Raw genomic sequence first — 71,500 nt, forward strand, 5'->3', positions numbered from 1 at the left:
ATTCTGTATCTGTCAGTCTCTGATACTGTGTGTGAGTGTGGGATTCATTCTGTATCTGTCAGTCGCTGATACTGTATGTGAGTGTGGGATTCATTCTGTATCTGTCAGTCTCTGATACTGTGTGTGAGTGTGGGATTCATTCTGTATCTGTCAGTCTCTGATACGGTGTGTGAGTGTGGGATTCATTTCGTATCTGTCAGTCTCTGATTTTGCATCTGTCAGTCTCTGATACTGTATGTGAGTGTGGGATTCAATCTGTATCTGTCAGTCTCTGATACTGCATGTGAGTGCAGGATTCATTCTGTATCTGTCAATCTCTGGTGCTCCGTGTGAGTGTGGGATTCATTCTGTATCTGTCAGTCTCTGGTACTGGATGTGAATGTGGGATTCATTCTGTATCTGTCAGTCTCTGGTGCTGTGTGTGAGTGTGGGATTCATTCTGTATCTGTCTGTCTCTGGTACTGTTTGTGAGTGTGGGATTCATTCTGTATCTGTCAGTCTCTGGTACTGTGTGTGAGTGTGAGATTCATTCTGTATCTGTCAGTCTCTGATACTGTGTGTAAGTGTGGGATTCATTCTGTATCTGTCAGTCTCTGATACTGTATGTGAGTGTGGGATTCATTCTGCATCTGTCAATCTCTGGTAGTGTGTGTGAGTGTGGGATTCATTCTGAATCTGTCAGTCTCTGATACTGTCTGTGAGTGTGGGATTCATTCTGCATCTGTCAATCTCTGGTAGTGTGTGTGAGTGTGGGATTCATTCTGTATCTGTCAGTCTCTGATACTGTGTGTGAGTGTGGGATTCATTCTGTATCTGTCAGTCTCTGATACTGTATGTGAGTGTGGGATTCATTCTGTATCTGTCAGTCTCTGATCCTGTGTGTGAGTGTGGGATTCATTCTGTATCTGTCAGTCTCTGATACTGTCTGTGAGTGTGGGATTCTATCTGTATCTGTCAGTCTCTGATACTGTATGTGAGTGTGGGATTCATTCTGTATCTGTCAGTCTCTGGTGCTGTGTGTGAGTGTGGGATTCATTCTGTATCTGTCCATCTCTGGTGCTGTGTGTGAGTGTGGGATTCATTCTGTATCTGTCAATCTCTGGTGCTGTGTGTGAGTGTGGGATTCATTCTGTATCTGTCAGTCTCTGGTGCTGTGTGTGAGTGTGGGATTCATTCTGTATCTGTCAGTCTCTGGTACTGTGTGTGAGTGTGGGATTCAATCTGTATCTGTCAGTCTCTGGTACTGTGTGTGACAGTGGGATTCATTTTGTATCTGTCAGTCTCTGATTCTGTACCTGTCAGTCTCTGATACTGTGTGTGATTGTGGGATTCATTCTGTATCTGTCAGTCTCTGATACTGTGTGTGAGTGTGGGATTCATACTGTATCTGTCAGTCTCTGGTACTGTGTGTCAGTGTGGGATTCATTCTGTATCTGTCAATCTCTGGTACTGTGTGTGAGTGTGGGATTCATTCTGTATCTGTCAGTCTCTGGTACTGTGTGTGAGTGTGGGATTCATTCTGTATCTGTCAGCCTCTGCTCCTGTGTGTGAGTGTGAGATTCGTTCTGTATCTGTCAGTCCCTGGTGCTGTGCGTGAGTGTCGGATTCATTCTGTATCTGTCAATCTCTGGTACTGTTTGTGAGTGTGAGATTCGTTCTGTATCTGTCAGTCCCTGGTGCTGTGTGTGAGTGTGGGATTCATTCTGTATCTGTCAATCTCTGGTACTGTGTGTGAGTGTGGAATTCAATCTGTATCTGTCAGCCACTGGTGCTGTGTGTGAGTGTGAGATTCATTCTGTATCTGTCAGTCTCTGGTACTGTTTGTGAGTGTGGGATTCATTCTGTATCTGTCAGTCTCTGGTACTGTGTGTGAGTGTGAGATTCATTCTGTATCTGTCAGTCTCTGATACTGTGTGTGAGTGTGGGATTCATTCTGTATCTGTCAGTCTCTGATACTGTGTGTGAGTGTGGGATTCATTCTGTATCTGTCAGTCTCTGGTACTGTATGTGAGTGTGGGATTCATTCTGTATCTGTCAGTCTCTGATACTGTCTGTGAGTGTGGGATTCATTCTGCATCTGTCAATCTCTGGTAGTGTGTGTGAGTGTGGGATTCATTCTGTATCTGTCAGTCTCTGATACTGTGTGTGAGTGTGGGATTCATTCTGTATCTGTCAGTCTCTGATACTGTATGTGAATGTGGGATTCATTCTGTATCTGTCAGTCTCTGATCCTGTGTGTGAGTGTGGGATTCATTCTCTATCTGTCAGTCTCTGATACTGTCTGTGAGTGTGGGATTCAATCTGTATCTGTCAGTCTCTGATACTGTGTGTGCGTGTCGGATTCATTCTGCATCTCTCAGTCTCTGATACTGTGTGTGAGTGTGGGATTCATACTGTATCTGTCAGTCTCTGATACTGTATGTGAGTGTGGGATTCATTCTGTATCTGTCAGTCTCTGGTGCTGTGTGTGAGTGTGGGATTCATTCTGTATCTGTCAATCTCTGGTGCTGTGTGTGAGTGTGGGATTCATTCTGTATCTGTCAATCTCTGGTGCTGTGTGTGAGTGTGGGATTCATTCTGTATCTGTCAGTCTCTGGTGCTGTGTGTGAGTGTGGGATTCATTCTGTATCTGTCAGTCTCTGGTACTGTGTGTGAGTGTGGGATTCAATCTGTATCTGTCAGTCTCTGGTACTGTGTGTGACAGTGGGATTCATTTTGTATCTGTCAGTCTCTGATTCTGTACCTGTCAGTCTCTGATACTGTGTGTGATTGTGGGATTCATTCTGTATCTGTCAGTCTCTGATACTGTGTGTGAGTGTGGGATTCATACTGTATCTGTCAGTCTCTGGTACTGTGTGTAAGTGTGGGATTCATTCTGTATCTGTCAATCTCTGGTACTGTGTGTGAGTGTGGGATTCATTCTGTATCTGTCAGTCTCTGGTACTGTGTGTGAGTGTGGGATTCATTCTGTATCTGTCAGCGTCTGCTCCTGTGTGTGAGTGTGAGATTCGTTCTGTATCTGTCAGTCCCTGGTGCTGTGCGTGAGTGTAGGATTCATTCTGTATCTGTCAATCTCTGGTACTGTTTGTGAGTGTGAGATTAGTTCTGCATCTGTCAGTCCCTGGTGCTGTGTGTGAGTGTGGGATTCATTCTGTATCTGTCAATCTCTGGTACTGTGTGTGAGTGTGGGATTCATTCCGTATCTGTCAGTCTCTGGTACTGTGTGTGAGTGTGGGATTCATTCTGTATCTGTCAGTCTCTGGTACTGTGTGTGAGTGTGGGATTCATTCTGTATCTGTCAATCTCTGGTACTGTGTGTGAGTGTGGGATTCATTCTGTATCTGTCAATCTCTGGTACTGTGTGTGAGTGTGGGATTCATTCCGTATCTGTCAGTCTCTGATTCTGTTTCTGTCAGTCTCTGATACTGTGTGTGAGTGTGGGATTCATTCTGTATCTGTCAGTCTCTGGTCCTGTGTGTGAGTGTGGGATTCATACTGTATCTGTCAGTCTCTGATTCTGCATCTGTCAGTCTCTGATGCTGTGGGTGAGTGTGGGATTCATTCTGTATCTGTCAGTCTCTGGTACTGTGTGTGAGTGTGGGATTCATTCTGTATCTGTCAGTCTCTGATACTGTGCGTGAGTGTGGGATTCATTCTGTATCTGTCAGTCTCTGATACTGTGTGTGAGTTTGGGATTCATTCTGTATCTGTCAGTCTCTGGTACTGTGTGTGAGTTTGGGATTCATTCTGTATCTGTCAGTCTCTGAGACTGCATGTGAGTGTGGGATTCATTCTGTATCTGTCAGTCTCTGATACTGTATGTGAGTGCAGGATTCATTCTGTGTCTGTCAATCTCTGGTGCTGTGTGTGAGTGTGGGATTCATTCTGTATCTGTCAGTCTCTGGTACTGTGTGTGAGTGTGGGATTCATTCTGTATCTGTCAGTCTCTGGTACTGTGTGTGAGTGTGGGATTCATTCTGCATCTGTCAGTCTCTGGTCCTGTGTGTGAGTGTGGGATTCATTCTGTATCTGTCAGTCTCTGATACTGTGTGTGAGTGTGGGATTCATTCTGTATCTGTCAGTCTCTGGTACTGTGTGTGAGTGTGGGATTCATTCTGTATCTGTCATTCTCTGGTCCTGTGTGTGAGTGTGGGATTCATTCTGTATCTGTCAGTCTCTGGTACTGTGTGTGAGTGTGGGATTCATTCTGTATCTGTCAGTCTCTGATACTGTGTGTGAGTGTGGGATTCATTCTGTATCTGTCAGTCTCTGATTCTGTATCTGTCAGTCTCTGATACTGTGTGTGAGTGTGGGATTCATTCTGTATCTGTCAGTCTCTGATACTGTGTGTGAGTGTGGGATTCATTCTGTATCTGTCAGTCGCTGATACTGTATGTGAGTGTGGGATTCATTCTGTATCTGTCAGTCTCTGATACTGTGTGTGAGTGTGGGATTCATTCTGTATCTGTCAGTCTCTGATACTGTATGTGAGTGTAGGATTCATTATGTATCTGTCAGTCTCTGATACGGTGTGTGAGTGTGGGATTCATTTCGTATCTGTCAGTCTCTGATTTTGCATCTGTCAGTCTCTGATACTGTATGTGAGTGTGGGATTCAATCTGTATCTGTCAGTCTCTGATACTGCATGTGAGTGCAGGATTCATTCTGTATCTGTCAATCTCTGGTGCTGCGTGTGAGTGTGGAATTCATTCTGTATCTGTCAGTCTCTGGTACTGGATGTGAATGTGGGATTCATTCTGTATCTGTCAGTCTCTGGTGCTGTGTGTGAGTGTGGGATTCATTCTGTATCTGTCTGTCTCTGGTACTGTGTGTGAGTGTGGGATTCAATCTGTATCTGTCAGCCTCTGGTGCTGTGTGTGAGTGTGAGATTCATTCTGTATCTGTCAGTCTCTGGTACTGTTTGTGAGTGTGGGATTCATTCTGTATCTGTCAGTCTCTGGTACTGTGTGTGAGTGTGAGATTCATTCTGTATCTGTCAGTCTCTGATACTGTGTGTGAGTGTGGGATTCATTCTGTATCTGTCAGTCTCTGATACTGTATGTGAGTGTGGCATTCATTCTGCATCTGTCAATCTCTGGTAGTGTGTGTGAGTGTGGGATTCATTCTGTATCTGTCAGTCTCTGATACTGTGTGTGAGTGTGGGATTCATTCTGTATCTGTCAGTCTCTGGTACTGTATGTGAGTGTGGGATTCATTCTGTATCTGTCAGTCTCTGATACTGTCTGTGAGTGTGGGATTCATTCTGCATCTGTCAATCTCTGGTAGTGTGTGTGAGTGTGGGATTCATTCTGTATCTGTCAGTCTCTGATACTGTGTGTGAGTGTGGGATTCATTCTGTATTTGTCAGTCTCTGATACTGTATGTGAGTGTGGGATTCATTCTGTATCTGTCAGTCTCTGATCCTGTGTGTGAGTGTGGGATTCATTCTGTATCTGTCAGTCTCTGATACTGTCTGTGTGTGTGGGATTCAATCTGTATCTGTCAGTCTCTGATACTGTGTGTGCGTGTCGGATTCATTCTGCATCTGTCAGTCTCTGATACTGTGTGTGAGTGTGGGATTCATACTGTATCTGTCAGTCTCTGATGCTGTATGTGAGTGTGGGATTCATTCTGTATCTGTCAGTCTCTGGTGCTGTGTGTGAGTGTGGGATTCATTCTGCATCTGTCAATCTCTGGTGCTGTGTGTGAGTGTGGGATTCATTCTGTATCTGTCAGTCTCTGGTGCTGTGTGTGAGTGTGGGATTCATTCTGTATCTGTCAGTCTCTGGTACTGTGTGTGAGTGTGGGATTCAATCTGTATCTGTCAGTCTCTGGTACTGTGTGTGACAGTGGGATTCATTTTGTATCTGTCAGTCTCTGATTCTGTACCTGTCAGTCTCTGATACTGTGTGTGATTGTGGGATTCATTCTGTATCTGTCAGTCTCTGATACTGTGTGTGAGTGTGGGATTCATACTGTATCTGTCAGTCTCTGGTACTGTGTGTCAGTGTGGGATTCATTCTGTATCTGTCAATCTCTGGTACTGTGTGTGAGTGTGGGATTCATTCTGTATCTGTCAGTCTCTGGTACTGTGTGTGAGTGTGGGATTCATTCTGTATCTGTCAGCCTCTGCTCCTGTGTGTGAGTGTGAGATTCGTTCTGTATCTTTCAGTCCCTGGTGCTGTGCGTGAGTGTAGGATTCATTCTGTATCTGTCAATCTCTGGTACTGTTTGTGAGTGTGAGATTCGTTCTGTATCTGTCAGTCCCTGGTGCTGTGTGTGAGTGTGGGATTCATTCTGTATCTGTCAATCTCTGGTACTGTGTGTGAGTGTGGGATTCAATCTGTATCTGTCAGCCTCTGGTGCTGTGTGTGAGTGTGAGATTCATTCTGCATCTGTCAGTCTCTGGTACTGTTTGTGAGTGTGGGATTCATTCTGTATCTGTCAGTCTCTGGTACTGTGTGTGAGTGTGAGATTCATTCTGTATCTGTCACTCTCTGATACTGTGTGTGAGTGTGGGATTCATTCTGTATCTGTCAGTCTCTGGTAGTGTGTGTGAGTGTGGGATTCATTCTGTATCTGTCAGTCTCTGATGCTGTGTGTGAGTGTGGGATTCATTCTGTATCTGTCAGTCTCTGGTACTGTATGTGAGTGTGGGATTCATTCTGTATCTGTCAGTCTCTGATACTGTCTGTGAGTGTGGGATTCATTCTGCATCTGTCAATCTCTGGTAGTGTGTGTGAGTGTGGGATTCATTCTGTATCTGTCAGTCTCTGATACTGTGTGTGAGTGTGGGATTCATTCTGTATCTGTCAGTCTCTGATACTGTATGTGAATGTGGGATTCATTCTGTATCTGTCAGTCTCTGATCCTGTGTGTGAGTGTGGGATTCATTCTGTATCTGTCAGTCTCTGATACTGTCTGTGAGTGTGGGATTCAATCTGTATCTGTCAGTCTCTGATACTGTGTGTGCGTGTCGGATTCATTCTGCATCTGTCAGTCTCTGATACTGTGTTTGAGTGTGGGATTCATACTGTATCTGTCAGTCTCTGATACTGTATGTGAGTGTGGGATTCATTCTGTATCTGTCAGTCTCTGGTGCTGTGTGTGAGTGTGGGATTCATTCTGTATCTGTCAATCTCTGGTGCTGTGTGTGAGTGTGGGATTCATTCTGTATCTGTCAATCTCTGGTGCTGTGTGTGAGTGTGGGATTCATTCTGTATCTGTCAGTCTCTGGTGCTGTGTGTGAGTGTGGGATTCATTCTGTATCTGTCAGTCTCTGGTACTGTGTGTGAGTGTGGGATTCAATCTGTATCTGTCAGTCTCTGGTACTGTGTGTGACAGTGGGATTCATTTTGTATCTGTCAGTCTCTGATTCTGTACCTGTCGGTCTCTGATACTGTGTGTGATTGTGGGATTCATTCTGTATCTGTCAGTCTCTGATACTGTGTGTGAGTGTGGGATTCATACTGTATCTGTCAGTCTCTGGTACTGTGTGTAAGTGTGGGATTCATTCTGTATCTGTCAATCTCTGGTACTGTGTGTGATTGTGGGATTCATTCTGTATCTGTCAGTCTCTGGTACTGTGTGTGAGTGTGGGATTCATTCTGTATCTGTCAGCCTCTGCTCCTGTGTGTGAGTGTGAGATTCGTTCTGTATCTGTCAGTCCCTGGTGCTGTGCGTGAGTGTAGGATTCATTCTGCATCTGTCAATCTCTGGTACTGTTTGTGAGTGTGAGATTCGTTCTGTATCTGTCAGTTCCTGGTGCTGTGTGTGAGTGTGGGATTCATTCTGTATCTGTCAATCTCTGGTACTGTGTGTGAGTGTGGGATTCATTCTGTATCTGTCAATCTCTGGTACTGTGTGTGAGTGTGGGATTCATTCTGTATCTGTCAATCTCTGGTACTGTGTGTGAGTGTGGGATTCATTCTGTATCTGTCAATCTCTGGTACTGTGTGTGAGTGTGGGATTCATTCTGTATCTGTCAATCTCTGGTACTGTGTGTGAGTGTGGGATTCATTCTGTATCTGTCAATCTCTGGTACTGTGTGTGAGTGTGGGATTCATTCCGTATCTGTCAGTCTCTGGTACTGTGTGTGAGTGTGGGATTCATTCTGTATCTGTCAGTCTCTGGTACTGTGTGTGAGTGTGGGATTCATTCTGTATCTGTCAATCTCTGGTACTGTGTGTGAGTGTGGGATTCATTCTGTATCTGTCAATCTCTGGTACTGTGTGTGAGTGTGGGATTCATTCCGTATCTGTCAGTCTCTGATTCTGTTTCTGTCAGTCTCTGATACTGTGTGTGAGTGTGGGATTCATTCTGTATCTGTCAGTCTCTGATACTGTGTGTGAGTGTGGGATTCATTCTGTATCTGTCAGTCTCTGATACTCGATGTGAGTGCAGGATTCATTCAGTCTCTGTCAGTCTCTGATACTGTGTGTGAGTGTGGGATTCATTCTGTCTCTGTCAGTCTCTGGTACTGTGTGTGAGTGTGGGATTCATTCTGTATCTGTCAGTCTCTGGTACTGTGTGTGAGTGTGGGATTCATTCTGTATCTGTCAGTCTCTGGTCCTGTGTGTGAGTGTGGGATTCATTCTGTATCTGTCAGTCTCTGGTCCTGTGTGTGAGTGTGGGATTCATTCTGTATCTGTCAGTCTCTGATACTGTGTGTGAGTGTGGGATTCATTCTGTATCTGTCATTCTCTGGTACTGTGTGTGAGTGTAGGATTCATTCAGTATCGATCAGTCTCTGGTCCTGTGTGTGAGAGTTGGATTCATTCTGTATCTGTCAATCTCTGATACTGTGTGTGAGTGTGGGATTCATTCTGTATCTGTCACTCTCTGGTCCTGTGTGTGAGTGTGGGATTCATTCTGTATCTGTCAATCTCTGATACTGTGTGTGAGTGTGGGATTCATTCTGTATCTGTCATTCTCTGGTACTGTGTGTGAGTGTCGGATTCATTCTGTATCTGTCAGTCTCTGGTCCTGTGTGTGAGTGTGGGATTCATACTGTATCTGTCAGTCTCTGATTCTGCATCTGTCAGTCTCTGATGCTGTGGGTGAGTGTGGGATTCATTCTGTATCTGTCAGTCTCTGGTACTGTGTGTGAGTGTGGGATTCATACTGTATCTGTCAGTCTCTGATTCTGCATCTGTCAGTCTCTGATGCTGTGGGTGAGTGTGGGATTCATTCTGTATCTGTCAGTCTCTGATACTGTGCGTGAGTGTGGGATTCATTCTGTATCTGTCAGTCTCTGATACTGTGTGTGAGTTTGGGATTCATTCTGTATCTGTCAGTCTCTGGTACTGTGTGTGAGTTTGGGATTCATTCTGTATCTGTCAGTCTCTGAGACTGCATGTGAGTGTGGGATTCATTCTGTATCTGTCAGTCTCTGATACTGTATGTGAGTGCAGGATTCATTCTGTGTCTGTCAATCTCTGGTGCTGTGTGTGAGTGTGGGATTCATTCTGTATCTGTCAGTCTCTGGTACTGTGTGTGAGTGTGGGATTCATTCTGTATCTGTCAGTCTCTGGTACTGTGTGTGAGTGTGGGATTCATTCTGCATCTGTCAGTCTCTGGTCCTGTGTGTGAGTGTGGGATTCATTCTGTATCTGTCAGTCTCTGATACTGTGTGTGAGTGTGGGATTCATTCTGTATCTGTCAGTCTCTGGTACTGTGTGTGAGTGTGGGATTCATTCTGTATCTGTCAGTCTCTGGTACTGTGTGTGAGTGTGGGATTCATTGTGTGTCTGTCAATCTCTGGTACTGGATGTGAATGTGGGATTCATTCTGTATCTGTCAGTCTCTGGTGCTGTGTGTGAGTGTGGGATTCATTCTGTATCTGTCAGTCTCTGATACTGTCTGTGAGTGTGGGATTCAATCTGTATCTGTCAGTCTCTGATACTGTGTGTGCGTGTCGGATTCATTCTGCATCTGTCAGTCTCTGATACTGTGTGTGAGTGTGGGATTCATACTGTATCTGTCAGTCTCTGATACTGGATGTGAGTGTGGGATTCATTCTGTATCTGTCAGTCTCTGGTGCTGTGTGTGAGTGTGGGATTCATTCTGTGTCTGTCAATCTCTGGTGCTGTGTGTGAGTGTGGGATTCATTCTGTATCTGTCAGTCTCTGGTGCTGTGTGTGAGTGTGGGATTCATTCTGTATCTGTCAGTCTCTGGTACTGTGTGTGAGTGTGGGATTCAATCTGTATCTGTCAGTCTCTGGTACTGTGTGTGACAGTGGGATTCATTTTGTATCTGTCAGTCTCTGATTCTGTATCTGTCAGTCTCTGATACTGTGTGTGATTGTGGGATTCATTCTGTATCTGTCAGTCTCTGATACTGTGTGTGAGTGTGGGATTCATTCTGTATCTGTCAGTCTCTGGTACTGTGTGTAAGTGTGGGATTCATTCTGTATCTGTCAATCTCTGGTACTGTGTGTGAGTGTGGGATTCATTCTGTATCTGTCAGTCTCTGGTACTGTGTGTGAGTGTGGGATTCATTCTGTCTCTGTCAGCCTCTGCTCCTGTGTGTGAGTGTGAGATTCGTTCTGTATCTGTCAGTCCCTGGTGCTGTGCGTGAGTGTAGGATTCATTCTGTATCTGTCAATCTCTGGTACTGTTTGTGAGTGTGAGATTCGTTCTGTATCTGTCAGTCCCTGGTGCTGTGTGTGAGTGTGGGATTCATTCTGTATCTGTCAATCTCTGGTACTGTGTGTGAGTGTGAGATTCATTCTGTATCTGTCAATCTCTGGTACTGTGTGTGAGTGTGGGATTCATTCTGTATCTGTCAATCTCTGGTACTGTGTGTGAGTGTGGGATTCATTCTGTATCTGTCAATCTCTGGTACTGTGTGTGAGTGTGGGATTCATTCTGTATCTGTCAATCTCTGGTACTGTGTGTGAGTGTGGGATTCATTCTGTATCTGTCAATCTCTGGTACTGTGTGTGAGTGTGGGATTCATTCCGTATCTGTCAGTCTCTGGTACTGTGTGTGAGTGTGGGATTCATTCTGTATCTGTCAATCTCTGGTACTGTGTGTGAGTGTGGGATTCATTATTTATCTGTCAATCTCTGGTACTGTGTGTGAGTGTGGGATTCATTCCGTATCTGTCAGTCTCTGATTCTGTTTCTGTCAGTCTCTGGTACTGTTTGTGAGTGTGAGATTCGTTCTGTATCTGTCAGTCCCTGGTGCTGTGTGTGAGTGTGGGATTCATTCTGTATCTGTCAGTCTCTGGTACTGTGTGTGAGTGTGGGATTCATTCTGTATCTGTCAGTCTCTGGTACTGTGTGTGAGTGTGGGATTCATTGTGTGTCTGTCAATCTCTGGTACTGGATGTGAATGTGGGATTCATTCTGTATCTGTCAGTCTCTGGTGCTGTGTGTGAGTGTGGGATTCATTCTGTATCTGTCTGTCTCTGGTACTGTGTGTGAGTGTGGGATTCAATCTGTATCTGTCAGCCTCTGGTGCTGTGTGTGAGTGTGAGATTCATTCTGTATCTGTCAGTCTCTGGTACTGTTTGTGAGTGTGGGATTCATTCTGTATTTGTCATCTCTGGTACTGTGTGTGAGTGTGAGATTCATTCTGTATCTGTCAGTCTCTGATACTGTGTGTGAGTGTGGGATTCATTCTGCATCTGTCAGCTTCTGGTACTGTGTGTGAGTGTGGGATTCATTCTGTATCTGTCAGTCTCTGATCCTGTGTGTGAGTGTGGGATTCATTCTGTATCTGTCAGTCTCTGATACTGTCTGTGAGTGTGGGATTCAATCTGTATCTGTCAGTCTCTGATACTGTGTGTGCGTGTCGGATTCTTTCTGCATCTGTCAGTCTCTGATACTGTGTGTGAGTGTGGGATTCATACTGTATCTGTCAGTCTCTGATACTGTATGTGAGTGTGGGATTCATTCTGTATCTGTCAGTCTCTGGTGCTGTGTGTGAGTGTGGGATTCATTCTGTATCTGTCAATCTCTGGTGCTGTGTGTGAGTGTGGGATTCATTCTGTATCTGTCAGTCTCTGGTGCTGTGTGTGAGTGTGGGATTCATTCTGTATCTGTCAGTCTCTGGTACTGTGTGTGAGTGTGGGATTCAATCTGTATCTGTCAGTCTCTGGTTCTGTGTGTGACAGTGGGATTCATTTTGTATCTGTCAGTCTCTGATTCTGTATCTGTCAGTCTCTGATACTGTGTGTGATTGTGGGATTCATTCTGTATCTGTCAGTCTCTGATACTGTGTGTGAGTGTGGGATTCATTCTGTATCTGTCAGTCTCTGGTACTGTGTGTAAGTGTGGGATTCATTCTGTATCTGTCAATCTCTGGTACTGTGTGTGAGTGTGGGATTCATTCTGTATCTGTCAGTCTCTGGTACTGTGTGTGAGTGTGGGATTCATTCTGTATCTGTCAGCCTCTGCTCCTGTGTGTGAGTGTGAGATTCGTTCTGTATCTGTCAGTCCCTGGTGCTGTGCGTGAGTGTAGGATTCATTCTGTATCTGTCAATTTCTGGTACTGTTTGTGAGTGTGAGATTCGTTCTCTATCTGTCAGTCCCTGGTGCTGTGTGTGAGTGTGGGATTCATTCTGTATCTGTCAATCTCTGGTACTGTGTGTGAGTGTGAGATTCATTCTGTATCTGTCAATCTCTGGTACTGTGTGTGAGTGTGGGATTCATTCTGTATCTGTCAATCTCTGGTACTGTGTGTGAGTGTGGGATTCATTCTGTATCTGTCAATCTCTGGTACTGTGTGTGAGTGTGGGATTCATTCTGTATCTGTCAATCTCTGGTACTGTGTGTGAGTGTGGGATTCATTCTGTATCTGTCAATCTCTGGTAGTGTGTGTGAGTGTGGGATTCATTCCGTATCTGTCAGTCTCTGGTACTGTGTGTGAGTGTGGGATTCATTCTGTATCTGTCAATCTCTGGTACTGTGTGTGAGTGTGGGATTCATTATTTATCTGTCAATCTCTGGTACTGTGTGTGAGTGTGGGATTCATTCCGTATCTGTCAGTCTCTGATTCTGTTTCTGTCAGTCTCTGGTACTGTTTGTGAGTGTGAGATTCGTTCTGTATCTGTCAGTCCCTGGTGCTGTGTGTGAGTGTGGGATTCATTCTGTATCTGTCAATCTCTGGTACTGTGTGTGAGTGTGGGATTCATTCTGTATCTGTCAATCTCTGGTACTGTGTGTGAGTGTGGGATTCATTCTGTATCTGTCAATCTCTGGTACTGTGTGTGAGTGTGGGATTCATTCTGTATCTGTCAATCTCTGGTACTGTGTGTGAGTGTGGGATTCATTCTGTATCTGTCAATCTCTGGTACTGTGTGTGAGTGTGGGATTCATTCTGTATCTGTCAATCTCTGGTACTGTGTGTGAGTGTGGGATTCATTCTGTATCTGTCAATCTCTGGTACTGTGTGTGAGTGTGGGATTCATTCCGTATCTGTCAGTCTCTGATTCTGTTTCTGTCAGTCTCTGATACTGTGTGTGAGTGTGGGATTCATTCTGTATCTGTCAGTCTCTGATACTGTGTGTGAGTGTGGGATTCATTCTGTATCTGTCAGTCTCTGATACTGTATGTGAGTGCAGGATACATTCAGTATCTGTCAGTCTCTGATACTGTGTGTGAGTGTGGGATTCATTCTGTATCTGTCAGTCTCTGGTACTGTGTGTGAGTGTGGGATTCATTCTGTATCTGTCAGTCTCTGGTACTGTGTGTGAGTGTGGGATTCATTCTGTATCTGTCAGTCTCTGGTCCTGTGTGTGAGTGTGGGATTCATTCTGTATCTGTCAGTCTCTGGTCCTGTGTGTGAGTGTGGGATTCATTCTGTATTTGTCAGTCTCTGATACTGTGTGTGAGTGTGGGATTCATTCTGTATCTGTCATTCTCTGGTACTGTGTGTGAGTGTGGGATTCATTCTGTATCTGTCAATCTCTGATACTGTGTGTGAGTGTGGGATTCATTCTGTATCTGTCAGTCTCTGGTACTGTGTGTGAGTTTGGGATTCATTCTGTATCTGTCAGTCTCTGGTCCTGTGTGTGAGTGTGGGATTCATACTGTATCTGTCAGTCTCTGATTCTGCATCTGTCAGTCTCTGATGCTGTGTGTGAGTGTGGGATTCATTCTATATCTGTCAGTCTCTGATTCTGCATCTGTCAGTCTCTGATGCTGTGTGTGAGTGTGGGATTCATTCTGTATCTGTCAGTCTCTGATACTGTGCGTGAGTGTGGGATTCATTCTGTATCTGTCAGTCTCTGATACGGTGTGTGAGTTTGGGATTCATTCTGTATCTGTCAGTCTCTGGTACTGTGTGTGAGTGTGGGATTCATTCTGTATCTGTCAGTCTCTGGTACTGTGTGTGAGTGTGGGATTCATTCTGTATCTGTCAGTCTCTGGTACTGTGTGTGAGTTTGGGATTCATTCTGTATCTGTCAGTCTCTGGTCCTGTGTGTGAGTGTGGGATTCATACTGTATCTGTCAGTCTCTGATTCTGCATCTGTCAGTCTCTGATGCTGTGTGTGCGTGTGGGATTCATTCTGTATCTGTCAGTCTCTGATACTGTGCGTGAGTGTGGGATTCATTCTGTATCTGTCAGTCTCTGATACTGTGTGTGAGTTTGGGATTTATTCTGTATCTGTCAGTCTCTGGTACTGTGTGTGAGTTTGGGATTCATTCTGTATCTGTCAGTCTCTGAGACTGCATGTGAGTGTGGGATTCATTCTGTATCTGTCAGTCTCTGGTCCTGTGTGTGAGTGTGGGATTCATACTGTATCTGTCAGTCTCTGATTCTGCATCTGTCAGTCTCTGATGCTGTGTGTGAGTGTGGGATTCATTCTGTATCTGTCAGTCTCTGATACTGTGCGTGAGTGTGGGATTCATTCTGTATCTGTCAGTCTCTGATACTGTGTGTGAGTTTGGGATTCATTCTGTATCTGTCAGTCTCTGGTACTGTGTGTGAGTTTGGGATTCATTCTGTATCTGTCAGTCTCTGAGACTGCATGTGAGTGTGGGATTCATTCTGTATCTGTCAGTCTCTGATACTGTATGTGAGTGCAGGATTCATTCTGTGTCTGTCAATCTCTGGTGCTGTGTGTGAGTGTGGGATTCATTCTGTATCTGTCAGTCTCTGGTACTGTGTGTGAGTGTGGGATTCATTCTGCATCTGTCAGTCTCTGGTCCTGTGTGTGAGTGTGGGATTCATTCTGTATCTGTCAGTCTCTGGTACTGTGTGTGAGTGTGGGATTCATTCTGTATCTGTCAGTCTCTGGTACTGTGTGTGAGTGTGGGATTCATTCTGTATCTGTCAGTCTCTGGTCCTGTGTGTGAGTGTGGGATTCATTTTGTATCTGTCAGTCTCTGGTACTGTGTGTGAGTGTGGGATTCATTCTGTATCTGTCAGTCTCTGGTACTGTGTGTGAGTGTGGGATTCATTCTGTATCTGTCAGTCTCTGATTCTGTATCTGTCAGTCTCTGATGCTGTGGGTGAGTGTGGGATTCATTCTGTATCTGTCAGTCTCTGGTACTGTGTGTGAGTGTGGGATTCATTCTGTATCTGTCAGTCTCTGGTACTGTGTGTGAGTGTGGGATTCATTCTGTATCTGTCAGTCTCAGGTACTGTGTGTGAGTGTGGGATTCATTCTGTATCTGTCAGTCTCTGATACTGTATGTGAGTGCAGGATTCATTCTGTGCCTGTCAATCTCTGGTGCTGTGTGTGAGTTTGGGATTCATTCTGTATCTGTCAGTCTCTGGTCCTGTGTGTGAGTGTGGGATTCATACTGTATCTGTCAGTCTCTGATTCTGCATCTTTCAGTCTCTGATGCTGTGTGTGAGTGTGGGATTCATTCTGTATCTGTCAGTCTCTGATTCTGCATCTGTCAGTCTCTGATGCTGTGTGTGAGTGTGGGATTCATTCTGTATCTGTCAGTCTCCGATACTGTGCGTGAGTTTGGGATTCATTCTGTATCTGTCAGTCTCTGATACTGTGTGTGAGTTTGGGATTCATTCTGTATCTGTCAGTCTCTGGTACTGTGTGTGAGTGTGGGATTCATTCTGTATCTGTCAGTCTCTGGTACTGTGTGTGAGTGTGGGATTCATTCTGTATCTGTCAGTCTCTGATACTGTGTGTGAGTTTGGGATTCATTCTGTATCTGTCAGTCTCTGGTCCTGTGTGTGAGTGTGGGATTCATACTGTATCTGTCAGTCTCTGATTCTGCATCTGTCAGTCTCTGATGCTGTGTGTGAGTGTGGGATTCATTCTGTATCTGTCAGTCTCTGATACTGTGCGTGAGTGTGGGATTCATTCTGTATCTGTCAGTCTCTGATACTGTGTGTGAGTTTGGGATTCATTCAGTATCTGTCAGTCTCTGGTACTGTGTGTGAGTTTGGGATTCATTCTGTATCTGTCAGTCTCTGAGACTGCATGTGAGTGTGGGATTCATTCTGTATCTGTCAGTCTCTGATACTGTATGTGAGTGCAGGATTCATTCTGTGTCTGTCAATCTCTGGTGCTGTGTGTGAGTGTGGGATTCATTCTGTATCTGTCAGTCTCTGGTACTGTGTGTGAGTGTGGGATTCATTCTGTATCTGTCAGTCTCTGGTACTGTGTGTGAGTTTGGGATTCATTCTGTATCTGTCAGTCTCTGGTCCTGTGTGTGAGTGTAGGATTCATACTGTATCTGTCAGTCTCTGATTCTGCATCTGTCAGTCTCTGATGCTGTGTGTGAGTGTGGGATTCATTCTGTATCTGTCAGTCTCTGATACTGTGCGTGAGTGTGGGATTCATTCTGTATCTGTCAGTCTCTGAGACTGCATGTGAGTGGGGGATTCATTCTGTATCTGTCAGTCTCTGATACTGTATGTGAGTGCAGGATTCATTCTGTTTCTGTCAATCTCTGGTGCTGTGTGTGAGTGTGGGATTCATTCTATATCTGTCAGTCTCTGGTACTGTGTGTGAGTGTGGGATTCATTCTGCATCTGTCAGTCTCTGGTCCTGTGTGTGAGTGTGGGATTCATTCTGTATCTGTCAGTCTCTGGTACTGTGTGTGAGTGTGGGATTCATTCTGTATCTGTCAGTCTCTGGTATTGTGTGTGAGTGTGGGAATCATTCTGTATCTGTCAGTCTCTGGTCCTGTGTGTGAGTGTGGGATTCATTCTGTATCTGTCAGTCTCTGGTGCTGTGTGTGAGTGTGGGATTCATTCTGTATCTGTCAGTCTCTGGTACTGTGTGTGAGTGTGGGATTCATTCTGCATCTGTCAGTCTCTGATTCTGTATCTGTCAGTCTCTGATGCTGTGGGTGAGTGTAGGATTCATTCTGTATCTGTCAATCTCTGGTACTGTTTGTGAGTGTGAGATTCGTTCTGTATCTGTCAGTCCCTGGTGCTGTGTGTGAGTGTGGGATTCATTCTGTATCTGTCAATCTCTGGTACTGTGTGTGAGTGTGGGATTCAATCTGTATCTGTCAGCCTCTGGTGCTGTGTGTGAGTGTGAGATTCATTCTGCATCTGTCAGTCTCTGGTACTGTTTGTGAGTGTGGGATTCATTCTGTATCTGTCAGTCTCTGGTACTGTGTGTGAGTGTGAGATTCATTCTGTATCTGTCACTCTCTGATACTGTGTGTGAGTGTGGGATTCATTCTGTATCTGTCAGTCTCTGGTAGTGTGTGTGAGTGTGGGATTCATTCTGTATCTGTCAGTCTCTGATGCTGTGTGTGAGTGTGGGATTCATTCTGTATCTGTCAGTCTCTGGTACTGTATGTGAGTGTGGGATTCATTCTGTATCTGTCAGTCTCTGATACTGTCTGTGAGTGTGGGATTCATTCTGCATCTGTCAATCTCTGGTAGTGTGTGTGAGTGTGGGATTCATTCTGTATCTGTCAGTCTCTGATACTGTGTGTGAGTGTGGGATTCATTCTGTATCTGTCAGTCTCTGATACTGTATGTGAATGTGGGATTCATTCTGTATCTGTCAGTCTCTGATCCTGTGTGTGAGTGTGGGATTCATTCTGTATCTGTCAGTCTCTGATACTGTCTGTGAGTGTGGGATTCAATCTGTATCTGTCAGTCTCTGATACTGTGTGTGCGTGTCGGATTCATTCTGCATCTGTCAGTCTCTGATACTGTGTTTGAGTGTGGGATTCATACTGTATCTGTCAGTCTCTGATACTGTATGTGAGTGTGGGATTCATTCTGTATCTGTCAGTCTCTGGTGCTGTGTGTGAGTGTGGGATTCATTCTGTATCTGTCAATCTCTGGTGCTGTGTGTGAGTGTGGGATTCATTCTGTATCTGTCAATCTCTGGTGCTGTGTGTGAGTGTGGGATTCATTCTGTATCTGTCAGTCTCTGGTGCTGTGTGTGAGTGTGGGATTCATTCTGTATCTGTCAGTCTCTGGTACTGTGTGTGAGTGTGGGATTCAATCTGTATCTGTCAGTCTCTGGTACTGTGTGTGACAGTGGGATTCATTTTGTATCTGTCAGTCTCTGATTCTGTACCTGTCGGTCTCTGATACTGTGTGTGATTGTGGGATTCATTCTGTATCTGTCAGTCTCTGATACTGTGTGTGAGTGTGGGATTCATACTGTATCTGTCAGTCTCTGGTACTGTGTGTAAGTGTGGGATTCATTCTGTATCTGTCAATCTCTGGTACTGTGTGTGATTGTGGGATTCATTCTGTATCTGTCAGTCTCTGGTACTGTGTGTGAGTGTGGGATTCATTCTGTATCTGTCAGCCTCTGCTCCTGTGTGTGAGTGTGAGATTCGTTCTGTATCTGTCAGTCCCTGGTGCTGTGCGTGAGTGTAGGATTCATTCTGCATCTGTCAATCTCTGGTACTGTTTGTGAGTGTGAGATTCGTTCTGTATCTGTCAGTTCCTGGTGCTGTGTGTGAGTGTGGGATTCATTCTGTATCTGTCAATCTCTGGTACTGTGTGTGAGTGTGGGATTCATTCTGTATCTGTCAATCTCTGGTACTGTGTGTGAGTGTGGGATTCATTCTGTATCTGTCAATCTCTGGTACTGTGTGTGAGTGTGGGATTCATTCTGTATCTGTCAATCTCTGGTACTGTGTGTGAGTGTGGGATTCATTCTGTATCTGTCAATCTCTGGTACTGTGTGTGAGTGTGGGATTCATTCTGTATCTGTCAATCTCTGGTACTGTGTGTGAGTGTGGGATTCATTCCGTATCTGTCAGTCTCTGGTACTGTGTGTGAGTGTGGGATTCATTCTGTATCTGTCAGTCTCTGGTACTGTGTGTGAGTGTGGGATTCATTCTGTATCTGTCAATCTCTGGTACTGTGTGTGAGTGTGGGATTCATTCTGTATCTGTCAATCTCTGGTACTGTGTGTGAGTGTGGGATTCATTCCGTATCTGTCAGTCTCTGATTCTGTTTCTGTCAGTCTCTGATACTGTGTGTGAGTGTGGGATTCATTCTGTATCTGTCAGTCTCTGATACTGTGTGTGAGTGTGGGATTCATTCTGTATCTGTCAGTCTCTGATACTCGATGTGAGTGCAGGATTCATTCAGTCTCTGTCAGTCTCTGATACTGTGTGTGAGTGTGGGATTCATTCTGTCTCTGTCAGTCTCTGGTACTGTGTGTGAGTGTGGGATTCATTCTGTATCTGTCAGTCTCTGGTACTGTGTGTGAGTGTGGGATTCATTCTGTATCTGTCAGTCTCTGGTCCTGTGTGTGAGTGTGGGATTCATTCTGTATCTGTCAGTCTCTGGTCCTGTGTGTGAGTGTGGGATTCATTCTGTATCTGTCAGTCTCTGATACTGTGTGTGAGTGTGGGATTCATTCTGTATCTGTCATTCTCTGGTACTGTGTGTGAGTGTAGGATTCATTCAGTATCGATCAGTCTCTGGTCCTGTGTGTGAGAGTTGGATTCATTCTGTATCTGTCAATCTCTGATACTGTGTGTGAGTGTGGGATTCATTCTGTATCTGTCACTCTCTGGTCCTGTGTGTGAGTGTGGGATTCATTCTGTATCTGTCAATCTCTGATACTGTGTGTGAGTGTGGGATTCATTCTGTATCTGTCATTCTCTGGTACTGTGTGTGAGTGTCGGATTCATTCTGTATCTGTCAGTCTCTGGTCCTGTGTGTGAGTGTGGGATTCATACTGTATCTGTCAGTCTCTGATTCTGCATCTGTCAGTCTCTGATGCTGTGGGTGAGTGTGGGATTCATTCTGTATCTGTCAGTCTCTGGTACTGTGTGTGAGTGTGGGATTCATACTGTATCTGTCAGTCTCTGATTCTGCATCTGTCAGTCTCTGATGCTGTGGGTGAGTGTGGGATTCATTCTGTATCTGTCAGTCTCTGATACTGTGCGTGAGTGTGGGATTCATTCTGTATCTGTCAGTCTCTGATACTGTGTGTGAGTTTGGGATTCATTCTGTATCTGTCAGTCTCTGGTACTGTGTGTGAGTTTGGGATTCATTCTGTATCTGTCAGTCTCTGAGACTGCATGTGAGTGTGGGATTCATTCTGTATCTGTCAGTCTCTGATACTGTATGTGAGTGCAGGATTCATTCTGTGTCTGTCAATCTCTGGTGCTGTGTGTGAGTGTGGGATTCATTCTGTATCTGTCAGTCTCTGGTACTGTGTGTGAGTGTGGGATTCATTCTGTATCTGTCAGTCTCTGGTACTGTGTGTGAGTGTGGGATTCATTCTGCATCTGTCAGTCTCTGGTCCTGTGTGTGAGTGTGGGATTCATTCTGTATCTGTCAGTCTCTGATACTGTGTGTGAGTGTGGGATTCATTCTGTATCTGTCAGTCTCTGGTACTGTGTGTGAGTGTGGGATTCATTCTGTATCTGTCAGTCTCTGGTACTGTGTGTGAGTGTGGGATTCATTGTGTGTCTGTCAATCTCTGGTACTGGATGTGAATGTGGGATTCATTCTGTATCTGTCAGTCTCTGGTGCTGTGTGTGAGTGTGGGATTCATTCTGTATCTGTCAGTCTCTGATACTGTCTGTGAGTGTGGGATTCAATCTGTATCTGTCAGTCTCTGATACTGTGTGTGCGTGTCGGATTCATTCTGCATCTGTCAGTCTCTGATACTGTGTGTGAGTGTGGGATTCATACTGTATCTGTCAGTCTCTGATACTGGATGTGAGTGTGGGATTCATTCTGTATCTGTCAGTCTCTGGTGCTGTGTGTGAGTGTGGGATTCATTCTGTGTCTGTCAATCTCTGGTGCTGTGTGTGAGTGTGGGATTCATTCTGTATCTGTCAGTCTCTGGTGCTGTGTGTGAGTGTGGGATTCATTCTGTATCTGTCAGTCTCTGGTACTGTGTGTGAGTGTGGGATTCAATCTGTATCTGTCAGTCTCTGGTACTGTGTGTGACAGTGGGATTCATTTTGTATCTGTCAGTCTCTGATTCTGTATCTGTCAGTCTCTGATACTGTGTGTGATTGTGGGATTCATTCTGTATCTGTCAGTCTCTGATACTGTGTGTGAGTGTGGGATTCATTCTGTATCTGTCAGTCTCTGGTACTGTGTGTAAGTGTGGGATTCATTCTGTATCTGTCAATCTCTGGTACTGTGTGTGAGTGTGGGATTCATTCTGTATCTGTCAGTCTCTGGTACTGTGTGTGAGTGTGGGATTCATTCTGTCTCTGTCAGCCTCTGCTCCTGTGTGTGAGTGTGAGATTCGTTCTGTATCTGTCAGTCCCTGGTGCTGTGCGTGAGTGTAGGATTCATTCTGTATCTGTCAATCTCTGGTACTGTTTGTGAGTGTGAGATTCGTTCTGTATCTGTCAGTCCCTGGTGCTGTGTGTGAGTGTGGGATTCATTCTGTATCTGTCAATCTCTGGTACTGTGTGTGAGTGTGAGATTCATTCTGTATCTGTCAATCTCTGGTACTGTGTGTGAGTGTGGGATTCATTCTGTATCTGTCAATCTCTGGTACTGTGTGTGAGTGTGGGATTCATTCTGTATCTGTCAATCTCTGGTACTGTGTGTGAGTGTGGGATTCATTCTGTATCTGTCAATCTCTGGTACTGTGTGTGAGTGTGGGATTCATTCTGTATCTGTCAATCTCTGGTACTGTGTGTGAGTGTGGGATTCATTCCGTATCTGTCAGTCTCTGGTACTGTGTGTGAGTGTGGGATTCATTCTGTATCTGTCAATCTCTGGTACTGTGTGTGAGTGTGGGATTCATTATTTATCTGTCAATCTCTGGTACTGTGTGTGAGTGTGGGATTCATTCCGTATCTGTCAGTCTCTGATTCTGTTTCTGTCAGTCTCTGGTACTGTTTGTGAGTGTGAGATTCGTTCTGTATCTGTCAGTCCCTGGTGCTGTGTGTGAGTGTGGGATTCATTCTGTATCTGTCAATCTCTGGTACTGTGTGTGAGTGTGGGATTCATTCTGTATCTGTCAGTCTCTGGTACTGTGTGTGAGTGTGGGATTCATTCTGTATCTGTCAGTCTCTGGTACTGTGTGTGAGTGTGGGATTCATTGTGTGTCTGTCAATCTCTGGTACTGGATGTGAATGTGGGATTCATTCTGTATCTGTCAGTCTCTGGTGCTGTGTGTGAGTGTGGGATTCATTCTGTATCTGTCTGTCTCTGGTACTGTGTGTGAGTGTGGGATTCAATCTGTATCTGTCAGCCTCTGGTGCTGTGTGTGAGTGTGAGATTCATTCTGTATCTGTCAGTCTCTGGTACTGTTTGTGAGTGTGGGATTCATTCTGTATTTGTCATCTCTGGTACTGTGTGTGAGTGTGAGATTCATTCTGTATCTGTCAGTCTCTGATACTGTGTGTGAGTGTGGGATTCATTCTGCATCTGTCAGCTTCTGGTACTGTGTGTGAGTGTGGGATTCATTCTGTATCTGTCAGTCTCTGATCCTGTGTGTGAGTGTGGGATTCATTCTGTATCTGTCAGTCTCTGATACTGTCTGTGAGTGTGGGATTCAATCTGTATCTGTCAGTCTCTGATACTGTGTGTGCGTGTCGGATTCTTTCTGCATCTGTCAGTCTCTGATACTGTGTGTGAGTGTGGGATTCATACTGTATCTGTCAGTCTCTGATACTGTATGTGAGTGTGGGATTCATTCTGTATCTGTCAGTCTCTGGTGCTGTGTGTGAGTGTGGGATTCATTCTGTATCTGTCAATCTCTGGTGCTGTGTGTGAGTGTGGGATTCATTCTGTATCTGTCAGTCTCTGGTGCTGTGTGTGAGTGTGGGATTCATTCTGTATCTGTCAGTCTCTGGTACTGTGTGTGAGTGTGGGATTCAATCTGTATCTGTCAGTCTCTGGTTCTGTGTGTGACAGTGGGATTCATTTTGTATCTGTCAGTCTCTGATTCTGTATCTGTCAGTCTCTGATACTGTGTGTGATTGTGGGATTCATTCTGTATCTGTCAGCCTCTGATACTGTGTGTGAGTGTGGGATTCATTCTGTATCTGTCAGTCTCTGGTACTGTGTGTAAGTGTGGGATTCATTCTGTATCTGTCAATCTCTGGTACTGTGTGTGAGTGTGGGATTCATTCTGTATCTGTCAGTCTCTGGTACTGTGTGTGAGTGTGGGATTCATTCTGTATCTGTCAGCCTCTGCTCCTGTGTGTGAGTGTGAGATTCGTTCTGTATCTGTCAGTCCCTGGTGCTGTGCGTGAGTGTAGGATTCATTCTGTATCTGTCAATCTCTGGTACTGTTTGTGAGTGTGAGATTCGTTCTGTATCTGTCAGTCCCTGGTGCTGTGTGTGAGTGTGGGATTCATTCTGTATCTGTCAATCTCTGGTACTGTGTGTGAGTGTGAGATTCATTCTGTATCTGTCAATCTCTGGTACTGTGTGTGAGTGTGGGATTCATTCTGTATCTGTCAATCTCTGGTACTGTGTGTGAGTGTGGGATTCATTCTGTATCTGTCAATCTCTGGTACTGTGTGTGAGTGTGGGATTCATTCTGTATCTGTCAATCTCTGGTACTGTGTGTGAGTGTGGGATTCATTCTGTATCTGTCAATCTCTGGTAGTGTGTGTGAGTGTGGGATTCATTCCGTATCTGTCAGTCTCTGGTACTGTGTGTGAGTGTGGGATTCATTCTGTATCTGTCAATCTCTGGTACTGTGTGTGAGTGTGGGATTCATTATTTATCTGTCAATCTCTGGTACTGTGTGTGAGTGTGGGATTCATTCCGTATCTGTCAGTCTCTGATTCTGTTTCTGTCAGTCTCTGGTACTGTTTGTGAGTGTGAGATTCGTTCTGTATCTGTCAGTCCCTGGTGCTGTGTGTGAGTGTGGGATTCATTCTGTATCTGTCAATCTCTGGTACTGTGTGTGAGTGTGGGATTCATTCTGTATCTGTCAATCTCTGGTACTGTGTGTGAGTGTGGGATTCATTCTGTATCTGTCAATCTCTGGTACTGTGTGTGAGTGTGGGATTCATTCTGTATCTGTCAATCTCTGGTACTGTGTGTGAGTGTGGGATTCATTCTGTATCTGTCAATCTCTGGTACTGTGTGTGAGTGTGGGATTCATTCTGTATCTGTCAATCTCTGGTACTGTGTGTGAGTGTGGGATTCATTCTGTATCTGTCAATCTCTGGTACTGTGTGTGAGTGTGGGATTCATTCCGTATCTGTCAGTCTCTGATTCTGTTTCTGTCAGTCTCTGATACTGTGTGTGAGTGTGGGATTCATTCTGTATCTGTCAGTCTCTGATACTGTGTGTGAGTGTGGGATTCATTCTGTATCTGTCAGTCTCTGATACTGTATGTGAGTGCAGGATACATTCAGTATCTGTCAGTCTCTGATACTGTGTGTGAGTGTGGGATTCATTCTGTATCTGTCAGTCTCTGGTACTGTGTGTGAGTGTGGGATTCATTCTGTATCTGTCAGTCTCTGGTACTGTGTGTGAGTGTGGGATTCATTCTGTATCTGTCAGTCTCTGGTCCTGTGTGTGAGTGTGGGATTCATTCTGTATCTGTCAGTCTCTGGTCCTGTGTGTGAGTGTGGGATTCATTCTGTATTTGTCAGTCTCTGATACTGTGTGTGAGTGTGGGATTCATTCTGTATCTGTCATTCTCTGGTACTGTGTGTGAGTGTGGGATTCATTCTGTATCTGTCAATCTCTGATACTGTGTGTGAGTGTGGGATTCATTCTGTATCTGTCAGTCTCTGGTACTGTGTGTGAGTTTGGGATTCATTCTGTATCTGTCAGTCTCTGGTCCTGTGTGTGAGTGTGGGATTCATACTGTATCTGTCAGTCTCTGATTCTGCATCTGTCAGTCTCTGATGCTGTGTGTGAGTGTGGGATTCATTCTATATCTGTCAGTCTCTGATTCTGCATCTGTCAGTCTCTGATGCTGTGTGTGAGTGTGGGATTCATTCTGTATCTGTCAGTCTCTGATACTGTGCGTGAGTGTGGGATTCATTCTGTATCTGTCAGTCTCTGATACGGTGTGTGAGTTTGGGATTCATTCTGTATCTGTCAGTCTCTGGTACTGTGTGTGAGTGTGGGATTCATTCTGTATCTGTCAGTCTCTGGTACTGTGTGTGAGTGTGGGATTCATTCTGTATCTGTCAGTCTCTGGTACTGTGTGTGAGTTTGGGATTCATTCTGTATCTGTCAGTCTCTGGTCCTGTGTGTGAGTGTGGGATTCATACTGTATCTGTCAGTCTCTGATTCTGCATCTGTCAGTCTCTGATGCTGTGTGTGCGTGTGGGATTCATTCTGTATCTGTCAGTCTCTGATACTGTGCGTGAGTGTGGGATTCATTCTGTATCTGTCAGTCTCTGATACTGTGTGTGAGTTTGGGATTTATTCTGTATCTGTCAGTCTCTGGTACTGTGTGTGAGTTTGGGATTCATTCTGTATCTGTCAGTCTCTGAGACTGCATGTGAGTGTGGGATTCATTCTGTATCTGTCAGTCTCTGGTCCTGTGTGTGAGTGTGGGATTCATACTGTATCTGTCAGTCTCTGATTCTGCATCTGTCAGTCTCTGATGCTGTGTGTGAGTGTGGGATTCATTCTGTATCTGTCAGTCTCTGATACTGTGCGTGAGTGTGGGATTCATTCTGTATCTGTCAGTCTCTGATACTGTGTGTGAGTTTGGGATTCATTCTGTATCTGTCAGTCTCTGGTACTGTGTGTGAGTTTGGGATTCATTCTGTATCTGTCAGTCTCTGAGACTGCATGTGAGTGTGGGATTCATTCTGTATCTGTCAGTCTCTGATACTGTATGTGAGTGCAGGATTCATTCTGTGTCTGTCAATCTCTGGTGCTGTGTGTGAGTGTGGGATTCATTCTGTATCTGTCAGTCTCTGGTACTGTGTGTGAGTGTGGGATTCATTCTGCATCTGTCAGTCTCTGGTCCTGTGTGTGAGTGTGGGATTCATTCTGTATCTGTCAGTCTCTGGTACTGTGTGTGAGTGTGGGATTCATTCTGTATCTGTCAGTCTCTGGTACTGTGTGTGAGTGTGGGATTCATTCTGTATCTGTCAGTCTCTGGTCCTGTGTGTGAGTGTGGGATTCATTCTGTATCTGTCAGTCTCTGGTACTGTGTGTGAGTGTGGGATTCATTCTGTATCTGTCAGTCTCTGGTACTGTGTGTGAGTGTGGGATTCATTCTGTATCTGTCAGTCTCTGATTCTGTATCTGTCAGTCTCTGATGCTGTGGGTGAGTGTGGGATTCATTCTGTATCTGTCAGTCTCTGGTACTGTGTGTGAGTGTGGGATTCATTCTGTATCTGTCAGTCTCTGGTACTGTGTGTGAGTGTGGGATTCATTCTGTATCTGTCAGTCTCAGGTACTGTGTGTGAGTGTGGGATTCATTCTGTATCTGTCAGTCTCTGATACTGTATGTGAGTGCAGGATTCATTCTGTGCCTGTCAATCTCTGGTGCTGTGTGTGAGTTTGGGATTCATTCTGTATCTGTCAGTCTCTGGTCCTGTGTGTGAGTGTGGGATTCATACTGTATCTGTCAGTCTCTGATTCTGCATCTTTCAGTCTCTGATGCTGTGTGTGAGTGTGGGATTCATTCTGTATCTGTCAGTCTCTGATTCTGCATCTGTCAGTCTCTGATGCTGTGTGTGAGTGTGGGATTCATTCTGTATCTGTCAGTCTCTGATACTGTGCGTGAGTTTGGGATTCATTCTGTATCTGTCAGTCTCTGATACTGTGTGTGAGTTTGGGATTCATTCTGTATCTGTCAGTCTCTGGTACTGTGTGTGAGTGTGGGATTCATTCTGTATCTGTCAGTCTCTGGTACTGTGTGTGAGTGTGGGATTCATTCTGTATCTGTCAGTCTCTGATACTGTGTGTGAGTTTGGGATTCATTCTGTATCTGTCAGTCTCTGGTCCTGTGTGTGAGTGTGGGATTCATACTGTATCTGTCAGTCTCTGATTCTGCATCTGTCAGTCTCTGATGCTGTGTGTGAGTGTGGGATTCATTCTGTATCTGTCAGTCTCTGATACTGTGCGTGAGTGTGGGATTCATTCTGTATCTGTCAGTCTCTGATACTGTGTGTGAGTTTGGGATTCATTCTGTATCTGTCAGTCTCTGGTACTGTGTGTGAGTTTGGGATTCATTCTGTATCTGTCAGTCTCTGAGACTGCATGTGAGTGTGGGATTCATTCTGTATCTGTCAGTCTCTGATACTGTATGTGAGTGCAGGATTCATTCTGTGTCTGTCAATCTCTGGTGCTGTGTGTGAGTGTGGGATTCATTCTGTATCTGTCAGTCTCTGGTACTGTGTGTGAGTGTGGGATTCATTCTGTATCTGTCAGTCTCTGGTACTGTGTGTGAGTTTGGGATTCATTCTGTATCTGTCAGTCTCTGGTCCTGTGTGTGAGTGTAGGATTCATACTGTATCTGTCAGTCTCTGATTCTGCATCTGTCAGTCTCTGATGCTGTGTGTGAGTGTGGGATTCATTCTGTATCTGTCAGTCTCTGATACTGTGCGTGAGTGTGGGATTCATTCTGTATCTGTCAGTCTCTGATACTGTGTGTGAGTTTGGGATTCATTCTGTATCTGTCAGTCTCTGGTACTGTGTGTGAGTTTGGGATTCATTCTGTATCTGTCAGTCTCTGAGACTGCATGTGAGTGGGGGATTCATTCTGTATCTGTCAGTCTCTGATACTGTATGTGAGTGCAGGATTCATTCTGTTTCTGTCAATCTCTGGTGCTGTGTGTGAGTGTGGGATTCATTCTATATCTGTCAGTCTCTGGTACTGTGTGTGAGTGTGGGATTCATTCTGCATCTGTCAGTCTCTGGTCCTGTGTGTGAGTGTGGGATTCATTCTGTATCTGTCAGTCTCTGGTACTGTGTGTGAGTGTGGGATTCATTCTGTATCTGTCAGTCTCTGGTATTGTGTGTGAGTGTGGGAATCATTCTGTATCTGTCAGTCTCTGGTCCTGTGTGTGAGTGTGGGATTCATTCTGTATCTGTCAGTCTCTGGTGCTGTGTGTGAGTGTGGGATTCATTCTGTATCTGTCAGTCTCTGGTACTGTGTGTGAGTGTGGGATTCATTCTGCATCTGTCAGTCTCTGATTCTGTATCTGTCAGTCTCTGATGCTGTGGGTGAGTGTGGGATTCATTCTGTATCTGTCAGTCTCTGGTACTGTGTGTGAGTGTGGGATTCATTCTGTATCTGTCAGTCTCTGGTACTGTGTGTGAGTGTGGGATTCATTCTGTATCTGTCAGTCTCTGGTACTGTGTGTGAGTGTGGGATTCATTCTGTATCTGTCAGTCTCTGATACTGTATGTGAGTGCAGGATTCATTCTGTGCCTGTCAATCTCTGGTGCTGTGTGTGAGTGTGGGATTCATTCTGTATCTGTCAGTCTCTGATACTGTGTGTGACAGTGGGTTTCATTCTGTATCTGTCAGTCTCTGATTCTGTATCTGTCAATCTCTGGTACTGTCTGTGAGTGTGGGATTCATTCTGTGTCTGTCAGTCTCTGATACTGTGTGTGAGTGTGGGATTCATTCTGTATCTGTCAGTCTTTGAGACTGTGTGTGAGTGTGGGATTCATTCTGTATCTGTCAGTCTCTGGTACTGTTTGTGAGTATGAGATTCATTCTCTATCTGTCAGTCCCTGGTACTGTGTGTAAGTGTGGGATTCATTCTGTATCTGTCAGTCTCTGGTACTGTGTGTAAGTGTGGGATTCATTCTGTATCTGTCAATCTCTGGTACTGTGTGTGAGTGTGAGATTCGTTCTGTATCTGTCAGTCGCTGGTGCTGTGCGTGAGTGAGATTCATTCTGTTCCTGATACTGTATGTGAGTGCAGGATTCATTCTGTGTCTGTCAATCTCTGGTGCTGTGTGTGAGTGTGGGATTCATTCTGTATCTGTCAGTCTCTGGTCCTGCATGTGAGTGTGGGATTCATTCTGCATCTGTCAGTCTCTGGTACTGTGTGTGAGTGTGGGATTCATTCTGTATCTGTCAATCTCTGGTACTGTGTGTGAGTGTGGGATTCATTCTGTATCTGTCAGTCTCTGGTGCTGTGCGTGAGTGTGGGATTCATTCTGTATCTGTCAGTCTCTGATACGGTGTGTGAGTTTGGGATTCATTCTGTATCTGTCAGTCTCTGGTACTGTGTGTGAGTGTGGGATTCATTCTGTATCTGTCAGTCTCTGGTACTGTGTGTGAGTGTGGGATTCATTCTGTATCTGTCAGTCTCTGGTACTGTGTGTGAGTTTGGGATTCATTCTGTATCTGTCAGTCTCTGGTCCTGTGTGTGAGTGTGGGATTCATACTGTATCTGTCAGTCTCTGATTCTGCATCTGTCAGTCTCTGATGCTGTGTGTGCGTGTGGGATTCATTCTGTATCTGTCAGTCTCTGATACTGTGCGTGAGTGTGGGATTCATTCTGTATCTGTCAGTCTCTGATACTGTGTGTGAGTTTGGGATTTATTCTGTATCTGTCAGTCTCTGGTACTGTGTGTGAGTTTGGGATTCATTCTGTATCTGTCAGTCTCTGAGACTGCATGTGAGTGTGGGATTCATTCTGTATCTGTCAGTCTCTGGTCCTGTGTGTGAGTGTGGGATTCATACTGTATCTGTCAGTCTCTGATTCTGCATCTGTCAGTCTCTGATGCTGTGTGTGAGTGTGGGATTCATTCTGTATCTGTCAGTCTCTGATACTGTGCGTGAGTGTGGGATTCATTCTGTATCTGTCAGTCTCTGATACTGTGTGTGAGTTTGGGATTCATTCTGTATCTGTCAGTCTCTGGTACTGTGTGTGAGTTTGGGATTCATTCTGTATCTGTCAGTCTCTGAGACTGCATGTGAGTGTGGGATTCATTCTGTATCTGTCAGTCTCTGATACTGTATGTGAGTGCAGGATTCATTCTATGTCTGTCAATCTCTGGTGCTGTGTGTGAGTGTGGGATTCATTCTGTATCTGTCAGTCTCTGGTACTGTGTGTGAGTGTGGGATTCATTCTGTATCTGTCAGTCTCTGGTACTGTGTGTGAGTGTGGGATTCATTCTGTATCTGTCAGTCTCTGGTACTGTGTGTGAGTGTGGGATTCATTCTGTATCTGCCAGTCTCTGATTCTGTATCTGTCAGTCTCTGATGCTGTGGGTGAGTGTGGGATTCATTCTGTATCTGTCAGTCTCTGGTACTGTGTGTGAGTGTGGGATTCATTCTGTATCTGTCAGTCTCTGGTACTGTGTGTGAGTGTGGGATTCATTCTGTATCTGTCAGTCTCAGGTACTGTGTGTGAGTGTGGGATTCATTCTGTATCTGTCAGTCTCTGATACTGTATGTGAGTGCAGGATTCATTCTGTGCCTGTCAATCTCTGGTGCTGTGTGTGAGTTTGGGATTCATTCTGTATCTGTCAGTCTCTGGTCCTGTGTGTGAGTGTGGGATTCATACTGTATCTGTCAGTCTCTGATTCTGCATCTTTCAGTCTCTGATGCTGTGTGTGAGTGTGGGATTCATTCTGTATCTGTCAGTCTCTGATTCTGCATCTGTCAGTCTCTGATGCTGTGTGTGAGTGTGGGATTCATTCTGTATCTGTCAGTCTCTGATACTGTGCGTGAGTTTGGGATTCATTCTGTATCTGTCAGTCTCTGATACTGTGTGTGAGTTTGGGATTCATTCTGTATCTGTCAGTCTCTGGTACTGTGTGTGAGTGTGGGATTCATTCTGTATCTGTCAGTCTCTGGTACTGTGTGTGAGTGTGGGATTCATTCTGTATCTGTCAGTCTCTGATACTGTGTGTGAGTTTGGGATTCATTCTGTATCTGTCAGTCTCTGGTCCTGTGTGTGAGTGTGGGATTCATACTGTATCTGTCAGTCTCTGATTCTGCATCTGTCAGTCTCTGATGCTGTGTGTGAGTGTGGGATTCATTCTGTATCTGTCAGTCTCTGATACTGTGCGTGAGTGTGGGATTCATTCTGTATCTGTCAGTCTCTGATACTGTGTGTGAGTTTGGGATTCATTCTGTATCTGTCAGTCTCTGGTACTGTGTGTGAGTTTGGGATTCATTCTGTATCTGTCAGTCTCTGAGACTGCATGTGAGTGTGGGATTCATTCTGTATCTGTCAGTCTCTGATACTGTATGTGAGTGCAGGATTCATTCTGTGTCTGTCAATCTCTGGTGCTGTGTGTGAGTGTGGGATTCATTCTGTATCTGTCAGTCTCTGGTACTGTGTGTGAGTGTGGGATTCATTCTGTATCTGTCAGTCTCTGGTACTGTGTGTGAGTTTGGGATTCATTCTGTATCTGTCAGTCTCTGGTCCTGTGTGTGAGTGTAGGATTCATACTGTATCTGTCAGTCTCTGATTCTGCATCTGTCAGTCTCTGATGCTGTGTGTGAGTGTGGGATTCATTCTGTATCTGTCAGTCTCTGATACTGTGCGTGAGTGTGGGATTCATTCTGTATCTGTCAGTCTCTGATACTGTGTGTGAGTTTGGGATTCATTCTGTATCTGTCAGTCTCTGGTACTGTGTGTGAGTTTGGGATTCATTCTGTATCTGTCAGTCTCTGAGACTGCATGTGAGTGGGGGATTCATTCTGTATCTGTCAGTCTCTGATACTGTATGTGAGTGCAGGATTCATTCTGTTTCTGTCAATCTCTGGTGCTGTGTGTGAGTGTGGGATTCATTCTATATCTGTCAGTCTCTGGTACTGTGTGTGAGTGTGGGATTCATTCTGCATCTGTCAGTCTCTGGTCCTGTGTGTGAGTGTGGGATTCATTCTGTATCTGTCAGTCTCTGGTACTGTGTGTGAGTGTGGGATTCATTCTGTATCTGTCAGTCTCTGGTATTGTGTGTGAGTGTGGGAATCATTCTGTATCTGTCAGTCTCTGGTCCTGTGTGTGAGTGTGGGATTCATTCTGTATCTGTCAGTCTCTGGTGCTGTGTGTGAGTGTGGGATTCATTCTGTATCTGTCAGTCTCTGGTACTGTGTGTGAGTGTGGGATTCATTCTGCATCTGTCAGTCTCTGATTCTGTATCTGTCAGTCTCTGATGCTGTGGGTGAGTGTGGGATTCATTCTGTATCTGTCAGTCTCTGGTACTGTGTGTGAGTGTGGGATTCATTCTGTATCTGTCAGTCTCTGGTACTGTGTGTGAGTGTGGGATTCATTCTGTATCTGTCAGTCTCTGGTACTGTGTGTGAGTGTGGGATTCATTCTGTATCTGTCAGTCTCTGATACTGTATGTGAGTGCAGGATTCATTCTGTGCCTGTCAATCTCTGGTGCTGTGTGTGAGTGTGGGATTCATTCTGTATCTGTCAGTCTCTGATACTGTGTGTGACAGTGGGTTTCATTCTGTATCTGTCAGTCTCTGATTCTGTATCTGTCAATCTCTGGTACTGTCTGTGAGTGTGGGATTCATTCTGTGTCTGTCAGTCTCTGATACTGTGTGTGAGTGTGGGATTCATTCTGTATCTGTCAGTCTTTGAGACTGTGTGTGAGTGTGGGATTCATTCTGTATCTGTCAGTCTCTGGTACTGTTTGTGAGTATGAGATTCATTCTCTATCTGTCAGTCCCTGGTACTGTGTGTAAGTGTGGGATTCATTCTGTATCTGTCAGTCTCTGGTACTGTGTGTAAGTGTGGGATTCATTCTGTATCTGTCAATCTCTGGTACTGTGTGTGAGTGTGAGATTCGTTCTGTATCTGTCAGTCGCTGGTGCTGTGCGTGAGTGAGATTCATTCTGTTCCTGATACTGTATGTGAGTGCAGGATTCATTCTGTGTCTGTCAATCTCTGGTGCTGTGTGTGAGTGTGGGATTCATTCTGTATCTGTCATTCTCTGGTCCTGCATGTGAGTGTGGGATTCATTCTGCATCTGTCAGTCTCTGGTACTGTGTGTGAGTGTGGGATTCATTCTGTATCTGTCAATCTCTGGTACTGTGTGTGAGTGTGGGATTCATTCTGTATCTGTCAGTCTCTGGTGCTGTGTGTGAGTGTGGGATTCATTCTGCATCTGTCAATCTCTGGTACTGTGTGTGAGTGTGGGATTCATTCTGTATCTGTCAGTCTCTGGTGCTGTGTGTGAGTGTGGGATTCATTCTGTATCTGTCAATCTCTGGCACTGTGTGTGAGTGTGGGATTCATTCCGTATCTGTCAGTCTCTGATTCTGTATCTGTCAGTCTCTGATACTGTGCGTGAGTGTGGGATTCATTCTGCATCTGTCAGTCTCTGATACTGCATGTGCATGTAGGATTCATTCTGTATCTGTCAGTCTCTGGTGCTGTGTGTGAGTGTGGGATTCATTCTGTATCTGTCAGTCTCTGATACTGCATGTGCATGTAGGATTCATTCAGTATCTGTCAGTCTCTGCTACTGTGTGTGAGTGTGGGATTCATTCTGTATCTGTCAGTCGCTGATACTGTATGTGAGTGTGGGATTCATTCTGTATCTGTCAGTCTCTGATACTGTGTGTGAGTGTGGGATTCATTCTGCATCTGTCAGTCTCTGGTACTGTGTGTGAGTGTGGGATTCATTCTGCATCTGTCAGTCTCTGGTATTGTGTGTGAGTGTGGGATTCATACTGTATCTGTCAGTCTCTGATACTGTATGTAAGTGTGGGATTCAATCTGTATCTGTCAGTCTCTGCTACTGTGTGTGAGTGTGGGATTCATTCTGTATCTGTCAGTCGCTGATACTGTATGTGAGTGTGGGATTCATTCTGTATCTGTCAGTCTCTGATACTGTGTGTGAGTGTGGGATTCATTCTGCATCTGTCAGTCTCTGGTACTGTGTGTGAGTGTGGGATTCATTCTGCATCTGTCAGTCTCTGGTATTGTGTGTGAGTGTGGGATTCATACTGTATCTGTCAGTCTCTGATACTGTATGTAAGTGTGGGATTCAATCTGTATCTGTCAGTCTCTGATACTGTATGTGAGTGCAGGATTCATTCTGGATCTGTCAATCTGTGGTGCTGTGTGTGAGTGTGGGATTCATTCTATCTCTGTCAGTCTCTGGTACTGTGTGTGAGTGTGGGATTCATTGTGTGTCTGTCAATCTCTGTTACTGGATGTGAGTGTGGGATTCATTCTGTATCTGTCAGTCTCTGGTGCTGTGTGTGAGTGTGGGATTCAATCTGTATCTGTCTGTCTCTGGTACTGTGTGTGAGTGTGGGATTCAATCTGTATCTGTCAGTCTCTGGTGCTGTGTGTGAGTGTGGGATTCAATCTGTATCTGTCTGTCTCTGGTACTGTGTGTGAGTGTGGGATTCATTCCGTATCTGTCAGTCTCTGATTCTGTATCTGTCAGTCTCTGATACTGTGCGTGAGTGTGGGATTCATTCTGCATCTGTCAGTCTCTGATACTGCATGTGCATGTAGGATTCATTCAGTATCTGTCAGTCTCTGGTACTGTGTGTGAGTGTGGGATTCATTCTGTATCTGTCAGTCGCTGATACTGGATGTGAGTGTGGGATTCATTCTGTATCTGTCAGTCTCTGATACTGTGTGTGAGTGTGGGATTCATTCTGTATCTGTCAGTCTCTGATACTGTATGTGAGTGTCGGATTCATTCTGTCTCTGTCAGTCTCTGATACGGTGTGTGAGTGTGGGATTCATTTCGTATCTGTCAGTCTCTGATTTTGTATCTGTCAGTCTCTGATGCTGTGTGTGAGTGTGGGATTCATACTGTATCTGTCAGTCTCTGATACTGTCTGTGAGTGCAGGATTCATTCTGTATCTGTCAATCTCTGGTACTGTGTGTGAGTGTGGGATTCATTCTGCATCTGTCAGTCTCTGGTATTGTGTGTGAGTGTGGGATTCATACTGTATCTGTCAGTCTCTGATACTGTATGTGAGTGTGGGATTCAATCTGTATCTGTCAGTCTCTGATACTGTCTGTGAGTGCAGGATTCATTCTGTATCTGTCAATCTCTGGTCCTGTGTGCGAGTGTGGGATTCATTCTGCATCTGTCAGTCTCTGGTATTGTGTGTGAGTGTGGGATTCATACTGTATCTGTCAGTCTCTGATACTGTATGTGAGTGTGGGATTCAATCTGTATCTGTCAGTCTCTGATACTGTGTGTGAGTGCAGGATTCATTCTGTATCTGTCAATCTCTGGTACTGTGTGTGAGTGTGGGATTCATTCTGTATCTGTCAGTCTCTGGTACTGTGTGTGAGTGTGGGATTCATTGTGTGTCTGTCAATCTCTGGTACTGGATGTGAGTGTGGGATTCATTCTGTATCTGTCAGTCTCTGGTGCTGTGTGTGAGTGTGGGATTCAATCTGTATCTGTCAGTCTCTGATACTGTGTGTGAGTGTGGGATTCAATCTGTATCTGTCTGTCTCTGGTACTGTGTGTGAGTGTGGGATTCAATCTGTATCTGTCAGCCTCTGGTGCTGTGTGTGAGTGTGAGATTCATTCTGTATCTGTCAGTCTCTGGTACTGTTTGTGAGTGTGGGATTCATTCTGTATCTGTCAGTCTCTGGTACTGTTTGTGAGTGTGGGATTCATTCTGTATCTGTCAGCCTCTGGTACTGTGTGTGAGTGTGAGATTCGTTCTGTGTCTGTCAGTCCCTGGTGCTGTGCGTGAGTGAGATTCATTCTGTTCCTGATACTGTGTGTGAGTGTGGGATTCATTCTGTATCTGTCAGTCTCTGGTACTGCATGTGCATGTAACATTCATTCAGTCTCTGTCAATCTCTGGTAGTGTGTGTGAGTGTGGGATTCATTCTGTATCTGTCAGTCTCTGAGACTGGATGTGAGTGTGGGATTCATTCTGCATCTGTCAGTCTCTGATACTGTATGTGAGTGTAGGATTCATTCTGTATCTGTCAGTCTCTGATACGGTGTGTGAGTGTGGGATTCATTTCGTCTCTGTCAGTCTCTGATTCTGTATCTGTCAGTCTCTGATACTGTGTGTGAGTGTGGGATTCATTCTGTGTCTGTCAGTCTCTGATACTGTTTGTGAGTGTGGGATTCATTCTGTATCTGTCAGTCTCTGGTACTGTGTGTGAGTTTGGGATTCATTCTGTATCTGTCAGTCTCTGATACTGTGTGTGAGTGTGGGATTCATTCTGCATCTGTCAGTCTCTGGTATTGTGTGTGAGTGTGGGATTCATTCTGTATCTGTCACTCTCTGGTACTGTGTGTGAGTGTGGGATTCATTCTGTATCTGTCACTCTCTGGTACTGTGTGTGAGTGTGGGATTCATTCTGTATCTGTCACTCTCTGGTACTGTGTGTGAGTGTGGGATTCATTCTGTATCTGTCACTCTCTGGTACTGTGTGTGAGTGTGGGATTCATTCTGCATCTGTCAGTCTCTGGTATTGTGTGTGAGTGTGGGATTCATACTGTATCTGTCAGTCTCTGATACTGTATGTAAGTGTGGGATTCAATCTGTATCTGTCAGTCTCTGATACTGTATGTGAGTGTGGGATTCATTGTGTGTCTGTCAATCTCTGGTACTGGATGTGAGTGTGGGATTCATTCTGTATCTGTCAGTCTCTGGTGCTGTGTGTGAGTGTGGGATTCAATCTGTATCTGTCTGTCTCTGGTACTGTGTGTGAGTGTGGGATTCAATCTGTATCTGTCAGTCTCTGGTGCTGTGTGTGAGTGTGGGATTCAATCTGTATCTGTCTGTCTCTGGTACTGTGTGTGAGTGTGGGATTCAATCTGTATCTGTCAGTCTCTGGTACTGTGTGTGAGTGTGGGATTCATTCCGTATCTGTCAGTCTCTGATTCTGTATCTGTCAGTCTCTGATACTGTGCGTGAGTGTGGGATTCATTCTGCATCTGTCAGTCTCTGATACTGCATGTGCATGTAGGATTCATTCTGTATCTGTCAGTCTCTGGTGCTGTGTGTGAGTGTGGGATTCATTCTGTATCTGTCAGTCTCTGATACTGTGTGTGAGTGTGGGATTCATTCTGCATCTGTCAGTCTCTGGTATTGTGTGTGAGTGTGGGATTCATACTGTATCTGTCAGTCTCTGATACTGTATGTGAGTGTGTGATTCAATCTGTATCTGTCAGTCTCTGATACTGTGTGTGAGTGTGGGATTCATTCTGTATCTGTCAATCTCTGGTGCTATGTGTGAGTGTGGGATTCATTCTATATCTGTCAGTCTCTGGTACTGTGTGTGAGTGTGGGATTCATTCTGTATCTGTCAGTCTCTGGTGCTGTGTGTGAGTGTGGGATTCATTCTGTATCTGTCAGTCTCTGGTGCTGTGTGTGAGTGTGGGATTCATTCTGTATCTGTCTGTCTCTGGTGCTGTGTGTGAGTGTGGGATTCAATCTGTATCTGTCAGCCTCTGGTGCTGTGTGTGAGAATGAGATTCATTCTGTATCTGTCAGTCTCTGGTACTGTTTGTGAGTGTGGGATTCATTCTGTATCTGTCAGTCTCTGGTACTGTTTGTGAGTGTGGGATTCATTCTGTATCTGTCAGCCTCTGGTACTGTGTGTGAGTGTGAGATTCATTCTGTATCTGTCAGTCTCTGATACTGTGTGTGAGTGTGAGATTCGTTCTGTGTCTGTCAGTCCCTGGTGCTGTGCGTGAGTGAGATTCATTCTGTTCCTGATACTGTGTGTGAGTGTGGGATTCATTCTGTATCTGTCAGCCTCTGGTACTGTGTGTGAGTGTGGGATTCATTCCGTATCTGTCAGTCTCTGATTCTGTATCTGTCAGTCTCTGATACTGTGCGTGAGTGTGGGATTCATTCTGCATCTGTCAGTCTCTGATACTGCATGTGCATGTAGGATTCATTCAGTATCTGTCAGTCTCTGCTACTGTGTGTGAGTGTGGGATTCATTCTGTATCTGTCAGTCGCTGATACTGTATGTGAGTGTGGGATTCATTCTGTCTCTGTCAGTCTCTGATACTGTGTGTGAGTGTGGGATTCATTCTTTATCTGTCAGTCTCTGATACTGTGTGTGAGTGTGGGATTCATTTCGTATCTGTCAGTCTCTGATTTTGTATCTGTCAGTCTCTGATGCTGTGTGTGAGTGTGGGATTCATACTGTATCTGTCAGTCTCTGATACTGTATGTGAGTGCAGGATTCATTCTGTATCTGTCAATCTCTGGTACTGTGTGTGAGTGTGGGATTCATTCTGCATCTGTCAGTCTCTGGTATTGTGTGTGAGTGTGGGATTCATTCTGTATCTGTCAATCTCTGGTACTGTGTGTGAGTGTGGGATTCATTCTGCATCTGTCAGTCTCTGGTACTGTGTGTGAGTGTGGGATTCATTCTGCATCTGTCAGTCTCTGGTATTGTGTGTGAGTGTGGGATTCATACTGTATCTGTCAGTCTCTGATACTGTATGTAAGTGTGGGATTCAATCTGTATCTGTCAGTCTCTGATACTGTATGTGAGTGCAGGATTCATTCTGGATCTGTCAATCTCTGGTGCTGTGTGTGAGTGTGGGATTCATTCTGTATCTGTCAGCCTCTGGTACTGTGTGTGAGTGTGGGATTCATTCCGTATCTGTCAGTCTCTGATTCTGTATCTGTCAGTCTCTGATACTGTGCGTGAGTGTGGGATTCATTCTGCATCTGTCAGTCTCTGATACTGCATGTGCATGTAGGATTCATTCAGTATCTGTCAGTCTCTGCTACTGTGTGTGAGTGTGGGATTCATTCTGTATCTGTCAGTCGCTGATACTGTATGTGAGTGTGGGATTCATTCTGTCTCTGTCAGTCTCTGATACTGTGTGTGAGTGTGGGATTCATTCTTTATCTGTCAGTCTCTGATACTGTGTGTGAGTGTGGGATTCATTTCGTATCTGTCAGTCTCTGATTTTGTATCTGTCAGTCTCTGATGCTGTGTGTGAGTGTGGGATTCATACTGTATCTGTCAGTCTCTGATACTGTATGTGAGTGCAGGATTCATTCTGTATCTGTCAATCTCTGGTACTGTGTGTGAGTGTGGGATTCATTCTGCATCTGTCAGTCTCTGGTATTGTGTGTGAGTGTGGGATTCATTCTGTATCTGTCAATCTCTGGTACTGTGTGTGAGTGTGGGATTCATTCTGCATCTGTCAGTCTCTGGTACTGTGTGTGAGTGTGGGATTCATTCTGCATCTGTCAGTCTCTGGTATTGTGTGTGAGTGTGGGATTCATACTGTATCTGTCAGTCTCTGATACTGTATGTAAGTGTGGGATTCAATCTGTATCTGTCAGTCTCTGATACTGTATGTGAGTGCAGGATTCATTCTGGATCTGTCAATCTCTGGTGCTGTGTGTGAGTGTGGGATTCATTCTATCTCTGTCAGTCTCTGGTACTGTGTGTGAGTGTGGGATTCATTGTGTGTCTGTCAATCTCTGGTACTGGATGTGAGTGTGGGATTCATTCTGTATCTGTCAGTCTCTGGTGCTGTGTGTGAGTGTGGGATTCAATCTGTATCTGTCTGTCTCTGGTACTGTGTGTGAGTGTGGGATTCAATCTGTATCTGTCAGTCTCTGGTGCTGTGTGTGAGTGTGGGATTCAATCTGTATCTGTCTGTCTCTGGTACTGTGTGTGAGTGTGGGATTCATTCCGTATCTGTCAGTCTCTGATTCTGTATCTGTCAGTCTCTGATACTGTGCGTGAGTGTGGGATTCATTCTGCATCTGTCAGTCTCTGATACTGCATGTGCATGTAGGATTCATTCAGTATCTGTCAGTCTCTGGTACTGTGTGTGAGTGTGGGATTCATTCTGTATCTGTCAGTCGCTGATACTGTATGTGAGTGTGGGATTCATTCTGTATCTGTCAGTCTGTGATACTGTGTGTGAGTGTGGGATTCATTCTGTATCTGTCAGTCTCTGATACTGTATGTGAGTGTCGGATTCATTCTGTCTCTGTCAGTCTCTGATACGGTGTGTGAGTGTGGGATTCATTTCGTATCTGTCAGTCTCTGATTTTGTATCTGTCAGTCTCTGATGCTGTGTGTGAGTGTGGGATTCATACTGTATCTGTCAGTCTCTGATACTGTCTGTGAGTGCAGGATTCATTCTGTATCTGTCAATCTCTGGTACTGTGTGTGAGTGTGGGATTCATTCTGCATCTGTCAGTTTCTGGTATTGTGTGTGAGTGTGGGATTCATACTGTATCTGTCAGTCTCTGATACTGTATGTGAGTGTGGGATTCAATCTGTATCTGTCAGTCTCTGATACTGTCTGTGAGTGCAGGATTCATTCTGTATCTGTCAATCTCTGGTCCTGTGTGTGAGTGTGGGATTCATTCTGCATCTGTCAGTCTCTGGTATTGTGTGTGAGTGTGGGATTCATACTGTATCTGTCAGTCTCTGATACTGTATGTGAGTGTGGGATTCAATCTGTATCTGTCAGTCTCTGATACTGTGTGTGAGTGCAGGATTCATTCTGTATCTGTCAATCTCTGGTACTGTGTGTGAGTGTGGGATTCATTCTGTATCTGTCAGTCTCTGGTACTGTGTGTGAGTGTGGGATTCATTGTGTGTCTGTCAATCTCTGGTACTGGATGTGAGTGTGGGATTCATTCTGTATCTGTCAGTCTCTGGTGCTGTGTGTGAGTGTAGGATTCAATCTGTATCTGTCTGTCTCCGGTACTGTGTGTGAGTGTGGGATTCAATCTGTATCTGTCTGTCTCTGGTACTGTGTGTGAGTGTGGGATTCAATCTGTATCTGTCAGCCTCTGGTGCTGTGTGTGAGTGTGAGATTCATTCTGTATCTGTCAGTCTCTGGTACTGTTTGTGAGTGTGGGATTCATTCTGTATCTGTCAGTCTCTGGTACTGTTTGTGAGTGTGGGATTCATTCTGTATCTGTCAGCCTCTGGTACTGTGTGTGAGTGTGAGATTCGTTCTGTGTCTGTCAGTCCCTGGTGCTGTGCGTGAGTGAGATTCATTCTGTTCCTGATACTGTGTGTGAGTGTGGGATCCATTCTGTATCTGTCAGTCTCTGGTACTGCATGTGCATGTAACATTCATTCAGTCTCTGTCAATCTCTGGTAGTGTGTGTGAGTGTGGGATTCATTCTGTATCTGTCAGTCTCTGAGACTGGATGTGAGTGTGGGATTCATTCTGCATCTGTCAGTCTCTGATACTGTATGTGAGTGTAGGATTCATTCTGTATCTGTCAGTCTCTGATACGGTGTGTGAGTGTGGGATTCATTTCGTCTCTGTCAGTCTCTGATTCTGTATCTGTCAGTCTCTGATACTGTGTGTGAGTGTGGGATTCATTCTGTGTCTGTCAGTCTCTGATACTGTTTGTGAGTGTGGGATTCATTCTGTATCTGTCAGTCTCTGGTACTGTGTGTGAGTTTGGGATTCATTCTGTATCTGTCAGTCTCTGATACTGTGTGTGAGTGTGGGATTCATTCTGTATCTGTCAGTCTCTGATACTGTGTGTGAGTGTGGGATTCATTCTGTATCTGTCAGTCTCTGGTACTGTGTGTGAGTTTGGGATTCATTCTGTATCTGTCAGTCTCTGATACTGTGTGTGAGTGTGGGATTCATTCTGTATCTGTCAGTCTCTGGTACTGTGTGTGAGTGTGGGATTCATTCTGGATCTGTCAATCTCTGGTGCTGTGTGTGAGTGTGGGATTCATTGTGTGTCTGTCAATCTCTGGTACTGGATGTGAGTGTGGGATTCATTCTGTATCTGTCAGTCTCTGGTGCTGTGTGTGAGTGTGGGATTCAATCTGTATCTGTCTGTCTCTGGTACTGTGTGTGAGTGTGGGATTCAATCTGTATCTGTCAGTCTCTGGTGCTGTGTGTGAGTGTGGGATTCAATCTGTATCTGTCTGTCTCTGGTACTGTGTGTGAGTGTGGGATTCATTCCGTATCTGTCAGTCTCTGATTCTGTATCTGTCAGTCTCTGATACTGTGCGTGAGTGTGGGATTCATTCTGCATCTGTCAGTCTCTGATACTGCATGTGCATGTAGGATTCATTCAGTATCTGTCAGTCTCTGGTACTGTGTGTGAGTGTGGGATTCATTCTGTATCTGTCAGTCGCTGATACTGTATGTGAGTGTGGGATTCATTCTGTATCTGTCAGTCTCTGATACTGTGTGTGAGTGTGGGATTCATTCTGTATCTGTCAGTCTCTGATACTGTATGTGAGTGTCGGATTCATTCTGTCTCTGTCAGTCTCTGATACGGTGTGTGAGTGTGGGATTCATTTCGTATCTGTCAGTCTCTGATTTTGTATCTGTCAGTCTCTGATGCTGTGTGTGAGTGTGGGATTCATACTGTATCTGTCAGTCTCTGATACTGTCTGTGAGTGCAGGATTCATTCTGTATCTGTCAATCTCTGGTACTGTGTGTGAGTGTGGGATTCATTCTGCATCTGTCAGTCTCTGGTATTGTGTGTGAGTGTGGGATTCATACTGTATCTGTCAGTCTCTGATACTGTATGTGAGTGTGGGATTCAATCTGTATCTGTCAGTCTCTGATACTGTCTGTGAGTGCAGGATTCATTCTGTATCTGTCAATCTCTGGTCCTGTGTGTGAGTGTGGGATTCATTCTGCATCTGTCAGTCTCTGGTATTGTGTGTGAGTGTGGGATTCATACTGTATCTGTCAGTCTCTGATACTGTATGTGAGTGTGGGATTCAATCTGTATCTGTCAGTCTCTGATACTGTGTGTGAGTGCAGGATTCATTCTGTATCTGTCAATCTCTGGTACTGTGTGTGAGTGTGGGATTCATTCTGTATCTGTCAGTCTCTGGTACTGTGTGTGAGTGTGGGATTCATTGTGTGTCTGTCAATCTCTGGTACTGGATGTGAGTGTGGGATTCATTCTGTATCTGTCAGTCTCTGGTGCTGTGTGTGAGTGTAGGATTCAATCTGTATCTGTCTGTCTCCGGTACTGTGTGTGAGTGTGGGATTCAATCTGTATCTGTCAGTCTCTGATACTGTGTGTGAGTGTGGGATTCAATCTGTATCTGTCTGTCTCTGGTACTGTGTGTGAGTGTGGGATTCAATCTGTATCTGTCAGCCTCTGGTGCTGTGTGTGAGTGTGAGATTCATTCTGTATCTGTCAGTCTCTGGTACTGTTTGTGAGTGTGGGATTCATTCTGTATCTGTCAGTCTCTGGTACTGTTTGTGAGTGTGGGATTCATTCTGTATCTGTCAGCCTCTGGTACTGTGTGTGAGTGTGAGATTCGTTCTGTGTCTGTCAGTCCCTGGTGCTGTGCGTGAGTGAGATTCATTCTGTTCCTGATACTGTGTGTGAGTGTGGGATTCATTCTGTATCTGTCAGTCTCTGGTACTGCATGTGCATGTAACATTCATTCAGTCTCTGTCAATCTCTGGTAGTGTGTGTGAGTGTGGGATTCATTCTGTATCTGTCAGTCTCTGAGACTGGATGTGAGTGTGGGATTCATTCTGCATCTGTCAGTCTCTGATACTGTATGTGAGTGTAGGATTCATTCTGTATCTGTCAGTCTCTGATACGGTGTGTGAGTGTGGGATTCATTTCGTCTCTGTCAGTCTCTGGTACTGTGTGTGAGTGTGGGATTCATTCTGTATCTGTCAGTCTCTGGTACTGTGCGTGAGTGAGATTCATTCTGTTCCTGATACTGTGTGTGAGTGTGGGATTCATTCTGCATCTGTCAGTCTCTGATACTGTTTGTGAGTGTGGGATTCATTCTGTATCTGTCAGCCTCTGGTACTGTGTGTGAGTGTGAGATTCATTCTGTATCTTTCAGTCTCTGATACTGTGTGTGAGTGTGAGATTCATTCTGTATCTGTCAGTCTCTGGTGCTGTGTGTGAGTGTGGGATTCATTCTGCATCTGTCAGCCTCTGGTACTGTGTGTGAGTGTGGGATTCATTCTGCATCTGTCAATCTCTGGTAGTGTGTGTGAGTGTGGGATTCATTCTGTATCTGTCAGTCTCTGATACTGTGTGTGAGTGTGGGATTCATTCTGTATCTGTCAGTCTCTGATACTGTATGTGAGTGTGGGAATCATTCTGTATCTGTCAGTCTCTGATCCCGTGTGTGAGTGTGGGATTCATTCTGTATCTGTCAGTCTCTGATACTGTGTGTGCGTGTCGGATTCATTCTGCATCTGTCAGTCTCTGATACTGTGTGTGAGTGTGGGATTCATGCTGTATCTGTCAGTCTCTGATACTGTATGTGAGTGCAGGATTCATTCTGTATCTGTCAATCTCTGGTGCTGTGTGTGAGTGTGGGATTCATTCTGTATCTGTCAGTCTCTGGTGCTGTGTGTGAGTGTGGGATTCATTCTGTATCTGTCAGTCTCTGGTACTGTGTGTGAGTGTGGGATTCAATCTGTATCTGTCAGTCTCTGATACTGTGTGTGAGTGTGGGATTCAACCTGTATCTGTCTGTCTCTGGTACTGTGTGTGAGTGTGGGATTCAATCTGTATCTGTCAGCCTCTGGTGCTGTGTGTGAGTGTGAGATTCATTCTGTATCTGTCAGTCTCTGGTACTGTTTGTGAGTGTGGGATTCATTCTGTATCTGTCAGTCTCTGGTACTGTTTGTGAGTGTGGGATTCATTCTGTATCTGTCAGCCTCTGGTACTGTGTGTGACTGTGAGATTCGTTCTGTGTCTGTCAGTCCCTGGTGCTGTGCGTGAGTGAGATTCATTCTGTTCCTGATACTGTGTGTGAGTGTGGGATTCATTCTGTATCTGTCAGTCTCTGGTACTGCATGTGCATGTAAGATTCATTCAGTATCTGTCAATCTCTGGTAGTGTGTGTGAGTGTGGGATTCATTCTGTATCTGTCAGTCTCTGAGACTGTATGTGAGTGTGGGATTCATTCTGTGTCTGTCAGTCTCTGATACGGTGTGTGAGTGTGGGATTCATTTCGTATCTGTCAGTCTCTGATTCTGTATCTGTCAGTCTCTGATACTGTGTGTGAGTGTGGGATTCATTCTGTGTCTGTCAGTCTCTGACACTGTGTGTGAGTGTGGGATTCATTCTGTATCTGTCAGTCTCTGGTACTGTGTGTGAGTTTGGGATTCATTCTGTATCTGTCAGTCTCTGATACTGTGTGTGAGTGTGGGATTAATTCAGTATCTGTCAGTCTCTGATACTGTGTGTGAGTGTGGGATTCATTCTGTATCTGTCAGTCTCTGGTATTGTGTGTGAGTTTGGGATTCATCCTGTATCTGTCAGTCTCTGATACTGTGTGTGAGTGTGGGATTCATTCTGTATCTGTCAGTCTCTGGTACTGTGTGTGAGTGTGGGATTCATTCTGTATCTGTCAGTCTCTGGTACTGTGCGTGAGTGAGATTCATTCTGTTCCTGATACTGTGTGTGAGTGTGGGATTCATTCTGCATCTGTCAGTCTCTGGTACTGTGTGTGAGTGTGGGATTCATTCTGCATCTGTCAGTCTCTGATACTGTTTGTGAGTGTGGGATTCATTCTGTATCTGTCAGCCTCTGGTACTGTGTGTGAGTGTGAGATTCATTCTGTATCTGTCAGTCTCTGATACTGTGTGTGAGTGTGAGATTCATTCAGGATCTGTCAGTCTCTGGTGCTGTGTGTGAGTGTGGGATTCATTCTGCATCTGTCAGCCTCTGGTAATGTGTGTGAGTGTGGGATTCATTCTGCATCTGTCAATCTCTGGTAGTGTGTGTGAGTGTGGGATTCATTCTGTATCTGTCAGTCTCTGTACTGTGTGTGAGTGTGGGATTCATTCTGTATCTGTCAGTCTCTGATACTGTATGTGAGTGTGGGATTCATTCTGTATCTGTCAGTCTCTGAACCTGTGTGTGAGTGTGGGATTCATTCTGTATCTGTCAGTCTCTGATACTGTCTGTGAGTGTGGGATTCAATCTGTATCTGTCAGTCTCTGATACTGTGTGTGCGTGTCGGATTCATTCTGCATCTGTCAGTCTCTGATACTGTGTGTGAGTGTGGGATTCATACTGTATCTGTCAGTCTCTGATACTGTATGTGAGTGCAGGATTCATTCTGTATCTGTCAATCTCTGGTGCTGTGTGTGAGTGTGGGATTCATTCTGTATCTGTCAGTCTCTGGTGCTGTGTGTGAGTGTGGGATTCATTCTGTATCTGTCAGTCTCTGGTACTGTGTGTGAGTGTGGGATTCATTTTGTATCTGTCAGTCTCTGATACTGTGTGTGAGTGTGGGATTCATTCTGTATCTGTCAGTCTCTGGTGCTGTGTGTGAGTGTGGGATTCATTCTGTATCTGTCAGTCTCTGGTACTGTGTGTGACAGTGGGATTCATTTTGTATCTGTCAGTCTCTGATTCTATATCTGTCAGTCTCTGATACTGTGTGTGATTGTGGGATTCATTCTGTATCTGTCAGTCTCTGATACTGTGTGTGAGTGTGGGATTCATTCTGTATCTGTCAGTCTCTGGTACTGTGTGTAAGTGTGGGATTCATTCTGTATCTGTCAATCTCTGGTACTGTGTGTGAGTGTGGGATTCATTCTGTATCTGTCAGTCTCAGGTACTGTGTGTGAGTGTGGGATTCATTCTGTATCTGTCAGCCTCTGCTCCTGTGTGTGAGTGTGAGATTCGTTCTGTATCTGTCAGTCCCTGGTGCTGTGCGTGAGTGTAGGATTCATTCTGTATCTGTCAATCTCTGGTACTGTTTGTGAGTGTGAGATTCGTTCTGTATCTGTCAGTCCCTGGTGCTGTGTGTGAGTGTGGGATTCATTCTGTATCTGTCAATCTCTGGTACTGTGTGTGAGTGTGGGATTCATTCTGTATCTGTCAATCTCTGGTACTGTGTGTGAGTGTGGGATTCATTCTGTATCTGTCAGTCCCTGGTGCTGTGTGTGAGTGTGGGATTCATTCTGTATCTGTCAGTCTCTGGTACTGTGTGTGACAGTGGGATTCATTTTGTATCTGTCAGTCTCTGATTCTATATCTGTCAGTCTCTGATACTGTGTGTGATTGTGGGATTCATTCTGTATCTGTCAGTCTCTGATACTGTGTGTGAGTGTGGGATTCATTCTGTATCTGTCAGTCTCTGGTACTGTGTGTAAGTGTGGGATTCATTCTGTATCTGTCAATCTCTGGTACTGTGTGTGAGTGTGGGATTCATTCTGTATCTGTCAGTCTCAGGTACTGTGTGTGAGTGTGGGATTCATTCTGTATCTGTCAGCCTCTGCTCCTGTGTGTGAGTGTGAGATTCGTTCTGTATCTGTCAGTCCCTGGTGCTGTGCGTGAGTGTAGGATTCATTCTGTATCTGTCAATCTCTGGTACTGTTTGTGAGTGTGAGATTCGTTCTGTATCTGTCAGTCCCTGGTGCTGTGTGTGAGTGTGGGATTCATTCTGTATCTGTCAATCTCTGGTACTGTGTGTGAGTGTGGGATTCATTCTGTATCTGTCAATCTCTGGTACTGTGTGTGAGTGTGGGATTCATTCTGTATCTGTCAGTCCCTGGTGCTGTGCGTGAGTGTAGGATTCATTCTGTATCTGTCAATCTCTGGTACTGTGTGTGAGTGTGGGATTCATTCTGTATCTGTCAATCTCTGGTACTGTGTGTGAGTGTGGGATTCATTCTGTATCTGTCAATCTCTGGTACTGTGTGTGAGTGTGGGATTCATTCCGTATCTGTCAGTCTCTGGTACTGTGTGTGAGTGTGGGATTCATTCTGTATCTGTCAATCTCAGGTACTGTGTGTGAGTGTGGGATTCATTCTGTGTCTGTCAATCTCTGGCACTGTGTGTGAGTGTGGGATTCATTCTGTATCTGTCAATCTCTGGTACTGTGTGTGAGTGTGGGATTCATTTCGTATCTGTCAGTCTCTGATTCTGTTTCTGTCAGTCTCTGATACTGTGTGTGAGTGTGGGATTCATTCTGTATCTGTCAGTCTCTGATACTGTATGTGAGTGCAGGATTCATTCAGTATCTGTCAGTCTCTGATACTGTGTGTGAGTGTGGGATTCATTCTGTATCTGTCAGTCTCTGGTACTGTGTGTGAGTGTGGGATTCATTCTGTATCTGTCAGTCTCTGGTACTGTGTGTGAGTGTGGGATTCATTCTGTATCTGTCAGTCTCTGGTCCTGTGTGTGAGTGTGGGATTCATTCTGTATCTGTCAGTCTCTGGTCCTATGTGTGAGTGTGGGATTCATTCTGTATCTGTCAGTCTCTGATACTGTGTGTGAGTGTGGGATTCATTCTGTATCTGTCACTCTCTGGTACTGTGTGTGAGTGTGGGATTCATTCTGTATCTGTCATTCTCTGGTACTGTGTGTGAGTGTGGGATTCATTCTGTATCTGTCAGTCTCTGGTCCTGTGTGTGAGTGTGGAATTCATTCTGTATCTGTCAATCTCTGATACTGTGTGTGAGTGTGGGATTCATTCTGTATCTGTCACTCTCTGGTACTGTGTGTGAGTGTGGGATTCATTCTGTATCTGTCATTCTCTGGCACTGTGTGTGAGTGTGGGATTCATTCTGTATCTGTCAGTCTCTGGTCCTGTGTGTGAGTGTGGGATTCATTCTGTATCTGTCAGTCTCTGATTCTGCATCTGTCAGTCTCTGATGCTGTGGGTGAGTGTGGGATTCATTCTGTATCTGTCAGTCTCTGGTACTGTGTGTGAGTGTGGGATTCATTCTGTATCTGTCAGTCTCTGATACTGTGTGTGAGTGTGGGATTCAATCTGTATCTGTCAGTCTCTGATACTGTGTGTGAGTTTGGGATTCATTCTGTATCTGTCAGTCTCTGGTACTGTGTGTGAGTTTGGGATTCATTCTGTATCTGTCAGTCTCTGAGACTGCATGTGAGTGTGGGATTCATTCTGTATCTGTCAGTCTCTGATACTGTATGTGAGTGCAGGATTCATTCTGTGTCTGTCAATCTCTGGTGCTGTGTGTGAGTGTGGGATTCATTCTGTATCTGTCAGTCTCTGGTACTGTGTGTGAGTGTGGGATTCATTCTGCATCTGTCAGTCTCTGGTCCTGTGTGTGAGTGTGGGATTCATTCTGCATCTGTCAGTCTCTGGTCCTGTGTGTGAGTGTGGGATTCATTCTGTATCTGTCAGTCTCTGGTACTGTGTGTTAGTGTGGGATTCATTCTGTATCTGTCAGTCTCTGGTACTGTGTGTGAGTGTGGGATTCATTCTGTATCTGTCAGTCTCTGATTCTGTATCTGTCAGTCTCTGATGCTGTGGGTGAGTGTGGGATTCATTCTGTATCTGTCAGTCTCTGGTACTGTGTGTGAGTGTGGGATTCATTCTGTATCTGTCAGTCTCTGATACTGTGCGTGAGTGTGGGATTCATTCTGTATCTGTCAGTCTCTGATACTGTATGTGAGTGCAGGATTCATTCTGTATCTGTCAGTCTCTGATACTGTGTGTGACAGTGGGTTTCATTCTGTATCTGTCAGTCTCTGATTCTGTATCTGTCAATCTCTGGTACTGTGTGTGAGTGCGGGATTCATTCTGTGTCTGTCAGTCTCTGATACTGTGTGCGAGTGTGGGATTCATTCTGTATCTGTCAGTCTTTGAGACTGTGTGTGAGTGTGGGATTCATTCTGTATCTGTCAGTCTCTGATACTGTGTGTGACAGTGGGTTTCATTCTGTATCTGTCAGTCTCTGATTCTGTATCTGTCAATCTCTGGTACTGTCTGTGAGTGTGGGATTCATTCTGTGTCTGTCAGTCTCTGATACTGTGTGTGAGTGTGGGATTAATTCTGTATCTGTCAGTCTTTGAGACTGTGTGTGAGTGTGGGATTCATTCTGTATCTGTCAGTCTCTGTTACTGTTTGTGAGTATGAGATTCATTCTCTATCTGTTTAGTCCCTGGTACTGTGTGTAAGTGTGGGATTCATTCTGTATCTGTCAATCTCTGGTACTGTGTGTAAGTGTGGGATTCATTCTGTATCTGTCAATCTCTGGTACTGTGTGTGAGTGTGAGATTCGTTCTGTATCTGTCAGTCGCTGGTGCTGTGCGTGAGTGAGATTCATTCTGTTCCTGATACTGTATGTGAGTGCAGGATTCATTCTGTGTCTGTCAATCTCTGGTGCTGTGTGTGAGTGTGGGATTCATTCTGTATCTGTCAGTCTCTGGCACTGCATGTGAGTGTGGGATTCATTCTGCATCTGTCAGTCTCTGGTACTGTGTGTGAGTGTGGGATTCATTCTGTATCTGTCAATCTCTGGTACTGTGTGTGAGTGTGGGATTCATTCTGTATCTGTCAGTCTCTGGTGCTGTGTGTGAGTGTGGGATTCATTCTGCATCTGTCAATCTCTGGTACTGTGTGTGAGTGTGGGATTCATTCTGTATCTGTCAATCTCTGGTACTGTGTGTGAGTGTGGGATTCATTCTGCATCTGTCAGTCTCTGGTATTGTGTGTGAGTGTGGGATTCATTCTGCATCTGTCAGTCTCTGGTACTGTGTGTGAGTGTGAGATTCATTCTGTATCTGTCAATATCTGGTACTGTTTGTGAGTGTGAGATTCGTTCTGCATCTGTCAGTCCCTGGTGCTATGCGTGAGTGAGAATCATTCTGTTCCTGATACTGTGTGTGAGTGTGGGATTCATTATGTATCTGTCAGTCTCTGGTGCTGTGTGTGAGTGTGGGATTCATTCTGTATCTGTCAATCTCTGGTACTGTGTGTGAGTGTGGGATTCATTCCGTATCTGTCAGTCTCTGATTCTGTATCTGTCAGTCTCTGATACTGTGCGTGAGTGTGGGATTCATTCTGCATCTGTCAGTCTCTGATACTGCATGTGCATGTAGGATTCATTCTGTATCTGTCAGTCTCTGGTACTGTGTGTGAGTGTGGGATTCATTCTGTATCTGTCAGTCTCTGATACTGTATGTGAGTGTAGAATTCATTCTGTATCTGTCAGTCTCTGATACGGTGTGTGAGTGTGGGATTCATTTCGTATCTGTCAGTCTCTGATTTTGTATCTGTCAGTCTCTGATGCTGTGTGTGAGTGTGGGATTCATACTGTATCTGTCAGTCTCTGATACTGTATGTGAGTGCAGGATTCATTCTGTATCTGTCAATCTCTGGTACTGTGTGTGAGTGTGGGATTCATTCTGCATCTGTCAGTCTCTGGTATTGTGTGTGAGTGTGGGATTCATTCTGTATCTGTCAATCTCTGGTACTGTGTGTGAGTGTGGGATTCATTCTGCATCTGTCAGTCTCTGGTATTGTGTGTGAGTGTGGGATTCATACTGTATCTGTCAGTCTCTGATACTGTATGTGAGTGTGGGATTCAATCTGTATCTGTCAGTCTCTGATACTGTATGTGAGTGCAGGATTCATTCTGTATCTGTCAATCTCTGGTGCTGTGTGTGAGTGTGGGATTCATTCTATATATGTCAGTCTCTGGTACTGTGTGTGAGTGTGGGATTCAATCTGTATCTGTCTGTCTCTGGTACTGTGTGTGAGTGTGGGATTCAATCTGTGTCTGTCAGTCTCTGGTACTGTTTGTGAGTGTGGGATTCATTCTGTATCTGTCAGTCTCTGGTACTGTTTGTGAGTGTGGGATTCATTCTGTATCTGTCAGCCTCTGGTACTGTGTGTGAGGGTGAGATTCATTCTGTATCTGTCAGTCTCTGATACTGTGTGTGAGTGTGAGATTCGTTCTGTGTCTGTCAGTCCCTGGTGCTGTGCGTGAGTGAGATTCATTCTGTTCCTGATACTGTGTGTGAGTGTGGGATTCATTCTGCATCTGTCAGCCTCTGGTACTGTGTGTGAGTGTGGGATTAATTCCGTATCTGTCAGTCTCTGATTCTGTATCTGTCAGTCTCTGATACTGTGCGTGAGTGTGGGATTCATTCTGCATCTGTCAGTCTCTGATACTGCATGTGCATGGAGGATTCATTCAGTATCTGTCAGTCTCTGGTACTGTGTTTGAGTGTGGGATTCATTCTGTATCTGTCAGTCGCTGATACTGTATGTGAGTGTGGGATTCATTCTGTATCTGTCAGTCTCTGATACTGTGTGTGAGTGTGGGATTCATTCTGTATCTGTCAGTCTCTGATACTGTATGTGAGTGTAGGATTCATTCTGTATCTGTCAGTCTCTGATACGGTGTGTGAGTGTGGGATTCATTTCGTATCTGTCAGTCTCTGATTTTGTATCTGTCAGTCTCTGAATCTGTGTGTGAGTGTGGGATTCATACTGTATCTGTCAGTCTCTGATACTGTCTGTGAGTGCAGGATTCATTCTGTATCTGTCAATCTCTGGTACTGTGTGTGAGTGTGGGATTCATTCTGCATCTGTCATTCTCTGGTATTGTGTGTGAGTGTGGGATTCATTCTGTATCTGTCAATCTCTGGTACTGTGTGTGAGTGTGGGATTCATTCTGCATCTGTCAGTCTCTGGTATTGTGTGTGAGTGTGGGATTCATACTGTATCTGTCAGTCTCTGATACTGTATGTGAGTGTGGGATTCAATCTGTATATGTCAGTCTCTGATACTGTATGTGAGTGCAGGATTCATTCTGTATCTGTCAATCTCTGGTGCTGTGTGTGAGTGTGGGATTCATTCTATATCTGTCAGTCTCTGGTACTGTGTGTGAGTGTGGGATTCATTCTGTATCTGTCAGTCTCTGGTACTGTGTGTGAGTGTGGGATTCATTGTGTGTCTGTCAATCTCTGGTACTGGATGTGAGTGTGGGATTCATTCTGTATCTGTCAGTCTCTGGTGCTGTGTGTGAGTGTGGGATTCAATCTGTATCTGTCTGTCTCTGGTACTGTGTGTGATTGTGGGATTCAATCTGTATCTGTCAGTCTCTGGTGCTGTGTGTGAGTGTGAGATTCAATCTGTATCTGTCTGTCTCTGGTACTGTGTGTGAGTGTGGGATTCATTCCGTATCTGTCAGTCTCTGATTCTGTATCTGTCAGTCTCTGATACTGTGCGTGAGTGTGGGATTCATTCTGCATCTGTCAGTCTCTGATACTGCATGTGCATGTAGGATTCATTCAGTATCTGTCAGTCTCTGGTACTGTGTGTGAGTGTGGGATTCATTCTGTATCTATCAGTCGCTGATACTGTATGTGAGTGTGGGATTCATTCTGTATCTGTCAGTCTCTGATACTGTGTGTGAGTGTGGGATTCATTCTGTATCTGTCAGTCTCTGATACTGTATGTGAGTGTGGGATTCATTCTGTTTCTTGTCAGTCTCTGATACGGTGTGTGAGTGTGGGATTCATTTCGTATCTGTCAGTCTCTGATTTTGTATCTGTCAGTCTCTGATGCTGTGTGGGAGTGTGGGATTCATACTGTATCTGTCAGTCTCTGATACTGTATGTGAGTGCAGGATTCATTCTGTATCTGTCAATCTCTGGTACTGTGTGTGAGTGTGGGATTCATTCTGCATCTGTCAGTCTCTGGTATTGTGTGCGAGTGTGGGATTCATTCTGTATCTGTCAATCTCTGGTACTGTGTGTGAGTGTGGGATTCATTCTGCATCTGTCAGTCTCTGGTATTGTGTGTGAGTGTGGGATTCATACTGTATCTGTCAGTCTCTGATACTGTTTGTGAGTGTGGGATTCAATCTGTATCTGTCAGTCTCTGATACTGTATGTGAGTGCAGGATTCATTCTGTATCTGTCAATCTCTGGTGCTGTGTGTGAGTGTGGGATTCATTCTATATCTGTCAGTCTCTGTTGCTGTGTGTGAGTGTGGGATTCATTCTGTATCTGTCAGTCTCTGGTACTGTGTGTGAGTGTGGGATTCATTGTGTGTCTGTCAATCTCTGGTTCTGGATGTGAGTGTGGGATTCATTCTGGATCTGTCAGTCTCTGGTGCTGTGTGTGATTGTGGGATTCAATCTGTATCTGTCTGTCTCTGGTACTGTGTGTGAGTGTGGGATTCAATCTGTATCTGTCAGTCTCTGATACTGTGTGTGAGTGTGGGATTCAATCTGTATCTGTCTCTCTCTGGTACTGTGTGTGAGTGTGGGATTCAATCTGTGTCTGTCAGCCTCTGGTGCTGTGTGTGAGTGTGAGATTCATTCTGTATCTGTCAGTCTCTGGTACTGTTTGTGAGTATGGGATTCATTCTGTATCTGTCAGTCTCTGGTACTGTTTGTGAGTGTGGGATTCATTCTGTATCTGTCAGCCTCTGGTACTGTGTGTGAGTGTGAGATTCGTTCTGTGTCTGTCAGTCCCTGGTGCTGTGCGTGAGTGAGATTCATTCTGTTACTGATACTGTGTGTGAGTGTGGGATTCATTCTGTATCTGTCAGCCTCTGGTACTGTGTGTGAGTGTGGGATTCATTCTGTATCTGTCAGTCTCTGGTACTGCATGTGCATGTAAGATTCATTCTGTATCTGTCAGTCTCTGGTACTGCATGTGCATGTGAGATTCATTCAGCATCTGTCAATCTCTGGTAGTGTGTGTGAGTGTGGGATTCATTCTGTTTCTGTCAGTCTCTGAGACTGTATGTGAGTGTGGGATTCATTCTGCATCTGTCAGTCTCTGATACTGTATGTGAGTGTAGGATTCATTCTGTATCTGTCAGTCTCTGATACGGTGTGTGAGTGTGGGATTCATTTCGTATCTGTCAGTCTCTGATTCTGTATCTGTCAGTCTCTGATACTGTGTGTGAGTGTGGGATTCATTCTGTGTCTGTCAGTCTCTGATACTGTGTGTGAGTGTGGGATTCATTCTGTATCTGTCAGTCTCTGGTACTGTGTGTGAGTTTGGGATTCATTCTGTATCTGTCAGTCTCTGATACTGTGTGTGAGTGTGGGATTCATTCTGTATCTGTCAGTCTCTGATACTGTGTGTGAGTGTGGGATTCATTCTGTATCTGTCAGTCTCTGGTACTGTGTGTGAGTTTGGGATTCATTCTGTATTTGTCAGTCTCTGATACTGTGTGTGAGTGTGGGATTCATTCTGTATCTGTCAGTCTCTGGTACTGTGTGTGAGTGTGGGATTCATTCTGTATCTTTCAGTCTCTGGTACTGTGCGTGAGTGAGATTCATTCTGTTCCTGATACTGTGTGTGAGTGTGGGATTCATTCTGCATCTGTCAGTCTCTGGTACTGTGTGTGAGTGTGGGATTCATTCTGCATCTGTCAGTCTCTGATACTGTGTGTGAGTGTGGGATTCATTCTGTATCTGTCAGTCTCTGGTACTGTGTGTGAGTGTGGGATTCATTCTGTATCTGTCAGTCACTGGGACTGAGTGTGAGTGTGGGATTCATTGAGTATCTGTCAGTCTCTGGTACTGTGTGTGAGTTTGGGATTCATTCTGTATCTGTCAGTCTCTGGTACTATGTGTGAGTGTGGGATTCATTCTGTATCTGTCAGTCTCTGGTACTGTGTGTGAGTGTGGGATTCATTCAGTATCTGTCAGTCTCTGGTACTGTGTGTGAGTTTGGGATTCATTCTGTATCTGTCAGTCTCTGGTACTGTGTGTGAGTGTGGGATTCATTCTGTATCTGTCAGTCTCTGGTACTGTGTGTGAGTGTGGGATTCATTCGTTATCTGTCAGTCTCTGGTACTGTGTGTGAGTTTGGGATTCATTCAGTATCTGTCAGTCTCTGGTACTGTGTGTGAGTTTGGGATTCATTCTGTATCTGTCAGTCGCTGATACTGTGTGTGAGTGTGGGATTCATTCTGTATCTGTCAGTCTCTGGTACTGTGTGTGAGTGTGGGATTCATTCTGTATCTGTCAGTCTCTGATACTGTGTGTGAGTGTGGGATTCATTCTGTATCTGTCAGTCTCTGATACTGTATGTGAGTGTAGGATTCATTCTGTATCTGTCAGTCTCTGATACGGTGTGTGAGTGTGGGATTCATTCTGTATCTGTCAGTCTCTGATATTGTATGTGAGTGTGGGATTCATTCTGTATCTGTCAGTCTCTGGTACTGTGTGTGAGTGTGGGATTCATTCTGTATCTGTCAGTCTCTGATACTGTGTGTGAGTGTGGGATTCATTCAGTATCTGTCAGTCTCTGGTACTGTGTGTGAGTTTGGGATTCATTCTGTATCTGTCAGTCGCTGATACTGTGTGTGAGTGTGGGATTCATTCTGCATCTGTCAGTCTCTGGTACTGTGTGTGAGTGTGGGATTCATTCTGTATCTGTCAGTCTCTGATACTGTGTGTGAGTGTGGGATTCATTCTGTATCTGTCAGTCTCTGATACTGTATGTGAGTGTAGGATTCATTCTGTATCTGTCAGTCTCTGATACGGTGTGTGAGTGTGGGATTCATTTCGTATCTGTCAGTCTCTGATTTTGTATCTGTCAGTCTCTGATACTGTCTGTGAGTGTGGGATTCAATCTGTATCTGTCAGTCACTGATACTGTGTGTGAGTGTGGGATTCATTCGTTATCTGTCAGTCTCTGGTACTGTGTGTGAGTTTGGGATTCATTCAGTATCTGTCAGTCTCTGGTACTGTGTGTGAGTTTGGGATTCATTCTGTATCTGTCAGTCGCTGATACTGTGTGTGAGTGTGGGATTCATTCTGTATCTGTCAGTCTCTGGTACTGTGTGTGAGTGTGGGATTCATTCTGTATCTGTCAGTCTCTGATACTGTGTGTGAGTGTGGGATTCATTCTGTATCTGTCAGTCTCTGATACTGTATGTGAGTGTAGGATTCATTCTGTATCTGTCAGTCTCTGATACGGTGTGTGAGTGTGGGATTCATTCTGTATCTGTCAGTCTCTGATATTGTATGTGAGTGTAGGATTCATTCTGTATCTGTCAATCTCTGATACGGTGTGTGAGTGTGGGATTCATACTGTGTCTGCAAGTCTCTGATACTGTATGTGAGTGCAGGATTCATTCTGTATCTGTCAATCTCTGGTGCTGTGTGTGAGTGTGTGATTCATTCTGTATCTGTCAGTCTCTGGTCCTGTGTGTGAGTGTGGGATTCATACTGTGTCTGCAAGTCTCTGATACTGTGTGTGAGTGTGGGATTCATTCTGTATCTGTCAATCTCTGGTGCTGTGTGTGAGTGTGGGATTCATTCTGTATCTGTCTGTCTCTGGTCCTGTGTGTGAGTGTGGGATTCATTCTGTATCTGTCAGTCTCTGGTACTGTGTGTGAGTGTGGGATTCATTCTGTATCTGTCAATCTCTGGTACTGTGTGTGAGTGTGGGATTCATTCTGTATCTGTCAGTCTCTGGTGTTGTGTGTGAGTGTGGGATTCATTCTGCATCTGTCAGTCTCTGATACTGTATGTGAGTGTGGGATTCATTCTGTATCTGTCAGTCTCTATTACTGTGTGTGAGTGTGGGATTCATTCTGCATCTGTCAGTCTCTGATACTGTGTGTGAGTGTGGGATTCATTCTGTATCTGTCAGTCTCTGGTACTGTGTGTGAGTGTGGGATTCATTCAGTATCTGTCAGTCTCTGGTACTGTGTGTGAGTTTGGTATTCATTCTGTATCTGTCAGTCTCTGGTACTGTGCGTGAGTGAGATTCATTCTGTTCCTGATACTGTGTGTGAGTGTGGGATTCATTCTGCATCTGTCAGTCTCTGGTACTGTGTGTGAGTGTGGGATTCATTCTGTATCTGTCAGTCTCTGGTACTGTGTGTGAGTGTGGGATTCATTCTGCATCTGTCAGTCTCTGATACTGTGTGTGAGTGTGGGATTCATTCTGTATCTGTCAGTCTCTGGTACTGTGTGTGAGTGTGGGATTCATTCAGTATCTGTCAGTCTCTGGTACTGTGTGTGAGTTTGGGATTCATTCTGTATCTGTCAGTCTCTGGTACTGTGTGTGAGTGTGGGATTCATTCTGTATCTGTCAGTCTCTGGTACTGTGTGTGAGTGTGGGATTCATTCAGTATCTGTCAGTCTCTGGTACTGTGTGTGAGTTTGGGATTCATTCTCTATCTGTCAGTCTCTGGTACTGTGTGTGAGTGTGGGATTCATTCTGTATCTGTCTGTCTCTGGTAGTGTGTGTGAGTGTGGGATTCATTCAGTATCTGTCAGTCTCTGGTACTGTGTGTGAGTTTGGGATTCATTCAGTATCTGTCAGTCTCTGGTACTGTGTGTGAGTTTGGGATTCATTCTGTATATGTCAGTCGCTGATACTGTGTGTGAGTGTGGGATTCATTCTGTATCTGTCAGTCTCTGGTACTGTGTGTGAGTGTGGGATTCATTCTGTATCTGTCAGTCTCTGATACTGTGTGTGAGTGTGGGATTCATTCTGTATCTGTCAGTCTCTGGTACTGTGTGTGAGTGTGGGATTCATTCTGCATCTGTCAGTCTCTGATACTGTGTGTGAGTGTGGGATTCATTCTGTATCTGTCAGTCTCTGGTACTGTGTGTGAGTGTGGGATTCATTCTGTATCTGTCAGTCACTGGTACTGAGTGTGAGTGTGGGATTCATTGAGTATCTGTCAGTCTCTGGTACTGTGTGTGAGTTTGGGATTCATTCTGTATCTGTCAGTCTCTGGTACTGTGTGTGAGTGTGGGATTCATTCTGTATCTGTCAGTCTCTGGTACTGTGTGTGAGTGTGGGATTCATTCAGTATCTGTCAGTCTCTGGTACTGTGTGTGAGTTTGGGATTCATTCTGTATCTGTCAGTCTCTGGTACTGTGTGTGAGTGTGGGATTCATTCTGTATCTGTCAGTCTCTGGTACTGTGTGTGAGTGTGGGATTCATTCGTTATCTGTCAGTCTCTGGTACTGTGTGTGAGTTTCGGATTCATTCAGTATCTGTCAGTCTCTGGTACTGTGTGTGAGTTTGGGATTCATTCTGTATCTGTCAGTCGCTGATACTGTGTGTGAGTGTGGGATTCATTCTGTATCTGTCAGTCTCTGGTACTGTGTGTGAGTGTGGGATTCATTCTGTATCTGTCAGTCTCTGATACTGTGTGTGAGTGTGGGATTCATTCTGTATCTGTCAGTCTCTGATACTGTATGTGAGTGTAGGATTCATTCTGTATCTGTCAGTCTCTGATACGGTGTGTGAGTGTGGGATTCATTCTGTATCTGTCAGTCTCTGATATTGTATGTGAGTGTGGGATTCATTCTGTATCTGTCAGTCTCTGGTACTGTGTGTGAGTGTGGGATTCATTCTGTATCTGTCAGTCTCTGATACTGTGTGTGAGTGTGGGATTCATTCAGTATCTGTCAGTCTCTGGTACTGTGTGTGAGTTTGGGATTCATTCTGTATCTGTCAGTCGCTGATACTGTGTGTGAGTGTGGGATTCATTCTGCATCTGTCAGTCTCTGGTACTGTGTGTGAGTGTGGGATTCATTCTGTATCTGTCAGTCTCTGATACTGTGTGTGAGTGTGGGATTCATTCTGTATCTGTCAGTCTCTGATACTGTATGTGAGTGTAGGATTCATTCTGTATCTGTCAGTCTCTGATACGGTGTGTGAGTGTGGGATTCATTTCGTATCTGTCAGTCTCTGATTTTGTGTCTGTCAGTCTCTGATACTGTCTGTGAGTGTGGGATTCAATCTGTATCTGTCAGTCACTGATACTGTGTGTGAGTGTGGGATTCATTCGTTATCTGTCAGTCTCTGGTACTGTGTGTGAGTTTGGGATTCATTCAGTATCTGTCAGTCTCTGGTACTGTGTGTGAGTTTGGGATTCATTCTGTATCTGTCAGTCGCTGATACTCTGTGTGAGTGTGGGATTCATTCTGTATCTGTCAGTCTCTGGTACTGTGTGTGAGTGTGGGATTCATTCTGTATCTGTCAGTCTCTGATACTGTGTGTGAGTGTGGGATTCATTCTGTATCTGTCAGTCTCTGATACTGTATGTGAGTGCAGGATTCATTCTGTATCTGTCAGTCTCTGATACGGTGTGTGAGTGTGGGATTCATTCTGTATCTGTCAGTCTCTGATATTGTATGTGAGTGTAGGATTCATTCTGTATCTGTCAATCTCTGATACGGTGTGTGAGTGTGGGATTCATACTGTGTCTGCAAGTCTCTGATACTGTATGTGAGTGCAGGATTCATTCTGTATCTGTCAATCTCTGGTGCTGTGTGTGAGTGTGTGATTCATTCTGTATCTGTCAGTCTCTGGTCCTGTGTGTGAGTGTGGGATTAATACTGTGTCTGCAAGTCTCTGATACTGTGTGTGAGTGTGGGATTCATTCTGTATCTGTCAATCTCTGGTGCTGTGTGTGAGTGTGGGATTCATTCAGTATCTGTCAGTCTCTGGTACTGTGTGTGAGTTTGGGATTCATTCCATATCTGTCAGTCTCTGGTACTGTGTGTGAGTGTGGGATTCATTCTGTATCTGTCAGTCTCTGGTCCTGTGTGTGAGTGTGGGATTAATACTGTGTCTGCAAGTCTCTGATACTGTGTGTGAGTGTGGGATTCATTCTGTATCTGTCAATCTCTGGTGCTGTGTGTGAGTGTGGGATTCATTCTGTATCTGTCTGTCTCTGGTCCTGTGTGTGAGTGTGGGATTCATTCTGTATCTGTCAGTCTCTGGTATTGTGTGTGAGTGTGGGATTCATTCTGTATCTGTCAATCTCTGGTACTGTGTGTGAGTGTGGGATTCATTCTGTATCTGTCAGTCTCTGGTGTTGTGTGTGAGTGTGGGATTCATTCTGCATCTGTCAGTCTCTGATACTGTATGTGAGTGTGGGATTCATTCTGTATCTGTCAGTCTCTGGTACTGTGTGTGAGTGTGGGATTCATTCTGCATCTGTCAGTCTCTGATACTGTGTGTGAGTGTGGGATTCATTCTGTATCTGTCAGTCTCTGGTACTGTGTGTGAGTGTGGGATTCATTCAGTATCTGTCAGTCTCTGGTACTGTGTGTGAGTTTGGTATTCATTCTGTATCTGTCAGTCTCTGGTACTGTGCGTGAGTGAGATTCATTCTGTTCCTGATACTGTGTGTGAGTGTGGGATTCATTCTGCATCTGTCAGTCTCTGGTACTGTGTGTGAGTGTGGGATTCATTCTGTATCTGTCAGTCTCTGGTACTGTGTGTGAGTGTGGGATTCATTCTGCATCTGTCAGTCTCTGATACTGTGTGTGAGTGTGGGATTCATTCTGTATCTGTCAGTCTCTGGTACTGTGTGTGAGTGTGGGATTCATTCAGTATCTGTCAGTCTCTGGTACTGTGTGTGAGTTTGGGATTCATTCTGTATCTGTCAGTCTCTGGTACTGTGTGTGAGTGTGGGATTCATTCTGTATCTGTCAGTCTCTGGTACTGTGTGTGAGTGTGGGATTCATTCAGTATCTGTCAGTCTCTGGTACTGTGTGTGAGTTTGGGATTCATTCAGTATCTGTCAGTCTCTGGTACTGTGTGTGAGTTTGGGATTCATTCTGTATATGTCAGTCGCTGATACTGTGTGTGAGTGTGGGATTCATTCTGTATCTGTCAGTCTCTGGTACTGTGTGTGAGTGTGGGATTCATTCTGTATCTGTCAGTCTCTGATACTGTGTGTGAGTGTGGGATTCATTCTGTATCTGTCAGTCTCTGATACTGTATGTGAGTGTAGGATTCATTCTGTATCTGTCAGTCTCTGATACGGTGTGTGAGTGTGGGATTCATTTCGTATCTGTCAGTCTCTGATACTGTGCGTGAGTGTGGGATTCATTCTGCATCTGTCAGTCTCCAATACTGTGTGTGAGTGTGGGATTCATTCAGTATCTGTCAGTCTCTGGTACTGTGTGTGAGTTTGGGATTCATTCTGTATCTGTCAGTCGCTGATACTGTGTGTGAGTGTGGGATTCATTCTGCATCTGTCAGTCTCTGGTACTGTGTGTGAGTGTGGGATTCATTTCGTATCTGTCAGTCTCTGATTTTGTATCTGTCAGTCTCTGATACTGTCTGTGAGTGTGGGATTCAATCTGTATCTGTCAGTCACTGATACTGTGTGTGAGTGTGGGATTCATTCGTTATCTGTCAGTCTCTGGTACTGTGTGTGAGTTTGGGATTCATTCAGTATCTGTCAGTCTCTGGTACTGTGTGTGAGTTTGGGATTCATTCTGTATCTGTCAGTCGCTGATACTGTGTGTGAGTGTGGGATTCATTCTGTGTCTGTCAGTCTCTGGTACTGTGTGTGAGTGTGGGATTCATTCTGTATCTGTCAGTCTCTGATACTGTGTGTGAGTGTGGGATTCATTCTGTATCTGTCAGTCTCTGATACTGTATGTGAGTGTAGGATTCATTCTGTATCTGTCAGTCTCTGATACGGTGTGTGAGTGTGGGATTCATTCTGTATCTGTCAGTCTCTGATATTGTATGTGAGTGTAGGATTCATTCTGTATCTGTCAGTCTCTGATACGGTGTGTGAGTGTGGGATTCATACTGTGTCTGCAAGTCTCTGATACTGGATGTGAGTGCAGGATTCATTCTGTATCTGTCAATCTCTGGTGCTGTGTGTGAGTGTGTGATTCATTCTGTATCTGTCAGTCTCTGGTCCTGTGTGTGAGTGTGGGATTCATACTGTGTCTGCAAGTCTCTGATACTGTGTGTGAGTGTTGGATTCATTCTGTATCTGTCAATCTCTGGTGCTGTGTGTGAGTGTGGGATTCATTCTGTATCTGTCTGTCTCTGGTCCTGTGTGTGAGTGTGGGATTCATTCTGTATCTGTCAGTCTCTGGTACTGTGTGTGAGTGTGGGATTCATTCTGTATCTGTCAGTCTCTGGTGTTGTGTGTGAGTGTGGGATTCATTCTGCATCTGTCAGTCTCTGATACTGTATGTGAGTGTGGGATTCATTTTGTATCTGTCAGTCTCTGGTACTGTGTGTGAGTGTGGGATTCATTCTGCATCTGTCAGTCTCTGATACTGTGTGTGAGTGTGGGATTCATTCTGTATCTGTCAGTCTCTGGTCCTGTGTGTGAGTGTGGGATTCATTCAGTATCTGTCAGTCTCTGGTACTGTGTGTGAGTTTGGTATTCATTCTGTATCTGTCAGTCTCTGGTACTGTGCGTGAGTGAGATTCATTCTGTTCCTGATACTGTGTGTGAGTGTGGGATTCATTCTGCATCTGTCAGTCTCTGGTACTGTGTGTGAGTGTGGGATTCATTCTGTATCTGTCAGTCTCTGGTACTGTGTGTGAGTGTGGGATTCATTCTGCATCTGTCAGTCTCTGATACTGTGTGTGAGTGTGGGATTCATTCTGTATCTGTCAGTCTCTGGTACTGTGTGTGAGTGTGGGATTCATTCAGTATCTGTCAGTCTCTGGTACTGTGTGTGAGTTTGGGATTCATTCTGTATCTGTTAGTCTCTGGTACTGTGTGTGAGTGTGGGATTCATTCTGTATCTGTCAGTCTCTGGTACTGTGTGTGAGTGTGGGATTCATTCAGTATCTGTCAGTCTCTGGTACTTTGTGTGAGTTTGGGATTCATTCTGTATCTGTCAGTCTCTGGTACTGTGTGTGAGTGTGGGATTCATTATGTATCTGTCTGTCTCTGGTACTGTGTGTGAGTGTGGGATTCATTCAGTATCTGTCAGTCTCTGGTACTGTGTGTGAGTTTGGGATTCATTCAGTATCTGTCAGTCTCTGGTACTGTGTGTGAGTTTGGGATTCATTCTGTATCTGTCAGTCGCTGATAGTGTGTGTGAGTATGGGATTCATTCTGTATCTGTCAGTCTCTGGTACTGTGTGTGACTGTGGGATTCATTCTGTATCTGTCAGTCTCTGATACTGTGTGTGAGTGTGGGATTCATTCTGTATCTGTCAGTCTCTGATACTGCATGTGAGTGTAGGATTCATTCTGTATCTGTCAGTCTCTGATACGGTGTGTGAGTGTGGGATTCATTTCGTATCTGTCAGTCTCTGATACTGTGCGTGAGTGTGGGATTCATTCTGCATCTGTCAGTCTCTAATACTGTGTGTGAGTGTGGGATTCATTCAGTATCTGTCAGTCTCTGGTACTGTGTGTGAGTTTGGGATTCATTCTGTGTCTGTCAGTCGCTGATACTGTGTGTGAGTGTGGGATTCATTCTGCATCTGTCAGTCTCTGGTACTGTGTGTGAGTGTGGGATTCATTCTGTATCTGTCAGTCTCTGATACTGTGTGTGAGTGTGGGATTCATTCTGTATCTGTCAGTCTCTGATACTGTATGTGAGTGTAGGATTCATTCTGTATCTGTCAGTCTCTGATACGGTGTGTGAGTGTGGGATTCATTTCGTATCTGTCAGTCTCTGATTTTGTATCTGTCAGTCTCTGATACTGTCTGTGAGTGTGGGATTCAATCTGTATCTGTCAGTCACTGATACTGTGTGTGAGTGTGGGATTCATTCGTTATCTGTCAGTCTCTGGTACTGTGTGTGAGTTTGGGATTCATTCAGTATCTGTCAGTCTCTGGTACTGTGTGTGAGTTTGGGATTCATTCTGTATCTGTCAGTCGCTGATACTGTGTGTGAGTGTGGGATTCATTCTGTATCTGTCAGTCTCTGGTACTGTGTGTGAGTGTGGGATTCATTCTGTATCTGTCAGTCTCTGATACTGTGTGTGAGTGTGGGATTCATTCTGTATCTGTCAGTCTCTGATACTGTATGTGAGTGTAGGATTCATTCTGTATCTGTGAGTCTCTGATACGGTGTGTGAGTGTGGGATTCATTCTGTATCTGTCAGTCTCTGATATTGTATGTGAGTGTAGGATTCATTCTGTATCTGTCAGTCTCTGATACGGTGTGTGAGTGTGGGATTCATACTGTGTCTGCAAGTCTCTGATACTGTATGTGAGTGCAGGATTCATTCTGTATCTGTCAATCTCTGGTGCTGTGTGTGAGTGTGTGATTCATTCTGTATCTGTCAGTCTCTGGTCCTGTGTGTGAGTGTGGGATTCATACTGTGTCTGCAAGTCTCTGATTCTGTGTGTGAGTGTGGGATTCATTCTGTATCTGTCAATCTCTGGTGCTGTGTGTGAGTGTCGGATTCATTCTGTATCTGTCTGTCTCTGGTCCTGTGTGTGAGTGTGGGATTCATTCTGTATCTGTCAGTCTCTGGTACTGTGTGTGAGTGTGGGATTCATTCTGTATCTGTCAATCTCTGGTACTGTGTGTGAGTGTGGGATTCATTCTGTATCTGTCAGTCTCTGGTGTTGTGTGTGAGTGTGGGATTCATTCTGCATCTGTCAGTCTCTGATACTGTATGTGAGTGTGGGATTCATTCTGTATCTGTCAGTCTCTGGTACTGTGTGTGAGTGTGGGATTCATTCTGCATCTGTCAGTCTCTGATACTGTGTGTGAGTGTGGGATTCATTCTGTATCTGTCAGTCTCTGGTACTGTGTGTGAGTGTGGGATTCATTCAGTATCTGTCAGTCTCTGGTACTGTGTGTGAGTTTGGTATTCATTCTGTATCTGTCAGTCTCTGGTACTGTGCGTGAGTGAGATTCATTCTGTTCCTGATACTGTGTGTGAGTGTGGGATTCATTCTGCATCTGTCAGTCTCTGGTCCTGTGTGTGAGTGTGGGATTCATTCTGTATCTGTCAGTCTCTGGTACTGTGTGTGAGTGTGGGATTCATTCTGCATCTGTCAGTCTCTGATACTGTGTGTGAGTGTGGGATTCATTCTGTATCTGTCAGTCTCTGGTACTGTGTGTGAGTGTGGGATTCATTCAGTATCTGTCAGTCTCTGGTACTGTGTGTGAGTTTGGGATTCATTCTGTATCTGTCAGTCTCTGGTACTGTGTGTGAGTGTGGGATTCATTCTGTATCTGTCAGTCTCTGGTACTGTGTGTGAGTGTGGGATTCATTCAGTATCTGTCAGTCTCTGGTATTGTGTGTGAGTTTGGGATTCATTCTGTATCTGTCAGTCGCTGATACTGTGTGTGAGTGTGGGATTCATTCTGTATCTGTCAGTCTCTGATACTGTATGTGAGTGTAGGATTCATTCTGTATCTGTCAGTCTCTGATACGGTGTGTGAGTGTGGGATTCATTTCGTATCTGTCAGTCTCTGATACTGTGCGTGAGTGTGGGATTCATTCTGCATCTGTCAGTCTCTAATACTGTGTGTGAGTGTGGGATTCATTCAGTATCTGTCAGTCTCTGGTACTGTGTGTGAGTTTGGGATTCATTCTGTATCTGTCAGTCGCTGATACTGTGTGTGAGTGTGGGATTCATTCTGTATCTGTCAGTCTCTGATACTGTGTGTGAGTGTGGGATTCATTCTGTATCTGTCAGTCTCTGATACTGTATGTGAGTGTAGGATTCATTCTGTATCTGTCAGTCTCTGATACGGTGTGTGAGTGTGGGATTCATTTCGTATCTGTCAGTCTCTGATTTTGTATCTGTCAGTCTCTGATACTGTCTGTGAGTGTGGGATTCAATCTGTATCTGTCAGTCACTGATACTGTGTGTGAGTGTGGGATTCATTCGTTATCTGTCAGTCTCTGGTACTGTGTGTGAGTTTGGGATTCATTCAGTATCTGTCAGTCTCTGGTACTGTGTGTGAGTTTGGGATTCATTCTGTATCTGTCAGTCGCTGATACTGTGTGTGAGTGTGGGATTCATTTTGTATCTGTCAGTCTCTGGTACTGTGTGTGAGTGTGGGATTCATTTTGTATCTGTCAGTCTCTGATACTGTGTGTGAGTGTGGGATTCATTCTGTATCTGTCAGTCTCTGATACTGTATGTGAGTGTAGGATTCATTCTGTATCTGTCAGTCTCTGATACGGTGTGTGAGTGTGGGATTCATTCTGTATCTGTCAGTCTCTGATATTGTATGTGAGTGTAGGATTCATTCTGTATCTGTCATTCTCTGATACGGTGTGTGAGTGTGGGATTCATACTGTGTCTGCAAGTCTCTGATACTGTATGTGAGTGCAGGATTCATTCTGTATCTGTCAATCTCTGGTGCTGTGTGTGAGTGTGTGATTCATTCTGTATCTGTCAGTCTCTGGTCCTGTGTGTGAGTGTGGGATTCATACTGTGTCTGCAAGTCTCTGATAGTGTGTGTGAGTGTGGGATTCATTCTGTATCTGTCAATCTCTGGTGCTGTGTGTGAGTGTGGGATTCATTCTGTATCTGTCTGTCTCTGGTCCTGTGTGTGAGTGTGGGATTCATTCTGTATCTGTCAGTCTCTGGTACTGTGTGTGAGTGTGGGATTCATTCTGTATCTGTCAATCTCTGGTACTGTGTGTGAGTGTGGGATTCATTCTGTATCTTTCAGTCTCTGGTGTTGTGTGTGAGTGTGGGATTCATTCTGCATCTGTCAGTCTCTGATACTGCATGTGAGTGTGGGATTCATTCTGTATCTGTCAGTCTCTGGTACTGTGTGTGAGTGTGGGATTCATTCTGCATCTGTCAGTCTCTGATACTGTGTGTGAGTTTGGGATTCATTCTGTATCTGTCAGTCTCTGGTACTGTGTGTGAGTGTGGGATTCATTCAGTATCTGTCAGTCTCTGGTACTGTGTGTGAGTTTGGTATTCATTCTGTATCTGTCAGTCTCTGGTACTGTGCGTGAGTGAGATTCATTCTGTTCCTGATACTGTGTGTGAGTGTGCGATTCATTCTGCATCTGTCAGTCTCTGGTACTGTGTGTGAGTGTGGGATTCATTCTGTATCTGTCAGTCTCTGGTACTGTGTGTGAGTGTGGGATTCATTCTGCATCTGTCAGTCTCTGATACTGTGTGTGAGTGTGGGATTCATTCTGTGTCTGTCACTCTCTGCTACTGTGTGTGAGTGTGGGATTCATTCAGTATCTGTCAGTCTCTGGTACTGTGTGTGAGTTTGGGATTCATTCTGTATCTGTCAGTCTCTGGTACTGTGTGTGAGTGTGGGATTCATTCTGTATCTGTCAGTCTCTGGTACTGTGTGTGAGTGTGGGATTCATTCAGTATCTGTCAGTCTCTGGTACTGTGTGTGAGTTTGGGATTCATTCTGTATCTGTCAGTCTCTGGTACTGTGTGTGAGTGTGGGATTCATTCTGTATCTGTCTGTCTCTGGTACTGTGTGTGAGTGTGGGATTCATTCAGTATCTGTCAGTCTCTGGTACTGTGTGTGAGTTTGGGATTCATTCAGTATCTGTCAGTCTCTGGTACTGTGTGTGAGTTTGGGATTCATTCTGTATCTGTCAGTCGCTGATACTGTGTGTGAGTGTGGGATTCATTCTGTATCTGTCAGTCTCTGGTACTGTGTGTGAGTGTGGGATTCATTCTGTATCTGTCAGTCTCTGATACTGTGTGTGAGTGTGGGATTGATTCTGTATCTGTCAGTCTCTGATACTGTATGTGAGTGCAGGATTCATTCTGTATCTGTCAGTCTCTGATACGGTGTGTGAGTGTGGGATTCATTTCGTATCTGTCAGTCTCTGATACTGTGCGTGAGTGTGGGATTCATTCTGCATCTGTCAGTCTCTAATACTGTGTGTGAGTGTGGGATTCATTCAGTATCTGTCAGTCTCTGGTACTGTGTGTGAGTTTGGGATTCATTCTGTATCTGTCAGTCGCTGATACTGTGTGTGAGTGTGGGATTCATTCTGCATCTGTCAGTCTCTGGTACTGTGTGTGAGTGTGGGATTCATTCTGTATCTGTCAGTCTCTGATACTGTGTTTGAGTGTGGGATTCATTCTGTATCTGTCAGTCTCTGATACTGTATGTGAGTGTAGGATTCATTCTGTATCTGTCAGTCTCTGATACGGTGTGTGAGTGTGGGATTCATTTCGTATCTGTCAGTCTCTGATTTTGTATCTGTCAGTCTCTGATACTGTCTGTGAGTGTGGGATTCAATCTGTATCTGTCAGTCACTGATACTGTGTGTGAGTGTTGGATTCATTCTGTATCTGTCAGTCTCTGATACTGTGTGTGAGTTTGGGATTCATTCAGTATCTGTCAGTCTCTGGTACTGTGTGTGAGTGTGGGATTCATTCTGTATCTGTCAGTCTCTGGTACTGTGTGTGAGTGTGGGATTCATTCTGTATCTGTCAGTCTCTGATACTGTGTGTGGGTGTGGGATTCATTCTGTATCTGTCAGTCTCTGATACTGTATGTGAGTGTAGGATTGATTCTGTATCTGTCAGTCTCTGATACGGTGTGTGAGTGTGGGATTCATTCTGTATCTGTCAGTCTCTGATATTGTATGTGAGTGTAGGATTCATTCTGTATCTGTCAGTCTCTGATACGGTGTGTGAGTGTGGGATTCATGCTGTGTCTGCAAGTCTCTGATACTGTATGTGAGTGCAGGATTCATTCTGTATCTGTCAATCTCTGGTGCTGTGTGTGAGTGTGTGATTCATTCTGTATCTGTCAGTCTCTGGTCCTGTGTGTGAGTGTGGGATTCATACTGTGTCTGCAAGTCTCTGATACTGTGTGTGAGTGTGGGATTCATTCTGTATCTGTCAATCTCTGGTGCTGTGTGTGAGTGTGGGATTCATTCTGTATCTGTCTGTCTCTGGTCCTGTGTGTGAGTGTGGGATTCATTCTGTATCTGTCAGTCTCTGGTACTGTGTGTGAGTGTGGGATTCATTCTGTATCTGTCAATCTCTGGTACTGTGTGTGAGTGTGGGATTCATTCTGTATCTGTCAGTCTCTGGTGTTGTGTGTGAGTGTGGGATTCATTCTGCATCTGTCAGTCTCTGATACTGTATGTGAGTGTGGGATTCATTCTGTATCTGTCAGTCTCTGGTACTGTGTGTGAGTGTGGGATTCATTCTGCATCTGTCAGTCTCTGATACTGTGTGTGAGTGTGGGATTCATTCTGTATCTGTCAGTCTCTGGTACTGTGTGTGAGTGTGGGATTCATTCAGTATCTGTCAGTCTCTGGTACTGTGTGTGAGTTTGGTATTCATTCTGTATCTGTCAGTCTCTGGTACTGTGCGTGAGTGAGATTCATTCTGTTCCTGATACTGTGTGTGAGTTTGGGATTCATTCTGTATCTGTCAGTCTCTGGTACTGTGTGTGAGTGTGGGATTCATTCTGTATCTGTCAGTCTCTGGTACTGTGTGTGAGTGTGGGATTCATTCAGTATCTGTCAGTCTCTGGTACTGTGTGTGAGTTTGGGATTCATTCTGTATCTGTCAGTCTCTGGTACTGTTTGTGAGTGTGGGATTCATTCTGTATCTGTCTGTCTCTGGTACTGTGTGTGAGTGTGGGATTCATTCAGTATCTGTCAGTCTCTGGTACTGTGTGTGAGTTTGGGATTCATTCAGTATCTGTCAGTCTCTGGTACTGTGTGTGAGTTTGGGATTCATTATGTATCTGTCAGTCTCTGATACTGTATGTGAGTGTAGGATTCATTCTGTATCTGTCAGTCTCTGATACGGTGTGTGAGTGTGGGATTCATTTCGTATCTGTCAGTCTCTGATACTGTGCGTGAGTGTGGGATTCATTCTGCATCTGTCAGTCTCTAATACTGTGTGTGAGTGTGGGATTCATTCAGTATCTGTCAGTCTCTGGTACTGTGTGTGAGTTTGGGATTCATTCTGTATCTGTCAGTCGCTGATACTGTGTGTGAGTGTGGGATTCATTCTGCATCTGTCAGTCTCTGGTACTGTGTGTGAGTGTGGGATTCATTCTGTATCTGTCAGTCTCTGATACTGTGTGTGAGTGTGGGATTCATTCTGTATCTGTCAGTCTCTGATACTGTATGTGAGTGTAGGATTCATTCTTTATCTGTCAGTCTCTGATACGGTGTGTGAGTGTGGGATTCATTTCGTATCTGTCAGTCTCTGATTTTGTATCTGTCAGTCTCTGATACTGTCTGTGAGTGTGGGATTCAATCTGTATCTGTCAGTCACTGATACTGTGTGTGAGTGTGGGATTCATTCGTTATCTGTCAGTCTCTGGTACTGTGTGTGAGTTTGGGATTCATTCAGTATCTGTCAGTCTCTGGTACTGTGTGTGAGTTTGGGATTCATTCTGTATCTGTCAGTCGCTGATACTGTGTGTGAGTGTGGGTTTCATTCTGTATCTGTCAGTCTCTGGTACTGTGTGTGAGTGTGGGATTCATTCTGTATCTGTCAGTCTCTGATACTGTGTGTGAGTGTGGGATTCATTCTGTATCTGTCAGTCTCTGATACTGTATGTGAGTATAGGATTCATTCTGTATCTGTCAGTCTCTGATCCGGTGTGTGAGTGTGGGATTCATTCTGTATCTGTCAGTCTCTGATATTGTATGTGAGTGTAGGATTCATTCTGTATCTGTCAGTCTCTGATACGGTGTGTGAGTGTGGGATTCATACTGTGTCTGCAAGTCTCTGATACTGTATGTGAGTGCAGGATTCATTCTGTATCTGTCAATCTCTGGTGCTGTGTGTGAGTGTGGGATTCATTCTGTATCTGTCAGTCTCTGGTACTGTGTGTGAGTGTGGGATTCATTCTGTATCTGTCTGTCTCTTGTACTGTGTGTGAGTGTGGGATTCATTCAGTATCTGTCAGTCTCTGGTACT

This window comes from Heptranchias perlo, chromosome X, assembly GCF_035084215.1.
Source record: "Heptranchias perlo isolate sHepPer1 chromosome X, sHepPer1.hap1, whole genome shotgun sequence".
In the NCBI taxonomy this organism is placed as follows: domain Eukaryota; kingdom Metazoa; phylum Chordata; class Chondrichthyes; order Hexanchiformes; family Hexanchidae; genus Heptranchias; species Heptranchias perlo.